A 72,089-nucleotide genomic window follows, 5' to 3' on the forward strand; every position below is an offset into this window, starting at 1 on the left:
CTTTAGTTTTCCAGAATATTATGTTTCTCCAGTTCTGCAATTGCGTGCCTGTGTTCCTCCACCCTACTATCTGATTGTTGGAAATGGGACCATTACTCCAGTGAAAGAAGATGGTCATCAGTTATACTGGCTGATGTGTCCTGCTTGTGTTTTGACCAATTGTATACCAGTAGATGGACCCTCTAGAAGTGAAATGAAGGTTTATCTGGTCTTACAACCTCCCTATTGGATGTTGCCAGTAAATGTTACAGGACCTTGGTATCCTAATTATGGGATGCAATTGGCCTTAGAAATCAGTAAATGGCTACGCAGGACCAGACGATTTCTTGGACTCTTAATTTATGGACTCATAGCAACAGTGACTGTAATTGCTCTGCAACTGTATCTGTAATATCCTCACATGCAAGTGCCCAAACAGCATCCCATGTAAATGAATTGGCTCATAATGTATCCAAGGTGTTTGCCACTCAAGAACGAATAGACCATAAATTGGAAGCCCAATTAGAGGCACTACAAGAAGCATTGATGTATCTTGGTGATCAGTTTGCTGTTTTGCATACCAGACTTTAATTTGTCATGATGCATATAAGCATATCTGTGTTACCCCTTTAGAGTATACCAATATGACATGGGGACAAGTGCGTCGTCATTTACAAGGGGTTTGGCATGATGCTAACACTAGCTTAGACCTCTTACAGCTACAAGAAGAGATAAATGCTGTTGCAAGAAGCTCACTCAGTTTCCCTGACCCTGGAGATCTCACTGGAACCATACTGCACCAACTTAATGGGTTTAATCCATTTAATATTCTTCAGCATTCCTTTTGGATCTTTATTGGAATTGTTTCCTTAATATCTGTTATATTTGTCTTGCTGTGTTGTTTCTGGAGATGGGGTCTTACTGGCTTTACCACATACCAAGCCAGGATGCACATGTTGCAATTACAAACAATAGGAGGAAATGTGGGGGGCTGGGCCCTGGTGCCAGGCTGAGACCGGGTCGAGCAATGCTCCCTGTTGACTCAGCCAACCTGGTGGTTCCCTCTCCCATTCCCCCACTTTCAAGGGCATACAAAAGCCTTGTCAAGGCTGAGAAAGTTAATTCCTGAAGCCTGTGGTCTGCAGGTGTTGGCAGTAATGCTACCTCCCTTTTTCTACCCCGAGTCAGATAGAAACAAACATGGGAATTGTGTTTTGCTAGCAATCTTATCAACAAGGTCTTGTTGTGCCCTGTCTAGAAAATTCACAAGAAACACAGAACTAAATGTTTTAGTTGGCAGTGATTATATGAAACCTGATTATTCTTAGAATGACCTGATCCATAAGAGTCTTATATTATAAAAGATTGTGTACAGCAACAATAAAGTCATCACTTGGGCCATCAGCCCAGGGGACCTTCCTGTTCCCAAACTTTCTCTTCTCTCTTTTTTCTTGCATTCCCCTACCCTCAGGACCCTGACTTCGGTGTTTGTCGCGCTGGTCGCGACACATATTGTCTTGAATTTTCTGGATCCTAGGGTTTAGACCTATGGTACTTTTGGGTCAGTGAACCTTTCAGGCTCTACCATAAAACCTTGTAAGAGCTCCTCACTTTAAATTAAAGTTCAAATTTTCTTGACCTGGCATCCAACGATACCCATTGCCTGACCCCTTAGCTCCTCACCTTTCTAGCTGTGCAATGTTCTACAATCACCTTGGATTTCTTTCACATCCCATTTCATGTTCTTCCTGGTTTGATAGTTACTAACACATTTATCTGATCTTTTCTGTTAGATTATAAGCTTCTTGAAGAATTCATACCCAACTCTGCATTTTCCCTTATCAGAATGTGTCCAGTATCTGGTGCTCAAGAAGTGTTTGTTAAACAAGTGATCTCTCAGAGTGTCATGGTAGACCCCACATGTTTATAACCAGGGTCTCGATGCCTGGTAGATGTTCATACTGCCCTCTGTTGCAACACTGCAGGCCTCACCCCTGTTTTCCTTTGCCCTAAGGAACATAGTGGCCACACACCCCAGTAAGATCTGCCTTGCATCTTTCTTATTTACTAAGAGGAAGTCCGTGAAACATCATTGTGCCCCGGAATTTCCTCTCCTAAGACAAAGATTTGTAGTTTCAACATCCTGGGTTCTGTAATTAGCTTTCCTGTGAATTATGGTCGTGTGCAACAAGGATTCTGCTCTTAGACTGGGTATTAGACCTTTTTGGAAATGGAACAAGGGGTATTCAGAAAAGAAAGAAAAACATTCACAATTAAAAATTTTAAGATATAATTTATATGTTTAATGGTGGCAATTTCAGATATAATGAGTCTCAATTTCAAAATAATAAAGTCCAAAATCTGAATTGTCAAAAACAATCAACCCAAATAGTGCTGGTACACTGAGACTATTCCTGTAAAGCTCATTAATCCCTTCTTTGTAAATTCAATGGGACTTTTCCTTCCTTTCTAATGTTTATTTATTTATTTTGAGAGAGAGAGAGCTAGCAGGAGAGTGGCAGAAAGGAAGGGAGACAAAATTTTAAGCAGGCTCTGCACCATCAGTATGGAGCCTGAGGTGGGGTTCGAGATCGTGACCTAAGCTGAAACAAGAGTAGGTTGCTTAACTGACTGAGCCACCCAGGCACCCCTCATTCCTTTCTGATGAACAATGGAGCAATCTGACATTTTGCCACCCTTTTCTTCCTCTTCCTCTTCCTCTTTCTCTTCCCCTTTCCCTTCTTCCTCTCCTCCCCTTCCTCCTCCTCCTTGCCTCCTCTTCCTTTTTCTCCTCTTCCTCCTTCTTCTTCTTTTCTCTTTCTTTTTTTTTTTTTAAACTCGTCTCTTCTTGATATTTGCTGTGGCGTCCATTCCTTCTTGTTTGATTGTACCTAAAAATAATAAGAAAGAAAAGAAGTTAATACTCACTGATTTTTCTTGTGTGCCAAGTCTTATGGTAAGCATCTTCCATGGGTTATCTCATTTAATCCTCACAATAGCGCTGTGAGTTGGTACTATTATTCCCATAATTCAATTCAACAAACTGAAGCTTATAAAACTTAAGTAAAAGCCTAAGGTCATACTTTTTGTAAATGGTAGAGTCAGGACTGGAGCACAGACAGCCTGAATTTAAAGTTACTGATGCTAGGGGAGGTGGAGGGAAAAAAATTAAAAATAAATAAATGATAGGGGAGGTGTGGTTGGCTCAGTTGGTAAAGCACTTAACTCTTGATTTTGGCTCAGGTCACAATCTCATGGTTTGTGGGATCAAGTGCTGCATCAGGCTCTGCTCTAACAGTGCAGAGCCTGCTTGGAATTCTCTCTCTTTCCTCTATCTCTACCTCTCCCCATGCTGGTGTGCTCTCTTTCCAAAAATAAATTTAAAAGATAAGCCTTTAAAATAATAAAATAAGGTAAGATAAAATAAAATAAAATAAAATAAAATAAAATAAAATAAAATAAACTCACCACTCTGGGTAATTTCATGCATTCAAAGACTTTGAGTATCATCTCTACATTGATGATTTTCAACATTTTGTTTCCAGTTGGATCTCTTCTGTCACCTACTAGATGTCTTCACTTTAATGTTCTATAGAAGCTTCATATGAAATATCTTAACACATCAAATATATCCTAGATACCTTTCATTAAGGTGGGGGAACAGGCTTTTAAATCCTCCAGCAACTAGCTCAAGGTCTTGAGCAGAGAGCCCACTACCTAATGACAGATCCAAGCTGTACTTGTCAATTTATTCTCTTGTAATAAGAACAAAGCTCATCTTGTTCATCTATTCCATATCTAGGTGAATGGTATCCCTCAGAACCAGCCATATAATGTTAGGGGCAAGTGAAGGATGAAAAGGTAAGGACGCTTGTTCAAAATTATCAGAATTTCAAGATGCTGACAGTAGATGTTAAGCCAATCATTAAGCCTTTTTATATGCAAGACCTTATGTGACTGCACAGGTTGAATGCACATGAAGCTGGCCCTGGTACTTCTGTGGCCGCAGTTGACCAGCTGGAGACCTGGAAGTCATCTATTATATACAAAAGAACATCAGTCTTGCCAGTCCTACTGCCTTAATATTTCTCATGTTTCCCTTTATCACCAATCCTGCTGCCATCGTTTTTGATTCCTTACTATTTAGTATTAGAATATTATAGCATAATCTCTAATGGTCTCTCTGCCTCAAATCTAATCCCATAAGACTTTCCTATCATTTGAGACTTGAATTACTTTTATAACCTCTAAATTCATTGCGTTGTTTTTATCATGACCCCACCATAATATTCTACAGATACAATATTTATTTCCAACTACTACCCAAATCATTTAAATATTTATTTGTTATGGGAATCACTTCACTTAAATATTATTCAAATATGCAAATATGATAAAGTCATTTTTCTGCTAAAAATATTTCCCTTGGTTTTCAAGATTAATCGAAACTACTTCATTGCATGGTCTTTGAAAATGATGATGGTTTAGCTTCACCAACCTATCACCCTTATTTTTTTATGCTTCAGCCATATTGAACTATATGTACTTCCTCAAATAGACCATGCTTATGTCACTGTTCTTTGTACACTCTTCTTTGTACTCTTTTTCTGAAATTTCCAAACTTTCGTTCATTTGCATAAATATTAATCACCCTTTAAAACTCATCTCACCCCAATGTTTATAGCAGAACTGTTGACAATAGCCAAAGTATGGAAAGAATCCAAATGTCCATTGACTGATGGATGGATAAAGAAGATGTGGTATATATATACAATGGAATATTATTCAGCAATCAAAGAGAATGAATTTTGCCATTAGCAACAATGTGGATGGACCTAGTGTATTATGCTGAGCAAAATAAATTAAAGAAAGACAAATATCATATGATTTCACTCATATGTGGAATTTAAGAAACAAAACAGATTAACATGGAATAAGGGAAGCAAAAATAAGATAAAAACAGAGAGGGAGAGAAACCATAAGAGAATCTTAAATACAGAGAACAAACTGAGGGTTGCTGACAGAGTGTTGGGTAGGGGGATGGGCTAGGTGGGCAATGGGCATTGGGGAGGGCACTTGTTGGGATGAGCACTGGGCATTGAATGTAGGTTATGAATCACCGTATTCTATTCCTGAAATCATTACTACATTATATGTTAACTAACTTAGATTTAAATGAAACATGAATTTAAAAAATTAAAAAATAAAACTCATCTCACATATTACCTTATCTTAAAAAGTTTATTCTTACCACAACTCCTTTTAGAATTATCTCCCTTCCCTATTTAGCCCATTCTCCCTCTGCTGTCCACTAGTCTGGGTTATGGACTATAGCTGTCTGCTCTTATACTCTCCATTTATTTTTATATAGCTTCCATCCCATTGTGTTGAATTAATTCATTTGTCTATTTCCTCACTAGTGAGCTTCAAGTAAAGTTGGTTTCCTTAACCTTTCCATCTCTACTATCTAGTTTAGGGACTAGCATACCACGTTTGCCTATTAAATTGTTATCTAATAGATGAGTAATTAGGGTAGAAATTGTGATGCTTTTAGGGTTAGGTCTAACACCATTAATACAATAATGCTTGAGTCAATATAGCATTTATGTATTTCTTCTCTTAGTAGCCAATATTTTAAATGTGTTGCTAAGTGCTATGATGTAAGAATGAAACAGTCATGGATCCTATCTACAGAGAACTGATAAACTAGCAGCTGAAATAAGACAGAGAGAGAGAGGGAGGGAGGGAGGGAGAGAGGGAGAGAATAACTATATAAGAGCAAAAGTGTCATGTTCTAAAAGAGAGTTTTTAAAATCTATGGGAATAGAGTTGAAAGAAACTCCCCTACAAGTTAATCCTTCAGTCTGGGTTTGGGCAATGGCCTATAATAGTGGTTCTCAAACAGAAATGGATATGTGGGAGGTGGTTGTATCAGCATAATCATTGGCTCTCTTCCCAGAGTTCACACGGTTTTGATCATCTTTGGAAAATTAGAGGGCCTGGTATGTACATTCTTCAAAAGACATTCTCTTCAAAAGACAGGTTATTCTGCGATTGTCCTTTCCTCACCCATCTTGCCTCCAACATTTTTGAAAATCAGCACAAAATAAGAAAAAGAGTTCCTATTCTGATTAGTTGGCAGGGTTATAGATAGAAAACAATGGCATTGATTTTGTAAACTTGTATATATAAATATATAAAAATATTTATTACATCAAAATCATTGTCTTTGTGATTTAGAAGAAATATAGTTGCTATTTCTACTATTGAACACATGTTGACTTTATGTTGTATACAATTTCATTAGATTAACCTAGACCATCATTTACTTTTTTTCATGGATGAATTTGCAGGTCACATATATGGTTTAATCAAAGAGTTGGAAGACACCTTAAGAAGGATCTACTTATCTCTGATCTTTTAGATGTGTATGAATAGTCCAGAGAGATTAACTGAAATATCTAAGGCTACATAGCAATTTTCTTTTTCATAGAGTTTATTTTTTTAAAGCAGTTTGTCACAGCAAAATGGGAGTACAGAGAGTTTACATTTATCTCCTGCCCCCATAAGCATAGCTTTCTACACCACAGTGGTACACATGTTAAAATCAATGAATCTACACTGACACATCATTATCATCCAAAGTCCATAATTTTTATTAGCTTCACTCATGATGTGTACATTCTATGGGTTTTAGCAAATGTGTAATGATATGTATCCACTATTGTAGTATCACACAGAATAATTTCACTGCATTAAAAACCTTCTGTGTTTTGCTTGCTCATCTATTCCTCTTCCCTAACCCCTGAAAATCAGTGATTCTTTTACTGTCTACGCCTTTGCCTTTTCCAGAATGTCATTTAACTAGAATCATACAGTATGTAGCCTTTCCAGATTGACTTATTTAGTTAGTAATATGCATGGTAGGTTCCTCCTTTTGTGCTTGATTCTTTCTTTATTTATTTAAAAATACTTTCTTTTTTTTAATGTTTATTTTTGAGAGGGTGAGTAGGGAAGGGGCAGAGAGAGGGAGACAGAGGATCTGAGGTGGGCTCTGCACTGACAGCAAAGAGCCCGATGTGGGGCTTGAACTCACACACCGTGAGATCATGACCTGAGCTGAAGTTGTACACTTAACTGACTGAGCCACCTGGGCACCCGTGCTTGGTTTCTTTAAAGTGCTGAACAATATTCCATTGCTACAGTGTACCTCAGCTTCTTTATCCATTCACCTACTGAAGGATGTCACAGTTGCTTCCAAATTTTGACAATTAGGAATAAAGGTGTTTAAACATCCATGTGCAGGTTTTTGTGTAGATATAAGTTTGATTTTCCTTTCCTCAAATTATAGATCCCAGTGCTAAACAAATGTAATGACTCTTGATGGCATGGACCATATATATCTTTTGTGTCCTCTTTCAAGCTATTTACTTTCTGTGATGAAGGTGTAAGATTTACCAGTTTTATAAGCCATCTGACTTAAATTTTCTCTTTGGGGTATTTTTGGTCCATCATAAAACCAAACCTCAAAACTAACACAAGGCTAATTTTCTATCAAAATGCATTTACGCTACCTTGTATCATACGTGACTTTTTAGAGACTTAGATCTTATAAGCTGTATAAATCTGGATGTATATTCCTATTTCCTCCAATACTTCTGGTAAATTGTCCAGTCCATACCTACTGATGTTGCCAGCAGGTGAGTACATTCTATCAACAAGAGAAAATAGTTTCCATCATTTGAATAGTAAATAATAATCACATTTCAAACACTAGATATACAAACAACTCCTTTAGAAAATTTGCTCACACCTTCTCTGAATAGAGCACATTCACCACCACATTTTTGCTTTTCAGTCTGATTTTAACCTGTAAGTAGTTAAAAAGGTTGTAATGGTTCACAATGTACATTTTTTTTTTAAACATTTATTTATTTTGGGGACAGAGAGAGACAGAGAGAGAGGGAGACACAGAATCGGAAACAGGCTCCAGGCTCCGAGCCATCAGCCCAGAGCCTGACGCGGGGCTCGAACTCACGGACCGCGAGATCCTGACCTGGCTGAAGTCGGATGCTTAACCGACTGTGCCACCCAGGCGCCCCTCACAATGTACATTTCTGATAACCAACTGTGGTTTCCTGCCTCAAGTTCTGCTTTCTTCAGAAAAAAAAAAAGTTAGCATTTTATAATCCACCAACCTTACTTTATTTCATACATTTTTGACTATCTCAGTGTCAAAGCTTTCCTCCCAATAGGTAATGTCTAAAGCACACAGCTCTAATGTGTGTAATGTCTAAACTCACACATGCATGAGTTGGAAATTTTATGGAGAGCCCTGTGCAGTCAAGTATCCAATACTTCTATTGCAAAGGTCAAAAGAAGAATTCCTGTGTACACACATTTTTTCCTTTAATGGAATTTGTACTCCCAGTAACGGTTTGACATATTCTGGAGGTGGTTTGCCTGGGTTTAATTTTTTACTGTGCCATATGCTAGCTGTGTGGCTTTTGAAAGCTACTGAACTCCATTGGATCTCAGTTTCTTTAAAAGTAGCTAGTACTTATCTCATCAGCCATTGAAATGATTAAGTGAATTGATATAGGTAAGCTCCAAATAAGAGTTTTCTATATTGTCAAAGACATTGGAGAGGGATTCATGCATTGTATGGGCCATTGTATCTCAGAGTTGGCAAGAACCTTAGGGACAACCAAGTTCATGTTTATATGTCAAATTTTTAGCCTGTCTGAACTTCTAATTTTTAAATTGTTTATTGTATATAAAACAATTCTTTGGAAATAAGCAAATTCCTATCTTTAGCTCATGACTCACCATAAGAACTGTATATCTCAGTGTACCATGTCTCACAGAAGGGTATGAGGATTCCAGAGTGCTGTGAATTGAGTAGCATTCTCTATAATGTGTAATATTATATTTAATATATTGGAGTGAGAAAAATAAGATATGAATTATATGTTAGGAACCTCAACCATTTACCATACAAAAGTTAAGTATAGAAGGAAGGGTGTAAGATATACTTACTTTTCTGAACACTTGATATAAAAAATACACATAATTTTAAGCTATATTTTCCTCACTTATGGAAAACAACATATAGGGAATATACCACTATACACTTCTGATTTTACTATGACATAGGCTGGGATGGAAGTATCAGTCATTCTATTCAAAGAAAACCCATGTTACTAAGAATTCACTGCATCTAGTTAAAACCTTCTCTTATGGTAATAGACCACCTTCATCCTCCAGTAACTCAATGACCCCTCCTCCGTGGTGGAGCCAAGGCCACATGGCATGCATGCAAGAATAACATGACTTCTTTAGAAACATATCCAGTATTTTGCTGTACATCCTCCAGTCCAGAGATGAGTGAGTTTGAAGAAAACCAGGAATTGTGGTTTCCATTATTTGAACAGAAAGAAGAGAATACACTCAGACGAACAAGTGTCCGCACTCTTTGTGGAGAACTTGAAGCCCAGTTTCAGTCTGTCTATCACCTACCTAACAACAGCGCCATGTCAGGAACAATGCCATTTTTGTTGTTGTTGTTTTGTTGTGTTTTGTTTTTGTTTTGTTTTTGTTTTTGTTTTTGTTTTAAGTATTTACTTATTTTGGAGGGAGAGCACAAGCAGGGAGGGTCAGAGAGACAGGGACAGAGGATCTGAAGCAGGCTCTGAGCTAATAGGCTGACAGCAGAGAGCCCAATGTGGGGCTCAAACCTACAAACTGCAAGATCATGACCTGAACCAGAGTCAGACGCTCAACCAACTCAGCCACCCAGGTGCGCCATACATGATGTTCTTAAAGAGAAAATGTGCATACAGAATGTGGCTGAAAGGATCAAAGATGTTTTGGATGTCAAGATGATTGATTATTAATTAGGTAAAACCAATTCTGGAGAAGAAACTCTTGATATGTAGCCTTGTGGCATGTAGCTGCGGAGCCAGATTGATCCGTGTAGCAGACAGGACAGAAAAACATCTTAACTTGGAGTCAATAAATGATCCTTAGTATTTACTTATATTCTAGTAGTACTTTATAGTTTCCTAAGATTTAAGCACTATATTTTATTCAACAGTAACCTTGTGAACAAGGCAGGACAGGCATTATTATGCTCATTGTACACAAATACAAAGTGACTTGCCTAAGGTCACAAAGGTAATAGATGTCCAAAACGGAGCCCACAAAAATAACCCACCTTTGAAACCTCTCAATTTAGTGCATTCTTAACCACATCAAGCCCTGAGACATGATGACCTTTCTTCCAACCCTTAAAAATTATACACGTATACACACACAGGTACGTACTTGGTCTGCATGCATACATTCATGCATGCAAACTTTTCTCATTTTAAACTTATATATGTTCATTGCAGAAACACTGACAGGAAAATAAAGAAGAAAATGTGTCCCATGCACCTAAAAACTATTACCATTGACATTTGGTATATTTTCTCTGGAATCAAATGAAATTTTGCTTATGAACAGGGAGATTTCACTGGGTTAGGGTGTATTCAAAATATGTTAAATATGTTAAAATAGTTTTTAGAGGTGTGACCTTAGAAATATGTGACTACATTTCCTTCCTTGAATCTGTTTGGGTGTGTGCACTCAACCCACTTCCTCAGACCTGGGCTTTCCACAAATTGAAAGTGCTTGCAAATTCTGCACGCAGGCAGCCATTGTGCCTTGTTTTTCTTCTCATCTTTAATAGCATAGCCAATATCTAGCTAATCATCTACTACCATATCTCATGAAATTCTATCAAGTCAGCTCATTTCTTCTCCCTCTTCTTCCCAAATTCCCTTTCTCTCTAATCTGGTCTACATCGAGACCGGTGAAAAAGATGAGGAAGATCAATAAACCAAAGTTCTCCTCCCCTTTATAAACAACTGTGTGACCCTCAGTAAGCAACTTCATCTTTCTGAGCCTCAATTTTGTCATCTTTAAAATTAGTTTGGGTCTGGGTGCCTGGGAGACTCAGCTGGTTAAGCATCTGACTTTGGCTCAGATCATGATCTCATAGTTTGTGAGTTTGAGCCCCTCATTGGGCTCTCTGCTGCCAGTGTCAGAGCCCACCTCAGATCTTCTGTCCCCCTTTCTCCTCATATCCCTTACTTGCGCGCACATGCTCTCTGTCTCTCAAAAATAAAAATAAACATTTTTAAAAAATGAGTTTGGCTCACATAATTTTTAAGCTCCTCTCCAACACTCTTAGATTATGTTATTAAATAAATTAATGCCAGATTGTGCGTGTCGGATAACCCCAGCCTCCTGAGAGAAATTATATTTCAAAGCTGACCTCTTCTTGTTAGCCCACGGTAATTTATTCATGAATCGACTCAATCATTTATATATTCATTCAACAGGTATTTGCTAGGTATGCACTAAGGTTGGGGGATGCATGGGTCAGTAAAAAATAGGGTGTCCCTGGCATCGGGAAGCTTATCATGTAGTAACAATACAGACAAGGACACAGGTCATTATAAACAAGTGTGATATTACTGTAGGGAAAGTAAAGGAATCTATTACCCATGGTTGAGGGTAGCAGTGTAGACTGGGTCTCATCTGGATGAATATTTAATTATAGTTATGAATAAAGCAACTTTTAGACATTTTATTATATCATATCAATATTTATTGAATGTCATCATTTTAATTACAATAAAATATTCTAATTTTATTATAATTCTATTCTTACAAGGAAGGAACAGATATTGGAAAAACACTTTGAAATCTTTTATAAGTACTATTAAAAAGTTGTGTATTATTAATTCGTGGGTCTGATACAATGAGCAATATAGACATATATAGACATATATAGACATCTTGGTCTTTACGAAATGCCAAGTTACATTAGTCAACGTTCAGCAGGAATTTCTCAGTTGTATTTCTAACACTCTTCAGGAAAGTCATGACACTAGTGCCTCCAGTTCCTTTATTTTCTGGTTCTGATGTTTCTTCAGATGTTGAGTTTGTCTTGTGCTTGTTCTTTGAAGGAATCACGATGTACTTGGCTACTATTTTCAAATGGTATTTTCTCAGGTCAGCCATAGCTTTCACACATTCATTATAATCTGCCTTCAGTTTAGCATCACCTTTTGAAATAACAAACTCACGGACTGAGGGGGCTGACTCTAATGACTGGAGAAATTTCCGGTGAGCTAATGGCATATATTCTCTCATTTCCTGAAGGAATTTGAAAGAAGATTCTGAAGGAACAAGAGAAAGATTAGTCAGTAGGGAAACCAAAATATTCCCCAATCCAGGGGAGAAGGTCAGAGTGAGGTCATAGTGGGTGGGAGATCACAAGCCACCACTAAAACATGAGGCACTGAGTTCACAACCACCCTGTTAGAAGACTACTCATCTTGATCTAGTAATGGTAATTATTGTAATACAGGCTTAATTCTGAAAGCCCCATGAGCTGAACTCATTCTTTCATAATAGAGTTTTTTGCTCATGTGTCCTTTCTCACTTCCTACTGTATTTGATCCTTCTAAAAAGCTGATGATACAGACAGGGTGAATATAATCTATACTTGACAGATCATGACACAGAGTCCAGGAGAGTTTAAGGGAGAACTTTTAATAAATGAATGAACTATTAACCAAGAAGTTCTTACTAGAGCTTCTCCTACCCCTACAAGGAATATAATGGATGTGGCTCATATTTCAACTTTGGGGCATCTTTAAAATTTGAGCTGCTGGAAAATAAGACAGCTGACCAAGAGCAATGTCAAGCCTCCCCTGTCACTGACATCTCCACTTCCCCAACTTCAACTCACAGTCCCATCTCATTTGCTGGTGACTTTCTCTTTCTGAATCTGATCATACATTTTCAGGACATGTGCTATGGGCTTCATCACAGCCAATTAGGCCTTATATACATGTTCAAATGTTAAGATTGAGAGGGTGATGAACTTGGGTTTTGGTTCTGGCTTCACTGCTTTCTAGCTGGTTAATAAGGGGTTTGTCACTTAACCTATAAAGAAATTTAAAAGTTCCTGCTTGGTTGTTTGTGAAAGGGGGTGATGACAAGATCTTGCCTTACTGATTCTTTGAAAAGTATCAGATAGGCTCAGATGAGATGCTGATGGAAAGTTACTTCTTAGATGTTAAAACACTATTGTATTAACATAGGAGATTATTATTATTTGTCATTATCCACTCACCTTCACCAGAACTCTGCTGGATGCCCAGCAGAACATCAAAGCACTGGAAGACGCTGCTTTGGGCTGCACTACCCCCTGCAAACTTCTTTGGGGTTTCCCAGACACCTTCATACTGCAGACCCTCTGGCAGCAGGGGGTTGCCTTTCCAGCTAGATGAGGAAGGAAAAAAAATCATTATTTAGATTAATTGCCAAATTTTCATATATAAAATTTTATAATAGAGGGTGAATGGAGAGTGACGTGACATAGATTTCATTATTCTTCTTCCACACTTCCCTCCACTCATGTTCATTTTTGAGAATGCTAAATAAAATGTTTCTGAGAAAATTTGGCATAAGGATTCTATAAATGGAAGCTTACCTTTGCATTGGAGAAAATATCATTCTGTTCTCTCTTTTTAATGTTTATTTACTTATCTTGAGAGAGAGATAGGTGGGGGAAGGGCAGGGAGAGAGGGAGAGAGAGAACCCCAAGCAGACTCCGTGCTGTCAGTGCTGAGTCTGATATGGGGCTCGATCCCATGAACTGGGAGATCATGACTTGAGCCAAAAAGCAAGAGTCAGGCGTTCAGTTGACTAAGCCACCCAGGCACCTCCATTCCTCTTTTTTTAAATGACTACCTTTCCTGTCCATAGTCGAGTCCATGCCTGGCCAACTAATAACAGAGAGAATAGTCTATTCTTTCTCTACAACTTGTTTTTTAAGATATGAATTATTTCCTAAACCCGATGGATAGTGGGGATCATCAGTGGGAATTTGATGTGTTATGATAAATGTTTAAGAGAAAACAAACTCAGGTGTAAGACTACATACCCAGACAAGTATATGCGAAGAACATTGAAAAATGTGTTTGGGTCCACATATTCTGTAAAAAGATAAGGTATGTTAAATTAAGCAGTTATCAGAACCATCACAGGAGATCAAGATATTGTAAATAACTGATAGCGGGTTTCAGCTTAGGCTGCAGGAAAGGCATTAGGTCCATCTGTGCAGAAAAAGTCCCTGAGGAGAAGCTCTCCCAAGTGAGCCTCATGTCCACTGAACAAGGTCTACCATAGGGCTAGCACACAGCTTATATCAAAGAGCCTAAGCCCACATCAGACTCCTCCTAGGGAGACCAATTAAACTGCCAATGTTTCTTTAAAGCTATTTCACATGCTTACTGCCATGAGATAAACTACTTACATAAAGAAAGAAACAAATCTAAATAAAATGAAAAGCAGAAATAACAACCCCAGGAACCCTGTGGGTTTGTTTCCCTGTGGATCATCCCCATGTCTCTCTTCCCAAAGCTTACTAACATTTTTTATCTGAAGGTCTATTTCTTTCCAATGACCAATCATCAGTAACTCAAAGCCTGGGGATACACTGTCACATATTTGTTGAAGCTGTCCGGCAGAGCGCATTTTTTTTTTTTTTTTTCGGTAGACCTTTGTTTATATACTTTTTTGGTTATTGCTGCTTTTTTTAAACTGTTAATTTTGTAATAACTTTTGAGCTCAGTAGCTTTTCTCTGTTGTTTCTCACTTAACTTGTGAAAAAGCAGAATTCTTAGGGAGTTCTTATCAAGCAGAAGCTAAGTATTTTAGAAATTAAAACAGCCTGAACCTTAAGCAACTGTCTCCATGGTTTTCAGTGGGAGGCTAGGACATTCCTGACAGTTAAATAGTTACCTGGCTTGCAATTCTAGCTTCACAATTTACTATCTATGTAACCTTGGGCCATTTATCTTATCTCTCCAGTAGATTACTTTATCTATAAAATTAATATAACGAAACCTACCACAGGAAAGTATAATAATTTAGTGAGATAAAGTGAAAACACACCCACTTAAGTGAGAGTTTTTTTTTTTTTTTTTCTATTTGTTTGACAACTCTACGTTTCAGGTAATCAGAAACTTGTGACTGCCAGCCTTGAATGTTGCCTGGCATACAATACTTGCCATGAATTTGTTCAAACTCTTTCTGGGCTTGTTTCAGACAAGAAGCTATGTAACGCAGCTCCCTTTGCAGAGTATTGTGGTCCTCACATTTTACTGCATTCAATAAATCAGGAATTACCTTAAAAAAATAAAAGGTAAACATTTAAGATTTCTTAGCACTAAATATTGGCATAGAATAAACTTCTTCTAATTCTTAGTCCCCAAATTAAATGTGGGATTTCCACTTCTTTTGTTTTGGTGAGTACCTTCTTATTTTTTTACTTAATCTCCTTGCATTTAATTAAGCTTGGGTTTATTTTTATTTATTTAACATTTAGAGATAAGTTTATATAGTTTTATATAGTTTTATTTCTAATTCTAATAGTCAAAACCATTAGATTTATATCACTCTGTGATCTAGTTCCAATGACAACTTGCATTAAAAATGTATCTCTTTTTTTGAGGTTTCAAACTTTATTCTAAATGTGTGGGTCCTACGCTTTATATTTTAGATGAGACACAAAAATAAATAAAATACTTTTTTCTACCAGATGAACCCTTATATCCAATTAAATAATTGAATGCTCTATTGAATCAAGATAAAGTTATTTCATGCATAATATAGAATGATTGCTCTGCTTATGGAAATCAAGATACAAATTTGCCAGTATGGATAGACTTACTTTGATTGCAGAAGCCGCTGCTATTTCCACCAACAGAGAAACCAGGAAAAATCCTTTACCGCAGTCTCCACCAGGAAACGAAAACAGAATGTCCATGTTCCTAAGAAAATAAGTCAAGGGAGTCAAGAATTTAGCAAAAATACTGGCGTATTTGTTTGAGTGCTTTGTAGTTTTCAAGTATTTTTATTCTATTTTAGTTTCAAAATAATCTTGTGGGATAAGTATGCTAGGTTTTACTATCTCTATTACATTGTTGGGAATATGAGTGTTAGGTCCATCGTCTAAGATCTAATGGTAAATTAAGCTGGGACTTTAAATTCTATTTTAGAATTTTGGAACCAGAAATTCCAAGACCATTTCTGTTTCTATTGTCTCATTAATTTTTCACATGCATATATATTACCATATTTATAGATTTATACATATTTGATGCTTATAGAGACATCTGTGAGGTATAATTTTAAGCAGGCTTTTTGCTTTAAATAAATATATTCATATCTATATTTTTATCTGTGAACTTGATTCAATTTCTCGGTGGTTTACTTGCTTTACAAAGAAATTGGGAAATTCAAATAATTGATTATACCGTATTTTCTTTTTTAGTGAAGTTTCACACTAGTGCTACCAAGGATTCAGTATCTGTATATCTATGAAATTCATGGTGGTTAAATTCATAGTCTCCGAAGCCAGACCATTTCTGCAAGTTTACTTGTTGTGTGACCTTGACCTAGGTATTTTATGTTTCTGCCTCAGTGTTCTCATCTGTAAAATGGGACTGATGATACCATCTTTCCATGTAAAAGCCTTCCATAGCTGTCCACTGATCTGAAGATACTATTTAAACCCCTTATCATAGCCAAAAGTCCTACATAATCTTTTTGCTAAATTTATTTCTTCCTCCCTTTACCACACTACTACTTGCATCAGTCACTACTTATCAACGACACTAGCCTTCCTTCAGTCTGATAATACATCAAGATTTTCATCACTTTGAGGCCTTTACTCTTGCTGTATCCTCCACTATGAACACTCATTTTTTTCTTGTAGCTAATTCCTTCCTACTCACTCTTTGGAATTTTTAAATTCCACTCTTGACCAATTTTTAAAATGACCTGTAGCTTAAGTAACCTGCTACAGGAATTCCTTCTTCATCCCTTTTATTTGGTTAGAGCTCCTCTTGCCCTCTTCCTAATCAAGGAGCAATTTACATAATTTGCCTGTATCCACTTTCTGCACCAAAGCAGGCTTATTCCTATGATATTTACCTTTGTTTCCCTGGCTTTCAGCCTCCTCTCAGTACAAAGATCAAAAATAGTAAGGATTAGGCCAAAAAGAACAAGTTTATGTTTCTGGCCACTGAGATTATTAAGTCAAAGACACACAGATGGATGTGCATTTTGTATTTGTGCATTTTTAATTACATTTTATATATGCAGGTGTTATTTTTGCATGTAAATATAGCTATGATATCAAGCAGACATGGTCCTATGATAGTCCGAGATCTAATTAAGGATTGGGATTATTTGCTCTTTAAAAAATTACTTGAGTTATTTTTTGCCTGAATTCAATTGGTCTCTTAAAAAGTACATTTGGATGATACTGATAAACCTATATTTACTTTGAATAAAAAATAATCCTTAGAATAAAGTGATCAAATACTTACTCATAAGTCATGGGCCTTATGAAAGCAGCCATCAAACAGTGGGCCAGTTGGAAAAGAAAAAGAAAATCAGTTAAAAACTCAAAAAGTGGTTTTGAGTTATTATTATTCAATTTAATACTACTGATCTATCAAAGGTAAGATATAAGTAAAAAAAAAAGAAAAAATATATATGTTTTTTAAAAAATATTTATCAACTAGGCATCATTGCAAACACTTAGGACTTTTTAAGTAAAAAAAAAAGAAATTAAATATTCAAAGAACACAGAAGGTTAGTCAAAACTAGTCATTCCTAATAAACTTTTCTAGATCAAATCCTTTCATTTTATGGTTCCTGGGTCTACAGTACTCCTCTGCAGAAACACACCCAGAGCCCTGGGACACCCTATGTCTCTTGTCCCCTTAGGGTATCAAATCCCACTGCTAAAATGATAGCAGGGGCCTAGTCCCTCAACAGGCTGCACTGAGGGCCTGGGCATTTTCCTTTCCACTGCCGAAAATGTGTTTACTCTTAACTGGAGAGATAAACATTAAAGTTGTAGAATCTCCAAAACATGTTACCCGAAAAAAAAAAAAAGCCAGACACAAGAATACCTGCTCTATAATTGCACTAATATGAAATCCAATAGCAGAAAAAATTAATTTTTAAAATGACCAATCAGAATGTGTGTACCTGGAGGTAGAGAAGAGAATTGAATAGAAAGAACCATAGAGGTGATATTCTGTATCTCGTCACAGGCTATCCATGTGTGTAGAACAGTCAAAATCCCCCAACCAAACAGTCAGGATGGCACATTTCATTGTATGTTAATTATACACCTTTCTCTCTTGTATATACCAGCAGAGGAAAACATACCCCCAAGAAAGAGAAGAAAGCTGTGCTGCTGAAAACTGAACCAATGACTAACTCCCTATTGACATAAATAGCATGCACTTCTTTAAAAAATAATAATAATGTTTATTTTATTTTTGAGACAGAGAGAGACAGAGCATAAGCAGGGGTGGGGCAGAGAGAGAGAGAGACACAGAATCTGAAGCAGGCTCCAGGCTCTAAGCTGTCAGCACAGAGCCCGATGTAGGGCTCAAACTGGCCAACCACGACACTCAACTGACTGAGCCACCCAAGTGCCCCAAGCATGTACTTCTTTAATTCTGCTATAATCACAATTTACGTACCCATTGGGATCCTTTTTCTTCCAGTTTGCCAAGACACAATCTGCATAAACCAGAATAGGAGGCAGATCCAGCTTCTTAGACAGTTCACAGTAAGGAACAGCAATATTCTTTGGCAAGACCTAATTAAAACACAGTATTTAGTATTAGCCTTTGAAGTATCTTACCTTTTCCTCTGCTTTCTGGGTGCCAGAACATTAGCTGTTCTACATCATGGCATTCTGAAACCAAACCACTATAATTTTCTCTTCCTCATTTCACAACTTAGTCCTGGGAATTATTAAATGTTTATGTTTTAGATGTGGGCTGATGTGGACATAATCTAGTCAGAGAGAGAAAAGGGAGGTAAAGGGTTCAAGGAACAAAGGATGTATCCTTGACTTTCCAACGGTCTGTGGTTACTTGTAGTCACTTACTTATTCACTCATGTGTCCACCCCATGAATATTTGTTGGGCAATTCCTCTATGCAAGGAATTTTTCATCCATAAGAAATACAAGGATAAAATCATGCTCAGTTTCCTTTGTTCTCAACTTTTCTTTTTCCGAGCCTATTACTCAGGATTCTGCTCTGTGTTTGCCCACATTCTAAAAGGCTCCTACCCCCACAGGGCAATCCTGATGGGCAAGCGCTCTCCTAGGGTGCCCATTGTTGCCACTCATGCGTGCCATGTTTTCCAACTGCTCTATTAATCATAATGCTGACCTTTTATTCTTTATACACCTGATTTTATAACCAGATTGTCCCATGTAATAATTAAGATCATCTTTGTCATCAGCAGCCTATGGCTGGAATATGTATGGCTCATCTGGGGTAGTAGGAGGTAGGCTACGGTGGGAGAGGTGGCATGACAATGTGGCCCACTCAATAGTTCTGAGAGCTCAGGAGAGCTCTAACCTCAGTAGCTTCGGATTAATTTAATACACCTGGAGATGATGGTTTAACAAAGAAGACAAAATGTTAGCATGGTAACATTGGCTATCAAAGCCCTTGCAGAACTTATGCCTCTGGAAAGTGAAACATTTTGGTTTGCAAATGATTTACATTTGTTTCCAAAGGAAATTTCTGCCTATTTCTGATTTAAAGGGAAGATCAAAGGGAAACAAAAGGGAAGGTGCTTAATTGAAAAATTAATTTGAGATGACTTGGAAAAAAGAAAGGAAATGTTCAAACCCATCTTAATCTATTAGAGACATTTACACAGCTACTAAGAAACTCAGATGCTAATTTCTAACCCATTCTCAAGCAAAATTCGCCTTATATTGATATATCTTATTTTTTATCCATTTGTTCTCCTTCCTCACTTCAGTAGTTGTATATATATGTATGTGTGTGTGTATATGACTATTGACAATATGTGTACACACACACACACACACACACACATATATATATATTTCCTATAGTTTCCTCACTTCAATAGTCATATATATATATATAATTTTCTATATATATGTATATACATATACATATATATGTGTATATGTATTTGTTGCTGGCTTCTAAAATCCTTTTTAGAATAATGTGGTATATAAAAACTAGATAAATTAACAATATATTTTTATTTTTATTTTATAATTCTGATGTCCAGTCTGGTAAATTTATTATCTTTTTTATTATCCCATGTACATTCTGGTCTCCATATTTTTTGCTAGTCCTCTCTTTCTCTTTTTTGCTTCTCTCCTCTTTGAATAAGCTGTACCAATCTTTTAAGAAGTAATTCAAGTCCCACTTCTTCCTTGAAACATTTCATTATTATACTCCTCTGGACTCTCATACTTCTCCACTTAGCATATGCTGCCCTTTGTTATTGATGATCTTTCATTTTGTTTTGACTTTATTTACTTATTTTGAGAGAGAGAGTGTGCATGTGTGCGTGAGCAGGGCAGGTGCAGAGAGAGAGAATCCCAGGCAGGCTCCACTCCGTCAGCGCAGACCATGAACTCTGAAATCATCACCTGAGCCGAAACCAAGAGTTGTAGGGTTAACTGACTGAGCCACTCAGGTGCTCCTATTGATGATCTTTCTATACAATACCTATACATTTAGCTAGACTCAGATTCTAGCAAGTCTAGTGGGGCTGTGTGCTTAGGTTGTAAGGCTAGAACTAATCTGAAACTTTTTTGTGTCATCACAAAATTTATATATGGTAGTCTGATAATTATAAAGAAGTAAAAGGTGTTCCCATGATTATGCAGAACACATTTTCCCTTTTGTTTACATATCAGAGGATGACTTATCACATAGGGGAACTATATGTGTTGTTTTGTATTTAAACAGGATGTGGAAAGACAAGATAATAATTCCAAATAAATTGTCAAAAAGGAAAAAAAAATCATTAAATGGCAGAAGGTGCTTCTGGAATCTATTTTATCTCTTTCTTGTCTAAAGATCAGGTATTACAGTCAATTGGTTTCATGTGATTAGGATTGCCAGCTAAAATAAAGTATGGTATTATTTTAAATCTAAAGTTATCTACTGTTGATGAGAGTAGAGTGAAACCCATATGTTTTTCCGTGTTGACAGATTACATTTACATTGATGTAAGAGAGCACTTTGGCATTAAGTAAGAAGAGTCATAAAATGTCCATATCTCCCAAAACTCATAAAGAGAGAAAAAATTTAATTTTCAAATATATTGATTATAATGTCATTTACAATGGCAAAATATTAAAACAAGGACAGTATTTGTAAACAGAGGATTGAATAAATAAAGTCCAGTAACTCAATGAAAAACTATAAAGTGATTGCAAATGATGACTAGCATGATTATGTTGTAACTAAAAAATGCTTACAATATAATTTAAGTGAAAGACTCAGGACATATGTCTATATCCACAGGATGGAGCAACTGTGTTATGTAAGTGAAAGATTAAAAATCCAATAATGATAGCAGCTGGCATGTTAAGTCAATGAAACATCGTCTTCTTTTTATTTTCTGTTATACAAGCATCACCAAATTTAGTTATAATAGTTTTAGAATTATTTTTACGTTAAATGTAAATTGGATGTAAATTGTCATATAGCATAAGAAATACCAGGAAATCTCCAAACCTCACAAACATCTTCACCACCTTGGTTCCACACATATGCCATGGTGATATACCCCAGGACCAGATGTGCAAGGCGCTGTGACTTGTGGTCTTTGAGGTCATCAATACCGACCATTTTTAACTGGGAATAAAAAAAGAGATTGACTCAAATCAACATGGGTGACATTATAGCTTTAAAGCCAAGTGAAAAATGTTAAGAAACTCTAACAGAAAGATGAATGTAATGCCTTTCCAAACCTTCTCAACTTCTTTACGTAGTTCATTTTTGTCAATAAGTTTAGGCAGGTTTTTAGCAATGGAAATCCATTGATCATAAGGGTAAGGTAGTTCCTCCTAGAAAAAAAGAAACGGGACATTTATTTCATAGTGAAAATTTTTATGAAATAGTTTTGCATCTGATTCATAGTCTGTCTTGCCTGTAGATCAATTCTGTGTAATGCTGTCCTGACAAACACTTACCTGTCTAGTAACCCCAGTCCTTGCATTGTTACCTGCACACTCAGAGCTCAAGACTTCTTCCTCTCCTCCAGCACTCTCACCTGCTCTTTTACACAGGCTACCTCAAAAGTTCCACTAAAATCATCCTGATTACTCCAACATACACTTAGATCCCCAAGTATAAATCCTGTGTATTATACCTTCACATTGTTAAGTAATTTATTGTTATCTGCTATTTATTTTCTCTTCCTGGCTAGATTCTAATTTTTTTTAATGGAAGAAAATTGAGATTTCTTAGATGTCAGTAAGTAGACTAGGCACTTTGCTCAATAATTTCTTATTTAAATATTATAATGACCTAAAAAGTTGATTGTTATCTCCATTTCATGAATAAGGAAAATAAGGCTCAGTTTATGAGATTGTTTTGTACATATAGTTTATTGTGATTGAACTTTTAAGTGTTTCCAACTTTCAAAAATCAATGCTCTTTCTTTCCTTTTTTTTTTTTTTAAAGCTTATTCATTCCTCATTTCTAAGAGAAAGAGAGAGAGCACAAGCGGGGTAGGGGAAGAGAGAGAGGGAGGGAGACACAGAATCTGAAGCAGGCTGTAGGCTCTGAGCTGTCAGCACAGAGCCCAATGTGGGGCTTGAACTCACAAACTGTGAGATCATGACCTGAGCTGAAGTCAGATGCTTAACCGAATGAGCTACCTAGGCACCCCTCAAAAATCAATGCTCTTTTAACATCTCGCTACCCCATTTGATGGTAAGGATTTTATCATGCTTTTAATTTCGTATTTCTTACAGAACCTTGGACAGTACTGGACTTGTAAGAGATGCTGTACCTATATGTACCAATTGCCTGCTTTGGTACTATAGGCTTATATTTTTCCCGGTAAGTGCAAATAAAATCCAAACAAAAGCGTCTCTTTGGATCTTATCATATTTATACTTTCATGTCAAAGGAAAACATGTAAACAAAAGACCTAGACACTGCCCTGAAATGAGCTTCAACTTCCCATATGCTCTTTCCCCATGCCTTTCTCATTAAGCTATTTCCAGATATGTTCTTGAGGTCATCAATACTGAACTATGGGGATGCAGCAAAAACAGAAAGATTAACTCAAACCAACATTGATGAAATTTTAAGCTTCAAAACAATTAATATTATAAGTAAGCTAGAAGACAAAAAGGCAAACGTCACATAAAATTCAAAGCTTCAAAACAATATTATAAGTAAGCTAAAAGACAAAAAGGCAAACATCACATAAAATTCAAACATTTTCAGGGACTTCAGATAATTGGCCAGTCTTTGTCTATTAGTGCAGATGTTTTAGCAATGAAATATGCAAGCAGTATATTCACTAGATAGTCACCTCTCTGGTTTCTCTGAAACCTTCTCCGTAACCACACAAATGCTGTGCAGTGGTGTTTTTAGTAACAACTATATATATATATAGTTGTTGTTCTGCATTTTACTCTGGAACACAACTGAATTTTTGGTTTTTACTATTTTCCCCAAATAACAGAAATATTTTTTATTGTCATATATCGTGATTAACATCCTTTTGACAGAACATTTAACAGATGCAAAAATTCAATCAATAATATACTTCTGTTTCAGAGGATGCTTAATGGTATAATATAAATTAATTAAGAATAACACAGAGGGTCATCAACTTCTGCTAGATTAGAGAATGTATTTTGTATCTATGTGGAACTAGAAGACATTATTTTCTTTTGGAATAGAAATTTGATGATAAAATATGAAATGAACATTGTGAACTTATGATTTCTAGGAAAGATCTTCAGTGAAGAAATAAAAGTAATGACTAATTTGTTCTCCTTGTTTCAGAATATGATCTAACTTCCTAAACATCGTAAGTAGTAATTACTACTTTTTAAGTAGTCCAGGAAGAGTTTTGTTTTGTTTTTGTTTGCTTTCATTTGTTTTGCTTTACCCCTTGGAATCTGTTCTTAGAGCTCCAAAACTGCCACGATTGTCTTAATTTTTAAAATAATTTACTCTGGGAGAAAAATTATATATAGAGTTTTGCAACTTCTTGTTGTACCATTGATAAGTACATTTCCAAAATCATCTTATCCTGGCACTGCAGTGTGCTTGTATGGAGGGGGAGCAGGTCTAAGTATTAGTGATTTGTAAATACAAAGTGCTTTAAGCAATGACATTAGTGGGTTTGTTGTTCTTTGAGAGAGAGAGAGCACAAGCTGGGGAGAGGGGCAGAGGGTAAGAGAGAAGGGCTCGATCCCAGATCCCAGGAACCTTGAGATCGTTACCTGAGCAGAAATCAAGAGTTGGATACGTAACCAACTGAGCCACCCAGATGCCCCTACAGGATGTTATTTCTAAGTACAGCTGGATTAGATCTCTAACTAAAAATATGTTTGCTGCATTGAAAGATGCCCTCTGCATGGCTTAAATTTCTCATCAGGAAAATGAGGTTAATGACATACATACTTTTTAGGATGGTTATGAAGGTGGAGTAAGTTAGTATTTGTAAATTGCTTCACGATGCTATATAAATGTTTGTTATTTGAAATAGATAATAAGATGGTTTTCCTGGCATTCTTTGAAATACAACTTAAAAAATGTAGTTTTAAAGACAAACATTTAGTCTACATGTCTTGCTGTTTGCAGGCAAAGTTTGTAAAATTTAAAAAAAAAGGCAATTCAGACTCTCATCCAAATCTTACACTTAGTAGCAACAAGTAGTATTAATACAACACAAAATTGCTTGATATACCATCTCAAAAACCTAATCAAAGTAGCAACATGTACTTCACACAATTTAAGGTATTATCAACCAAGAAAAGGGGTTCCTTTGACATGCATCATTTATTACTTTGTTGTTTTTTTTCAAAATGCCCCCCCAAAATGCAATTGCACTAAGCCAAAATACTTCTATAGTTTCCTTATTTCATCACTTACCTTATCTGTGTAAGGTAAGTAAAAAATGGATTTAAGACTCAATCTCTAGGCAGAAAATTTTAAGGTAGTTAAGTATGCACCATTTATTAAAATTCTGCTCTACTTTTGGCATTGCTTCATCCATTTGTTCAGTAAAAATTATTGAACCACATTTGCTCAACAGAAGTTAACTTGCTCAGGTAAGTAATGATAAGAAAACATTTTTGCCCATACATCAGTTCTTTGTCTTACCTGTGGAGTTGGCAGAACGAAGCCCACCTCTTCATCTATATGGTATTCTTTCAAATTTTTCCAAGAATTTTTTGTAGGCAATATCCTATTGTGTGACATTCTTGCAGTCTACTTCTCTGGTCCTCCTTGTGCAAGGAGTTTTCAGAGCATCTATTTATTATAGAGGTTGCCATAGCCAATGATTGCAAACTTACACACGTAGGCAGCAAGAAATGACTTCCACTTTTGGAATAGTTTCATTTTCTTTCTTTGTAATTTGATAAACAATAAAACCACAAAAGCATCTCTATTCATCATATGAAGAAACTGAAAGTTTATGGTACTATGAAGTATTTGTCACTGGGAACACCATTCGTTTACTGTCATAGGGAATGTGGGAAAGAAACTGAAATAACAAAAACCATGAATATAGGTAACTAGAAAAGTACATTTTTTAATGGGAAGTATTAAATCTTTGAAGTAAGACAATGAATTTGACCAAGGCTAAAGTCCTAAAATATCCCTTCACTGTTACCATCATTGGCTTTCCATTAAGTCTCTAGGGTTCTTTAAACACGGTAGTGTCTTATTTCAGCAACCATGAAATGTAAACCATGCTACATTGAACTAATGTAGGCAATGATTGATGTAGAAAAAAATGGAAGCAGGTGAGGAATTAAGACAGTACCTCTTGGGGCACCTGGGTGGCTCAGTCAGTTAAGCGTCAGACTTCAACTCAAGTCATGATCTCACCCTTCGAGGGTTTGAGCCCCGTGTCAGGCTCTGTGCTGACAGCTTAGAGCCTGGTGCCTGTTTTGGATTCTGTGTCTTCCTCTCTCTCTGTCCCACTCCAGCTCATGCTCCGTCTCTCTGTCTCTAAAAAATAAACATTAAAAAATTATTTTAAAAATTAAAAAAAGAAAGACAGTACCTCTCTACATGCCCATTTTTCTTATTCAGTCTTTTACCTGTGTTCTCAATGATACAGTTCTTTCTTCTTCATATTCCTTAGAAGTAATTTTTAGGAAGACTTTTCTGTGTCTCTACTATATTTGACTGCTAAGGACTGTTGAAGCAATAATACTTCACATTTGGAGAGTTTGTAATATGTTAAAAGTTTGAATAAAGGATAAAACATCCTGAAAATGTTTCTTCCAAAATGCAAATTAAAACTGCATTTGGCAAGTTCTTTGGGGTGCATGTAGTTCTGTGGTCACTTACAGGCATTGTTTGATCTTACTAATAAAGCTGAAGGAAAAGGAGAAACTGTATCGTTCCTTATGATGATCAAAAGGAGAAATGAGGAGTTAGTGTGCAGTGCATTGTAAGAATGCAGTTTTGTCATCCAGCTTATGAGTACTTGAAATAACTTCCTGGTACATGACTCTGCATTCTAGAATATTTCTTACACTATTTTTTCCCTTGAATCATGGATTCTTTTTTTTTCTTTTTTAACATGTAGTTTTACAAGAATATGTTCTCCTTATAATAAAACTAAGGGAAATTGAAACTAAAATTACACAGGAAAACACATGGCTAAGCTTCAGAATGAATAATCCATGAGGCTGATATTTTTGAAACCAGGCCCAAGGCAAAAACACAAATAAGAATATCGTGTTGGATTATCATCATGGAAGGCAAACATAACCAAAACAATTTTAGGAATTGGAGAATGTGTGTTTATTCCTATGATGTTTCACTCTTTTTACCTGGATTTGTTTTCCATCGGTGAGTCAAGACAGATACATGTAATGAAGTTTTAGATAATTCTATCTCAGAAAAGTTTCTGAGGCTTGATGTTTTTTCAACGTTTATTTATTTTTGGGACAGAGAGAGACAGAGCATGAACGGGAGAGGGGCAGAGAGAGAGGGAGACGGCTTGATGTTTTTTTAAGAAGCATGGTTTGATACAACTTCTTGACTCTGCTTGTTTATTAAATCCATCCTACCTTCGACTCCAGAAACAGTAATATTTTAGCATCCTACTTTTCTCTCTACCTATTTATCTGTACCTTCACATTTTAACCCTTTTCATATTTTCATATTTTGGAAACATTTTCAGTCCTCATTTATCTTGATTTTTCTTCAGCAATAACCACATCTCATTGAAAATCCCTTTGCACAAGGGGTCAGAAAAGCATCTTAATCGTACTATCCTCTATCGATTCTTTATCTTTCCTTTATCTTTTTACCTGTGGCCAGGTCATTGTGAAAGAAAGCTCCTTAAAGTCAAAACTCAGCTTTTTGCTCCATAACCTCCCAGCCCTGACGGATACGAATCTGACTGCCTTGCATATATCACTTGTTTGATGACTTGGCTGAACTCTTGTATGTAATGATTGTACTGCCTGGGTTATCTCCATAGCTATAAAGTACATTTCCAATTGCCTGGTGAACATCTACATCTGGAAATCCCATTTTTCTTTTCACTGAACACAATGCCAGAACTATTATAAATAATAATAAAAAAGGAACTATTATGAATAAACCTGCAAAAGAACTTTTATCCAGGACGATGATAAACAAATTTGTTCCCTCACAACATGTTACCGTATATAGTAATCCAAGTTCCTCTTTATTATTATGTTATGCTAGTCTATGTAGAGAGTAGCTTTGTTTTATTTTATTTATTTATTTTTTTTTTTTTTTAATTTTTTTTTCAACGTTTATTTATTTTTGGGACAGAGAGAGACAGAGCATGAACGGGGGAGGGGCAGAGAGAGAGGGAGACACAGAATCAGAAACAGGCTCCAGGCTCCGAGCCATCAGCCCAGAGTCTGACGCGGGGCTCGAACTCCCGGACCGCGAGATCGTGACCTGGCTGAAGTCCGACGCTTAACCGACTGCGCCACCCAGGCGCCCCCAGAGTAGCTTTGTTTTAAAAGTAAAAGAGGTTTCAGCTAAAAAAAGTTAAGTGACCTAGAACATATAAGAAGAATGAAGAAAATTATTGAAATATCAATATCCACTGGCATTTACCATTAATATTTTGGTGATTACATTTTCCACTGTTTTTGGTTTACATTAATAATATCCAGGGGTGACTAGGTGGCTTATTCAGTTAATCATCTGACTTATGCTCTGCTTGTGATCTCGTGGTTTGTGAGTTCGAGCCCCACATCATGTACTACACTGACAGTGCAGGGCCTGCCTGGGATTCTCTGTCTCCCCTTCTCTCCCTGCCACTCCCCGTACTCTCTCATACTTTCTCTCTCAAAATATATAAATAAACTTAAAAAAAAATAAAAAGAATAAAATAAATAAAATTTAAAAAATAATATCCAAATTTTCCTGACCACTCACTTGTGTCAGGAATTTTCTTAAAACTGTTCATGGTAACTAATTTGACATTTATTATTATCTTATGAGAAAATGCTCATGATAACCCCCAAAAGAAATTAAGGTGATTCAGCATATTTCTGTGCCTCTAACATAGCTGTATAAATATGAAGTAGTGTAGACTGTGAGGCAAATAGTATTTTATTGCATCAGAGTTCTCCAGAGTAACAGATCCAATAAGGAGATAGATAAATAGACGGATAGACGGATGGATGGATGGATAGATAGATAGATAAACAGATAGATATCAAGAAATGGGCTCTCATGATTGTTGGGGCTAGAAAATCTGAAATCTGGAGGGCAAGCTAAAAACTGGAAACTCTTGACAGGATCTAATGTTGCAGTTTACCAGCAAAATTTCTTTTTTAGAAAAACCTAGGTTTTTGCTCTTAAGGCCTTTCAACTGATTAGATGAAGCCCACTCAAATTATCCCACTTAATTTCTATTACTTAATGCAAACTAAGTATAGGTATTAACTAATCTACAAAATCTCTTCAAGACACCTGCGATTAGTGTTTAACTGAATAAATGGGTACTATAGCTAAGCCAAGTTGACATAAAACAAATTATCACAAAGATGAAAGGGGAATACTTTATAACACAAAGTGTTTAACTTACCAGGAAGATATGACGATATTAAATTTTCTATACATTAAACAACATAACCTCAAACCGTGTAAAGCAAAAACTGATGTAGATGGAACACAAAAGACACAGACACATACCCACAATTAGACTGCAATTTTTTTGTTTTTATTTAAAATCTCACTAACAGAACAGCTAGTCCCAAATCACTAAATACATAAGCAATTTTAAAAACAAGATTAATGAACTTGATCTAATTAAGATATATAGATTATCAAGCTCATCAATTTCAAAATACATATTGTTTACAAGTACACTGGAAAATTTACAAAAATTTACCATATACGTATGTGCAGGCCCATAATCAAATCTGAAAAATTTTATAAGATTAAATCCTACAGAAAATATTTTTTAACCCATGTAAAATAAGACAAGTAAATAACCAAAAGTTCACTGGGAAATCTCTGTATGTTTGAAAATTAAGACATAGGTTTATATAATTCATAGGTCAAAAAACACCATCAAAATAGAAACTAGAAACTATTTTTACTTGAATAATGGTTTAAAAATGATAAAATTTCTCGGATTCAGCTAATGGCTGACTGAGAGGGAAGTGTATCGTCTACAATGCATACATTATTTTAAAAGAAAGACTACGCATCCATCTCATGATTTTGGAAAAATAACGCATTATGCTCAAAAAAGTAAGAGATGTTGTTACATAAAAAAAAATTACAAAAAAGTGAGGTATGGTTGTTACATAATTGTAAATAAAGTTATGAATGAAATAACAGTTATTCACATTAAAGTCTGTAAGCACACTTGACCGGTATTTTTTTTCAGTATTTAATTTCATATGGAAACAGAACTTAATATAATTCATATACAGGAAACTACATAAATTTTGTTAGATAGTCATGTTGTAAATGGAAGAGAAACGCCCCCTTGTGGGTTCTTTAAGGATAATTTCTAGCGCGGCAGTGAAATCACTCTGAAAAGCACGTAAAATTAAAGGATTTATTACATTCACAGGTTCTAAAAAGGGAGGCACAGTAGGCTCAGATGGCGACCCAAAGTCACCAAGAGCCCAAAGTTTGATCATAACAAAGAAGAAGCGGAGGAATGTTCTATGGGCAATGGGCAGATACCTTTATTGAGAGTCATGGGTGGGGTAGTTTGTAGTACCCTGGAAGCATTCACATTAGATAATTTGTAACAGAATCAGCGTGGAAAAGAGGAAAGGGACAAAATACGGAAGTCATCATGAGATTTATTACTTCAACACACATGTTGAGAATGGGTACCCAGAAAAGGGAAGTAGCTACATAAAAGTTCAAAACAAGCAAGGGCGGGGGTGGTGCTGGCACTCAAGGAGCCAGTGACAGAACAAATAGCCGCCACACAAGATTAATAAAATTTATTATCACATAGATTAAGATAGAAAACATTTACATCATTCAGAATGTTCCCTTTGCCTCTTTTCAATCCCCTGTCACCCAGAGTCAGCCACTATTTTGATTTTTATCACCATAGATTAGTTGGGTCTGGTCTTAATACAAATGGAATCATACAATATGTATGCTTAGGGTTCTGGCTTCTTTCATACAACATAGTGTTTTGGGGATTCGTCCACGTTGCATTATTAAAAATGTTTCTCTTCTTATGGTTTGATAAGTTTTCGTTACATAAGCATACCAATTTTGTTGTTTAACCATTCTCCTTAAACCATCAATAAACATTTGTTTCCAGCTTTTGACATGTATGAGTAAAGCTTCTATGAACATTGGTCTAAATCTTTGTGTAGACATTTGAGTACATTTTTCTTAGGTATTTGGCTAAGGGTGGAATTGTTATGTAGTAACTTATTAGAAACTGCTACATAGTTTTCCAAGGTGGTTTTCCATTTTCCATTTTCATCAGCATAATGAAATTTGTTGTTGCTTCACATTCTCAGCAACATTTTCTTTGCTATTTTAGTAGATGTGATATCACATGTGGATTCAATTTGTATTTTCCTTATTATAATAACTGCTATTCACATATCTTTTCTGATGTGCCTATTCAAGACTTGGAAAGCTTTTTTTTTTTTTTTTAATTTGATTTTCTTTTTATTACTGACTAGTATGAGCTGTTGATTGATTCTGGATACAAATGTTTCAAGTATGTATACTAAGAATATTTTTCCAGTCTCTGGTTTGTTTTGTTTTGGTTTTGTTTTTACTTCCTTAATGATGTATTTGATAAAGAATGTTTAATTTTAAAGATTAATATATCAACTTATTTTTACATATTTGGGACATTTCAGTGCTATGCTTAAGAAAACTTTGCTTACACCAAGTTCAGGAAGACAGTTTGTTTTCTGCTAGAAAATTTTATAGATTTTGCATTTTATTTCATGACTCACCTTCAACTAATTTTTATATTATTTAGTAAAAACCTTTTCCTTTCTTTCTTTTAAATTTTTTGTATATAAATATTCTGTTGTTCCAACACCATTAGTTGAAATAATTTTTTTTTAGTTTTTTTTTAGTGTTTGTTTATTTTTTTTAATTTTTTAAATGTTTTTATTTATTTTTGAGACAGAGCATGAGCAGGGGACGGGCAGAAAGAGAGGGAGACACAGAATCCCAAGCAGGCTCCAGACTCTGAGTTGTCAGCACAGAGCCTGATGTGGGGCTCGAACTCACAGACTGTGACATCATGACCTGAGCTGAAGTCAGATGCTTAACCGACTGAGCCACCCAGGTGCCCCCCTTTCTTTTTAATTTTTTTTAATGTTTGTTTATTTTTGAGAGAGAGAGAGAGAGACAGAACGTGAGCAGGTGAGGTGCAGAGAGATGGAGACACAGAATCTAAAGCAGGCTCCAGGCTCTGAGCTGTCAGCACAGAGCCTGACTCGGGGCTGGAACCCACGAACTGTGAGATCATGACCTGAGTGAAGTTGGGTGCTTAACCGACTGAGCCACCCAGCTGCCCCTGAAATAAATATTTTTTAATGGATTTTTTTTGGCTATTCCAGATCCTCTGCATTTTATTTTTTGAAACTAGAATCAAAAACCTCCTGGGTTATTGATTCTCATTGCATTGAATCTTTAAGTCAATTTGCAAAGAAATTATATCTTATGTTGAGTCATGTAATTTATGACTATAAATATAACTCCATAAATGTAGTTATTTGTTCAAGTTGTCTAAAAGTTTTTTGGTTAGCGTTCACTATGGAAGTCTTGAAAATTGTTCTATGGTATATTTTTATAGATAGTAATCTCCTTTAAATTCTTTTTCTAACTGGGGCGCCTGGGTGGCTCAGTCATTGAGCATCCGACTTCAGCTCAGGCCATGATCTCACAGTCTGTGAGTTTGAGCCCTGCATGGGGCTCTGTGCTCCCACCACAGAGCCTGGAGCCTGCTTTGGATTCTGTGTCTCCCTCTCTCTCTGCCCCTCTCCCACTCATGCTCTGTCTCTCTCTGTCAAAAATAAACATTAAAAAAAATTAAATTCATTTTCTAATAGATGTTTCTGGTATCTAAGTACAATTGATTTTTGTATATTGTTCTTGACCTTTTCAAATTCACTTAATTGTTCTAACAAATGGTTTGTATGCTCTTTTAGATTTGCTGCGTATATAATTATGTCACATGCAGATAAAGACAATTTGATTTCCTGCTTTCATCTATTTATCTATCTAATATATATCAATTAGTTCCTCTAAGATGACAATGTATAGAAGAGATGAGGGCCTACACACACACACACACACACACACACACACACATACTGTATGAATACTATTTACTTATTGAAGAAGTTTTTTTCTATTATGAGTGGAATGAATATTTTTTAATTTTTTTCAAACATCATTGAACATGTTTTGAAGTCCACAGAGAAAATTATATAGTTTTTTTACTTAATGCTTTTAATTGGAATGATAGATATATATATTTTTTAATTTATTTATTTATTTTGAGAGAAAGAGCATGGATGAGAGACAGAGAGAGGGAAAGAGAGAATCCCAAGCAGGGCTCCATCCTATGAACTGTGAGTTCATGACCTGAGCCAAGACAAAGAGCTGGAAGTTCAACCAACTGAGCTACCCAGGCACCTCTGTAATGATAGATTTTTGAATGTTATAAGTATCTTTCATCCCTAAGCTAAATCTGTCTTGGTCATAATATATATATTTGTTTAATTTGTTTCTTTCCTTCTTTCTTTCTTCTTTCTTTCTTTCTTTCTTTCTTTCTTTCTTTCTTATTCTTTTTTAAATTTTAATTCCAGTGTAGTTAACAAACTGTTATATTGGTTCAGGTGTACAATATAGTGATTTAACAATTCCATATATCACTCAGTGCTTATCAAGATAAGTGTATTCTCATGATATATTGTTCTTATTATATATTGCTAGATTTCATCTGCTGATGTTTTGTTAATTATTTAAAATTTTATGTCCTGGAGGGATATTGGTTTCTAGTTGTTTTTTTTTTCTAGTTTTCCTCCTTTCTTTCTTTCTTTCTTTCTTTCTTTCTTTCTTTCTTTCTTTTTCTTTTTGGTAATGTCCTTGCCAGATTTTGATATCAAGATACATAGGCTTTTTTAAAAAAATAATCCTTTTTTTTACATTCTCTGAAGGAGTTTGGGTAAAATTGATGTTATTTTGCTTTAATTTTTTATAGAATATACTAATTAAACAATGTGGGCCTAAGGGTTTATTTTATGGAGAAGTTTCAAATTACTTTATTTCACAAACATAAGACTATTCTAATTTTCCATATGATGTTAGGTCAGTTTGAAAAGTTCTGTTTTTCCTCAAAGTTGCTGTATCTGGATCAGCAAGAGGCAAAAAAGGAAACCTGGACCCTCCTTCTCCGCACAGACATGCTGATTCAACAACATGGACCAATTTCTTTTGTTAGAAATCCAGAAACCTGTTGAAAGGCTCTTGCCACTGAGATGATAGGGACAAAAGCCAAAATGAATAAAATGACACCTTACTCATAATCTCTTCCCCCTACTCCGTGCCACGGCAATCAAGAGAAAAACCAGAACTCCCAGCTTCTCCCTAAGAAGGGAAGGAGAGGACTGGGTCATATGTCCAAAGTTAAGACTATTTAGGGGGCTGCCCAAGGTACCAATTACTGTACTGAGTACGAGCACTGATTGGAAAAGGGCCCAGGTCTGGGAACCCTGAGAATATAGTCCGCAGTTTGAACTAGCACGCTCTATTAGCCAAAGTGCTTCCCCTGGTTCAGCACTGAGCAAGCGAGAACACCCACATCCTTCCTTCTCCCTGGAAAGAGTCGAAGCATGCAAGAGGGAAAGAGAAAAATAAAACATATATCTAACATTCAGACTTTTCAGGGAACTCCCCAAGGGACTGGTTTTTGTCTTGCCTGTCTCTAAGTACGGACAGGATATAGTACACTCTGGGTGCCTTGGGACCAGCATATGCTGCTTCTTCACAGGAACTACAAGATAACAGACACCAGAGGGAGCAAGATATCATAAACTCTTGAAAAAATAAACCAACAAATTCTTATAATTATGAATTTACATAGGCAAGTTTGGAGAAAAAACACATCCACCAAAAACTTTTGAGAGGCCCACCAGAATCTCTAGCTAGGGTAATTGGTGAAGGTCTTCCCATATATGAAGCCAGTCCAGAGAAACTAAGAAAAAGCGCTGTTTTTTCAAATATGCAGATACCCACACTGTTGAGGGCATTAAACACACACACACACATACACAGGAAACAAAAGAAAACACCAAAAGAAAAAGGGGTTTCATTACCTAATAAAGAATTCAAATTATGATCATAAAGATAATTAGTAAGTTCCGGAAAACAATTTATGAATAAGTTAGAAATTTCCAAATAAAGATAGAAAAAAATACAGAAATTTTGGAGCTGAAAAATAAAATAGCCAGACTGAATAATTCACTAGAAAAGTGTAATAATAGACTTTACCAACTAGAAGAGAGAGTCAGCAAACTTGAAGACAGGAAGAACATTTGAAATTATCCTATCACAGAAGCAAAAACAAAAAAAGAATGAAAAGGTGTGAAGAAAGCCTAAGGGACTTCTGTGTCTTCATCAAATAAATCAATACATGCACTATGGGAGTCCTAAGAGGGAAGAGAGAGACAGAAGGGACAAGAGAGCTTATTGAGAAAAATAATGACCAATGCCTTTTCTCTATTAAGATGGTCGATCATGTGTTGTATTTCTTTCATTTTGTTAATGTGTTGTATAACATCAATTAATTTGCATACATTGAAACATCTTTGTTCGAAGGAGTAAGTTCCACTCAGACATGGTGTATAATCCTTTTAATGTGCTGATGAATTCAATTTACTACCATTTTATTAAAGACTTTTTCATTTATATTCATCAAGAATATTTTACTGTAGTTTTCTTTTCTTGTGTTGTCTTTCTCTGGCTTTGGTATTAGTCTGATACTTGCCTCACAAAATGAGTTTGGAGTTGTTTTCTTCTCTTTTACTTTTTGTAATAGTAAGAAGAGTTGGCATTAATTGTTTTTAAAATATTTGGTATAACTGACCCATGAAACCATCTATTCCTGGGCTTTTGATTATTGATTCAATCTTCTTATTTGTTATTGGTCTCTTCAGGTGTTTTATTTCTTGATTCAGTTTAGCTTTTGACAAAGTTCAATATCAATTCATGATCAAAACTCCCAACAAACAAGGTATAGAAAGAGCTTACTTAACACAATAAAGGTCATATATGAAAATTCCACAGATAATAGTTTAATCAGTGGGGGAAAACTAAAAGCTTTACCTCTAAGATACTGTACAAGGCAAGAACGCCCACTATCAGTACTTCTATTCGACATAGTACAGGAAGACATAGCAAGAGCAATTAGATAAAAAAATAAAAATAAGAAAAGAAATAAAAGTCATTCAAATTGAACAAAATTAACTCTGCAGATGGGATGATCACATATGTGGAAAACCTTTAAAAGGTAAGGAAAAACTGTTAGAAGTAGTAAGTAAACTTAGAAAATTTGTAGCATAAAAAACCTAGTTGCATTTCTGTGTACAATGAACTATCTGAAAAGGAAAATAAGAAAACAATACCATTTACAATTCTGCCCAAATATTTGAAGTTAAGAATGAATTACCAAAAAGGTAAAAACAAACAAAACCCTTGTACACTGAAAATAACAAAACGTTAATGAAGGAAATTACAATAGACACAAATAGAAATGTACCCCACATTCTTGGATTGGAAGAACTAATATTGTTAAAATGTTCGTACTTTTCAAAGCAATGAACAGATTCAGTGCAATCCCTATCAAAATCCAATGATATTCTTCACAGAAATAGAAAAGACAATTGTAAGATTCATATGGAATGACAAAAGACTCAAATAGCCAAATCAATTTTGAGGAAGAAGAACACAGCTGGAGGCACAATAGTTCTTGATTTCAAACTATATTACAAAGCTATAGTAATCAAAGCAATATGGCTCTGGCATAAAAAGGACACATATCCCAGTGGAATAGAAAAGAATGCCCAGAAATAAATGCATGGTCAGCTGATCTTCAAAAGGGGTGCTAAGAAAAGATAATTTCTTCAATAAATGGTTGGGGAAACTGAATATCCACACACAGAGAATGAAATGGAACCGTTAATGTCCATTGTATACAAAAATCAACTCAAAGTAGATTAAGCACTTAAACATCAGCCTGAAAATATAAGCAGCTATAAGAAAACATTAAAAAAAATACTTTGCATTGGTTTTGGCAATGACTTTTTGGATATGACACCAAAAGCAGAGGCCACAAAAGCAAAAATACACAAATGTGATTACATCAAACTAAAAGCTTTTGCATAGCAAAGAAAACAATCAACAGAGTAAAGAGGTAACCTACTAAATGGGAGAATACAGTTTTAAGCTATATATCTAATAAGGGGTTGATACCAAAACTATACAAGGAACTCAAACAACTTGATATCTAAAAAACAACAAAAATGGGATAAGAGCACGAACAGACATTTCGTGCTTCTTTAAAGAGAAGACACACAAATGAACAAGTATGTGAAAAGATAGATATCACTAATCATCAGGGAAATGCAAATCAAACTACAATGAAATATCACCTCACACCTCTTTAAAAGGCAATAATAAGAAAGACAAAAGATAACAGATGTTGGCAAGAATGGAGAAAGGGTAATCTTTGTTCACTGTTGGTGGGAATGCAATTTGAAACAGTATGAAAATTCCTCAAAAACTTAAAAGTAGAACTACTAAATGATGATATAGAGGCCCAATTCTAGGTATATATCCAAAGGAAATTAAGTCAGTATCCGAAGAAATATAACACTCTTATGTTCATTGGGGCATTATTTATAACAGTAAGATATAGAAACAATCTTAGGTGTCTATTGATGGATAAATGGATAAGGAAAATGTGAAAATAAAATTCAGCCATAAAAAAAGGCATAAATCCCGCCATTTGCGATGACATCCATAATATCTGAGGAAATTATGCTAAAGTGAAATAAGCCAGGCACAGAAAGAGAAATGCTGCATGATCTCACTTATATGTGGAATCTAAATAAATCACACTCATAAAAATAGAGAGCAGAATGGTGGTTCTAGGGGCTTAGGGATATAGGTTTGATGGATAGATGTTACTCAAAAGGTACAAAGGTTCAGTTATGAAAGATGAATCAGTTTTGGAGAACTAACCTACAGGATGTTAATACTGTTTTCCTGTATATGTGAATTTTGCAAAAGTAATTGATTTTCTGTTCTTACCACAAACACACAAATTGTAATTATGTGAGGTGATGAATATGTTAATTAGCTCAATTGGGATAATCATTTCACAAGGTATATGACTATGAAAACATCATGTTGTATGCCCTAAATATATATAATTTTTATTGAAAATGTACCTCAGTGAAGCTGGAAAAATAAATATATATTTTTTAATAGAAAATTATATACTGGGCAAAAATTTTCCAACTCTAGGGAAAGGCAATGTAATTCAAGAAGCCCAAAAATCTTAAAATTGGATAAATCAAAAGTATTCCACACCAAAATGCATTATAATCAAATTGTCAAAACTTAAATATCATTTTGAAAGAAGTAAAAGCAATTTGTAACATAAATAAAACCCTTATAAAACAATGAGTAGATTTTTAATAAAAACCTTGCTGGTGACAAGGAAATGGCATGATATATGTAAAGTGCTGCAAGAAAAAAAGAATCTGCCAAACAAGAATACTATAGTGGGAAAAACTGTCCTTCAAAATTGAAAGAGATATGAAACTTCCCAGATAAACAAAACCTGACATAGTCCAACACTACGAGGCCTGTCTTATAAAATGTGCTAAAGGGAGTCCTTCCAGGTGAAATAAAAGAATACAAAAAGAACACTAAAGCATATGAAAGTATAAAGCTCTCTGGTAAAGGTAAGTATATAGACAAATACAGAATATTGTACTATAGTAACAACAGGGCATGAATCACTTTAAATTCTGGTATATAAGATAAAGAGGTTAAAAAATTATGATAATAAAAATATGTTAATAGATATACAATGTAAAAAGATATAATGTGTAATATTAATAAAAAAGTGTGTGTGGGGAGAAATAAAAGTGTAGAATTTTTGTATGTGATTGAAGTCAAAATGTTATAATGTTAAAATACATCATTATACCTATGTTTTATGTAAACCTAATGATTACCACAAAGATAATACCTATAGAAGATACACAGAGGAAAATGAGGCTGGAATCAAAGCACATCACTACAAAAAAATTAACAAAATACAAAAGAAAACAGTAATCAAGGAAAGGAGGAACAGATGGGCTACAAGACAGATAAGAGGCAATGAAGAAAATGACAATAGGAAGTCTCTATCAATAATTACTTCAAATATAAATGGATAAAAATTCCAAGTCAAAGTATATAGATAAGATGAATGGATATATAAAAAAGAAAAAGACAAGATACAGCTATATGATGAATACAAGAAGCTCACTGTAGATTTAAAGTCACACCTAAGCTAAAAGTTAAAAAAAAAAAAGGAAACAAATATTAAATGCAAATGGTAACCAAAATGGAATAAAGATGACCATACTCATATCAGACAAATTAGAACTTAAGTCAAGAAATGCCACAAGAAATAAAGACAGACATGATATTGTAATAAAATTGCCAATTCAGTAGTAAGATATAACAATTATAAATATATAAACAACCAACATTAATACACATAAATATATGAAACAAATGTTGACAAAACTGAAGAGAGAAAGAGCAACAATAAACAGAGTATCCAGGCAGTAGATTAATAAGGAAACCAAAGACCTGAACACTACAGACCAAATGACCCTAAGAGACATATACAGAACAGTCCATCCAAAAGCAAGAAAATAAACATTCATCTCAAACATGGAGCATTCTCCATGATATACCAGGATATACATGTCAGTTTACAAAACACTCTTAACAAATTTAAGAAGATTGAAATCATATTAAGAACATTTTTCTACCACAATAAAATGAAACTAGAAATTGATAACAGAAAGAAAACTGGAAAATCAACAAATGTGTGGAAAGTAAATAACACATTCTTGACAATTAATGGGCCAAAACATAATTAAAAGAGAAATTAGAAAGTATCTTGAGACAAACAAGAATGAAAACAAAAATATCAAAACTGACAGTGTACAGCAAAAGCAGGACTCAAAGGGAAATGTATAGCACTAAATACATATATTAAAAAAAGACAAAGGTAAGTAAACAACCGAATTTTGTATCTCAAGAAATTAGAAAAGAACAACAAATGAAGCCCAAATTAACAGAAAGAAGGAAACAATAAAGATTTGAGTAGAAATAAACAATATGGTGAATAGAAAGTCATTGACAAAAGTAAGGGTTGGTTTTTTTGAAAAGGCTGGCAAACCTTAAACTAGACTAAAATAAATAATACACACATAATGAAAAAGGCAACATTACAACTGCTACTACAGAAACACAAAGGATTATAAGAGACTACTGTGAACAATTATTTGCCAACAAACTGGATATTATAGAAGGAATGGACAAATTCCTAGAAACATAAACCTACCAAAGCTGAATAATGAAGAAACAGAAAATCTGAACAGAACTAAAAATATCAAGAAGATTGAATTAGTGACAAAAAACAAACAAAAAAGACCCCCCAAAAACAAAACAAAACAAAAACCTCCCAATAAGAAAATCTCAGGGCCAGATGGCTTCATTGGTGAATTCTATTATACATTTAAAGAATAATTAATACCAATTCTTCTAATACTCTTCCTAAAAACTGAAGAGAAGGAAATACTTCAAAACTCATTTTACAAGTCTTACATTATCCTCACACCAAAGCCAAAGAAACTACAGGAAAAGAAAGCTACAGGCTAATATCCCTGATGAATACAGATGCAAATCAACAAAATATAAGCTAATCAAATTCAACAGCATGTTAAAAATGTCATAAACTATGACAAAACTATGTTTATTCCTGGGATACAAGGAAGGTTCAATACATGAAATAAATCAATATGATAAACCATATTAGCATAAAGGACAAAAATCATATGATCATCTCAACCAATGCAAAAAAAGCATTTAACAAAATTCAACAGCTTTTTCATTATAAAAAGACTCAACAAATTAGGAATAGAAGTAAATTACCTCAGTATAATAAAAGCTATACATGAAAAAGACCACAGGAGACATCCAGTCAGTGGTATATAAGAGAAAGTTTTTCTTCTATGATTGAGAACAAGGCAAAGATGCCCACTTTTACCTCCTCTATTCAACAATGTACTGGAAAACTGAGCTAGAGCAACTAGCTAAGAGTAAGGTAAAAGGCATCCAAATAGGATACAAAGAGGTAAAATTATTTTATTAAAATATGACATGATCTTATATGTAGAAAACTGTGGGGAATAAGCTTAGAAATTCCCTGGGCTTATATCAATGGGTTAACAAACCATAAAGTACAAAGCCATAGGATGTTCACACCCAAGTTTGGGTAAACAAGATTAGGTAAATGAGTATAGAGAAGGCAGGGCAGAAGCCCCAGTACAGAGAGGGCGGGGCAAAGGCCCCAATATAGAACATAGGTATATGAAATAACCAAGATTAGGTATTCAAGGCAGAAGCGCCCCTCAATTTAGTACTACAGCAGAAAGCTCCTTTTACAGGAGGGAAGGACCAAGTTAGGTAAACAAGTAAATAGGGCTATAGACCTCTGCATTGCAGGTGGGAAGCTGCCCGAGGGGAGATGATTAGCAAAAAAAAAAGGTGCCTTGTTAACTCTGAGGTCATGTGTCCTATTTGTCTCATCCCCCTAGGCTAGCTAAGATAAACAGAGGTGGTGCCTCAGGTCCTCTGTAAACAACCTTCCGCTAGACTGCCCTGAGCCAGGATTTTGTTTTGTATTAACCCAAACCCCAAACCCCGAATATCTTCAAGACCGCCTTTCCCTCACGTTCCCAGGTTAATGTTCACAGTTTCATTTTCTCTTTGTGCACGTCCATCACCATGTTTGTACGCCTTCTGATCCTAATAACAACAGGGCAAGGACTCTTATTTGGGGCTCTTGTCTTTTCCTGGACATTAGCTCTCTCTCTTTTAATCCTGTGTCCTGCTTCCTTGCTAGACAAGAGAGAACTTTAGACCCAGAGTCTATGACAGAAAACCCTACAGATTCCTCAAAAAAAAAAAAAAATCTGTTAAAAATAATAAATGAATTCGCCAAATTTACAGGATACAAAATCAACATAGAAAGATAATTTGCATTTCTATACTCACAGACATTCTAGAAATGGAAATGAAGGGGGCGCCTGGGTGGCTCAGTCAGTTAAGCATCCAACTTCAGCTCAGATCATGATCTCATGGCTCATGATTTCGAGCCCCGCAATGGGCTCTGTGCTGACAGCTCAGAGTCTGGAGCCTGCTTTGGACTCTGTGTCTCCCTCTCTCTTTCTGCCCCTCCCCCACTTACGCTCTCTCTCTCTCTCTGTCTCTCTCAAAAATAAATAAACAGGGGCGCCTGGGTGACGCAGTCGGTTAAGCATCCGGCTTCAGCCAGGTCATGATCTCGCGGTCCGTGAGTTCGAGCCCCGCGCCAGGCTCTGGGCTGATGGCTCGAGCCTGGAGCCTGTTTCCAATTCTGTGTCTCCCTCTCTCTCTGCCCCTCCCCCCTTCATGCTCTGTCTCTCTCTGTCCCAAAAATAAATAAAAAACGTTGAAAAAAATTTTTTAAAAATAAATAAATAAATAAATAAATAAATAAATAAACATTAAAAATTTTTTTTCAAATGGAAATGAAGAAAAAAATTCCATTTATAATACATGAAAGAGAATAAAATACATAGAAATATACTTAACCAAGGAGTTTAAAGTCCTATACATTGAAAACTATAAAATTGCTGAAAGGAATTTTTAAGACACAAGTAAATGAAAAGATGCCCCACGTTCATGGGTTAGAAAACTTAGTATTGCTAAAATGTCCATACTACCTAAAAGAAATCTACAGATTCAATGTAACCCCATAAAAATTTCAATAGCACTTTTTAGATAAATAGAAAAAAGTAATCCTAACATTCATATGAAACTACAAAGGACCCCAAATAGCTAAAAACAATCTTGAGAGAGCAGATTTCCTGATTTCAAAACATACTACAAAGCTACAGTAATTAAAACAGTATGGTCCTGGCATAAAGAGAGACGTAGACAAATACAATGAAATAGCCCAGAAAGAAATTAAAAAAAAATTGCCAACTCATTGATGTCAAGAATACACAATCAGGAAAGGAAAGCTTCTTCAAAAAACGGTGTTTTAAAAGCTGAATATACACATACAAAATAATGAAATTGGATGTTTATCTTATATTTTCTTTATTCATCATAAAAGGTTGTTTCCACCTTTTACTTATTGTGACTAATGTTGCAAAGGAAATAGGAGTGCAATATCTTTTGACAACTTGATTTCAATTTTCTGGATAAATATCTGAAGGTGGGCTTGTTGGGTCATATGCTGGTTCTATTTTTAATTTTTTATGCAACCTCCATATTGTTTTCCATAGTGACTGTACCATTTTACATTCTTACCAACAGTTTACAATATTTCCGATTTTTTTATGTCCTTGCCAACACATCTTATTTCCTGTATCACCTATCATCTATCAATCATCTATCATTCATCTATCTATCATCTATCATCATCATCTATTCACCTACATATTAATTTTGATAGTAGCTATCCTAATAGATACAAGGTGATATTTCATTGTGGTTATTTGCATTTCCCTGATGATTAGTAATTGAACATCTTTGTATATACCTGTTGGCTATGTATTTTGTTTACTTTGCAGAAATGTCTATTCAAACCCTTTCGCCATTTAAAAATCAGATTGTCTGATTTTTTACCAGTTGTAGAGTTCCTTATATGTTTTGGATATTAACTCATTATCAGATGTATGGTAGGCAAATATATTTTCCCAATCCATAGGTTGACTTTTGACTTTGACTTTTGTTTTCTTTTCTCACTTATATATTTTTGCTTTTGTTGTTTGTGTTTTTGGTGTCATTTCCAAGAAGTGATTGCAAAATCCAGTGCTATGAAGCCTTTTCTATATGTTTTCTTTTAGAATATTATACTTTTAGCTCTTAATTTTAGGTTGTTGTTTTATTTTGAGTTAAATTTTATATATTGTGAGCGAGTCCAGTTTATTATTTTGCATGTGAATATCCAACTTTTCCAGAATCATTCATTGAAGACTGACTGTCTTTGCTTCATTGAATGGTCTTGGTACTTATGTTGTCAAAAATCATTTGGTCATATATGTGAGGATTTATTTTTGAGCTCTCTATTCTATTCTATTACTCTATGTCTATCTTTATGCCAGGACCATGCTATTTTGATTACTGCAGCTTTGTAGTAAATTTTGAAATCAGGACTTCTAAGTCTTCCAAATTTGCTCTTTCTCTAGATTGTTTTCTCTATTCAGGATCCCTCGAAATTCCATATGTATTTTAGAACGTGTTTTCTATTTTTGCAAGGAATATCATTTGGTTTTTTAATAGGGAATACATTAGATTGACATATTAATAAATAAACTTCAAATCCATGAACACTGCTATCTTTCCACTTGTTTATGTCTTTTAAAATTTCTTCAGTAATGTTTTATAGTCTTCATCATATGTCTCTTGCTTCCTTGGTTAATTTTATTTCTAATTATTTTACTATTTTTGATGTTTTTGCTAATGGAATTGTTTTATTGATTTCCCTTTCATATTATTCAGTGTAAGTGTATAGACATGCAACTGATTTTTGCATGTTGACGTTATATCTTGCAACTTTGCTGAATTTATTTGTGAATTCTAACAGGTGTGTGTGTGTGTGTGTGTGTGTGTGTGTGTGTGTGTGTGTATGAGATCTGTAGGATTTTCTACAGATAAAAGATTATGTCATCTGTGAACAGAAACGATTTTACTTTTTCTTTTCTGATTTAGATATTTTTCATTTCTTTTTCTTGTCTGTTTGTTCTGGCTCAGACTTCCAATATTATATTGAATAGAACTGGTGAAAGCAGACATTCATGGCTTGTTCCTAATTTTAGAGGAAAAGCTCTCAATCTTTCACTATGGGGTATGTGAACTTTTCCTGTGTAGCCTTTAATATGTAGACATAGTTTTCTATTTCTAGTTTCAGGAATGTTTTTATTTTGAATGATTTTTAAATGTTGTCATATACTTATTCTGGATCAATTGAAATGATCATATTTATTCCCCTTCATTCTGTTAATGTGATGTACTACCTTGATTGATTTTTGTATTTTGAACCAGGCTTGCATATCAGAAATAAATTGGTCATAGTGTATACACCTTTAATATATGATGGAATTTGGTTTGCTGGCATTTTGTTATCAATTGATTTTTATGTCAAAATTAATCATTGGTTATGTAGTTTTCTTTCCTTGTAGTACTTTGGTTTGGCTTTGCTATCAATGTAATGCTGGCCTCATAAAACGCATCTGTAAGTGTTCCTTCCTTTTCCATTTTTTTAAAAAGCAGTTTAACAAAGTCTGGTGTTAATTCTTCTTTAAATGTTTGGCAATATCCATCATTGAAAAGTTATGGTCCAAGATTTTTCTTTTTGGGAGGTTTTTTATAACTCAATCTTTTGTTATAGGTCTATTCAGATTTTCTAGTTATTCGTGAATTCATCTCTATGTGTGTTTTTTTTTCCAGGAATTTGTCCATTTTATCCAGGTTATCCAATTTGTTGGCATAAAATTGTTCAATTCAATTGTTCAAAATAGTCTCATAATACTTTTTTAAAAAGTTCTGTAATACTAGTAGTAATGTTCCCACTTTCACTTATGATTTTAAAAATTTGAGTTTTTTTCTTTAGTCAGCCTTACTGAAGGTTTATCAATTTGGTTTATCTCCTCAAAGAACCAACTTTTGTTTTATGAATTTCTCTATTGAGTTTCTATTATTTATTTCCTCCCTAATCTTTATTACTTCCTTCCTCCTGCCAGTTTTGGATTTTGCTTGCTCCTCTTTTTCTAGTTCCTTATTATGTAAAGTTAAATTGTTGACTTGAGATCTTTTTTTTTTATGTAAGTATTTTACTAGTATAAATTGGTTTCTTTAGTAGTGCTTTCATTTTATCTCATAAGTTTGTCTATGTGTTTTTGTACTCTTGTTTTAAATGTGTTACTTAATTTCCTTTATGATTGCTTTTTTGACTCCATGGTTGCTTAATTATATTTTTTTAATCTTTTAAGTGTTTTCAATGATTTATGATAATGTAAACCAAGGTCAAGAATATGATCTCATATTCTAAATGTTCAATTGGCTTTATACAAAAGAACTACATGGCATTTTATAATCATTTCTTTGGAGAAGTTTCCCTTGAATGTTTGTAAGATATACTGTTCTAAAGTAGCTCATATAAATAAATGTTAAGAGTTTCCATGAGATGGAGGAATATATTGGTAGTTTTTTCTTTTTTCCTTTTATTTTGTATTTAATAGTTGTATTATACATCCAAGATGGAATAAACTGCCATGTAGTCTATTTTCCTATTGATTATAATTAAGCACTCTGGACAGAATACAAAATAAACTACTAAGAACCCTGACATAAACAATATCAGATAGGTTGAAAACTAAAGTCAAAATCTCAATATTAATGTGTAGGAGGGTAAAGTTTATAATTTTATTTTTTCTCTTTTTCCTGGCTTTAATCCCAAATAGTTCTGGCAGGCATTATGTAAAAAGCACATCTTTCTAGTGAAAGGAATGGAAAAAGTATTCTTGGATACATGGGGGTGAATATTCATTTCTTCTGTCTCTATTTTACTTCCCTACCCTACTCTGAAGCTAACTCTACTTATGGGATAGCACTGCCACAAGCATAGTGGCACAGGTACCTAAACCCTGAGAGAAGGATTTCTATTCAGAGAAAGTAGGAAAAGGGACCCCAAATGTCTGAAGGGTTTAGGAAAACTACCCATTATTTTCATCTCTCTTTTCCTTCACAACTTCACTCTCTAGTTATGCAGAGTTGCACAACAGTAGAAGGCTAATGTCATCCTTCTGAACAAAGGAAATGGGTAAAATGCCCCATCGTTCAAGGATGTGGAAAAAATCACAAAAAGAAGAGAGGTAAAAAATGTCAACTCCTAATTCTGGTGTGAGTTGGTATAAGTTCTGGATGCTACCCTGAGCTGTGCACACACAGAAACACATCCAAAGAAGTATGGTAAACTTTTTAAGAACTGAACTCTGATACAGATGTTTGCCCAAATTCTAGATGAAATCTTGAATGATATATGCATTCAGTAGACTCAAATAGAATATAAAAGCCTTTGAACTGACTTTGCAACTATTTTGCAAGAAGATGAGACAGAATTTGTGATATGAATCTAACCATCATGGTTATTTGCTAAAACAAATAACCTCTCCCCCAAAATCAGCATTGTCCAGAGAATTTTGACAGGATCTAGACCCTCATATCACAGTATTAAAAATGTTAAGGATATAATCCAAAATTACATAACATTGAAAGAGCCACGAAAATCTGACCAAGCTTTAATTAAGAAAACAATCAACAGATGCAAATCCTGACAGGATGCCATTATAACCATCTTTCATGAAGTAAATGTGAACTTGTTTTTTAATTAATGAAAAGATAGACATTAACAGAAGAGAAGATAAATGAAAGGGCGGGCCTACGCCAGCCGACTCCATCTTGTTCTGTGCCCTTCACCTTGACCACACCTCCTCCCCTTGAGTAACCCCCCCTCACCTGCCTAACAGGACTTGGACCTTCCCCAGGACCCTTCCCCAGCCAATCGGCTGAGGCCATAGCCATTACCTCACCAACTGCCCCCAGGCCCCAATAAAACCTTTGTCCTTTTGAAACTCGCTCTCTTTCCCTGGTATCTCACCGCTGCGTCGGTGCAGGTAGGGGATTGAGCTCGAGCTAGCTCGAATAAAGGCTCTTTGCTTTTGCATCGGACTCGGCTCCCTAGTGGTATTTGGGGATCACGAATTCTGGGCATAACAATAAACATGTCAACAAAACGCAAAATTACAATGTACAGAATAAAACAATATATGCTACTGAACAACCAATGGGTCAAAGAAGAAATTAAAAAGGAAATAAGTTTAAAAAGCCCTTGAGAAAATTAAAAAGGAAATACAAAATACAAAATTTTGGGGATGCAGTCAAAGAAGTTGTAAGAAGAAAATTCATAGTGACAAATGCCTATATCAAGAGACAAGAAGAACATCAAAGAAAAACCTAACTTTACACCTCAAGGAATTAGAAAAGAAATGAAGCCTAAAATTAGCAGAAGGAAGGAAATAACAAAGCTTAGAATGGAAATAAATGCAATAGAGACTAAAAAGAAAGGAGTGATGAAACTAACAGATGGTTCTTTGAGAGAATAAATAAAATTGACAAACTTTTAGCTAGACTCCCCAAGAAAACAAAGAGAAAGGACTCAAGTAAGTAAAATCAGAAATGAAAGAGGAGACATTACAACTGATATCACAGACACAAAAGATTATAAGAGACTACCATGAACAAGTATACATCAACAAACTTGAAACATGAGGAGAAATGAGTAGGGGCGCCTGTGTGGCTCAGTCAATTGAGCCTCTGACTTTGGCTCAGGTCATGATCTCATAGTTTGTGGGTTCGAGGTCCACATCAGGTTTTGTGTTGACAGCTTGGAGCCTGGAGCCTGCTTTGGATTCTGTGTCTCCTCTGCCTGTCCCCTGCTCATGCTCTCTCTCTCTCTCTCTCTCTCTCTCCCTGCCCCCCACTGAAAGTAAATAAAATTTTTAAAAAAGGAAGAAATGGGTAGGTTTCTAGGAATATACAACTTTACCAAAATTAAATCATGAGGAAATAGAAAACAGCAACAGACCAATTACTAGTAAGGAAATTGAATCAATAATCAAAAACCTCCTCACAAACAAAAGTCCAGGACCAGACAGCGTCATTAGTGAATTATACCACTTAAAAAATACCAATCTTTCTCAAATTCTTCCAAAAAATCAAAGAAAGAGGAATATACCCAAACCCATTTTACAAGGCCAGCATTACCCTGACACTAAAGCTAGACAAGGACACTACAAGAAAAGAAAACTACAGTCCAGTATCCCTATGATCATAGATGTAAATATCTTTAAAAATACAAGCAAACTCAATTAAACCTAGCATTAAAAATATCATACAATATAATCAAGTGGGATTTATCCCTGGGATGCAAAGATGATTCAACACCTGTACAGCAGTCAATGTTATACACACATTAACTTCTCTTTTGGTTTCCATATGCATGGAAAATCTTTTCCCATCTCTTCACTTTCAGTTTGTGTGCTGAAAACTGAAGTGGGTCTCTTTTATGTAGCATACACTGTGGTCTCAGCTTCTTGTTTTGCTTTGTTTTGTTAGTCTATTCAGCCACTCTTGATTGGAGAATTTAATTCATTTACATTTAAAGTAATTATTGATAGGTATGGACTTACTTTTGTGATCTTGTTAATTGTTTTCTGGTTCTATTGCAGTTCCTGTGTTCCTTTCTGTCTTGTGGTCTTCCTTTGTCATATGATTTTTTTGTGGTCTATGCTTTGATTCCCTCTTTATCTTTCATATGTACTGAAGAGTTTCGCTTTGTTGTTACCATGAGGCTTACATAAAACAAATTATAGTAATAACAATCTATTTCACCCTGATAAAAACTTAACTTCAATTGCATACAAAAATTCTACGTCTTCATTTTATGATTTTGATATAATAGTTTACATCTTTTTGTACTGTTTATCCATTAACAAATTATTAAGCAGTAAAGTTATTTTTAATACTTTGTCTTTTAACCTTTACCTTAGAGTTAAATGATTTACATACCACCATTACAGTATTTGAATATTCTGAATTTGACTATACACTTACCTTTACCAGTGAGTTTAATACTTTCATACATTGTCATATTACTAAGAACCAAAGTTCTATCTGAAGAGCAACTTTGCCAGGTAAAGTATTCTTGGTTGCTAGTTCTTCTCTTTTAGCACTTTGAATATATCATCCTGTTCTCTCTTGTCCAACATGGTATCTGCTGAGAAATCTGCTTATAGTTTTAGGCACATTCCCTTTTATATGATGTTTATTTACTCTTACTCCTTTCAAATTCTCTGTTTATATTTGAGTTTTGACAGTTTTATTACAATGTGTCTCATGAAGTCCTCTTTGGGTTGAATTTATTTGGAGTTCTACAAGCTTCGTGTGCCTGAATGTACATATCTCTCCTCAGATTTGGAAAGTTTTCAACCATTATTCCTTTGACTAAGTTTTTTGCCCCTTTTTCTTTCTCTTCTCATTCTGGAATTTCTATAATGGATACATTTTTTTGATCGATGGTATCCGTATTCAGAGTATAATCTTTATCAGATATATGAACTGTAAATATTTCCTTTCAACTTATCCTTTTTCTTTCCTTAATGACATCTTTTGAAGAGGAAAAATTATTGATAAAGTCCAATTTATTATTATTTTTTTTTATTTTTTTTTTTACAGATCATGGTGTTTGTATATCTGAGAAATCTGTGCTGCATTGTCATAAAAGTAGTGAAAACAGAAATGTTTGTCTTGTTCTTGATTGAAGAGTGACAGCACACTGCTATTGTGCACACTGCTATTTGAGAAAGTTCATTTCTATTTCTAGTTAGATTTGATGAGAGTGTTAATCACAGATCAGTTCTGGAGTTTATGAGATGCAATTTCTGTGTCCTTTGAGATGATTGTACATTTCCCTTCCTTTATTCTATGAATTTACTCCTAGATATCAACCCAGTCTTGCATCCCTAGATAAGCCCACCTAGTCATGGTGTGTAATAATTTTTACATAATTCTAGCTTTAGTTTGCTAATATTTTATTAAGAATTGTTATGTGTATGTTTATAATATTGTGATTTCATTGCTTGGCTTTGATATCAGAATAATATTTGCCTTACAAGTTAGGAAGTGTTTTATCTTTCTCATTTTCTATAAATGTTTGTATAGAATTAGTAATATTTTTTTCTTTATGTATTTCCATAGAATTCATCACTAAAGCCATTTGCCCCAGGGTTTTTCTTTATAATTGGGTAACACATTGAGATTCTAGGCAAATTTAAAATTTCCACTAGTGTTATTTTCCATCAATCCTTCTCAGGTTCCTCTAGCACATGCATGTAGCCTACCTGTCAGCTGGGGATGTGATATACATAGTTTTATCATTACCCTTTGTAGAATTATTATTTTCAGTATGGTACCTTTAATTTCTGTCTGATCTGTCACTAACCCCAACTGAGACCTCAATCTTGGGCTCATAGCACTTCTGGTTTTACATTCATTCCCTACCAAATTTGCTACTTTTATTCAAAGTGTTGATGGGTGAGATTTTTTTGCCATTTGCACCAAATGTAGAACCACTCCTCTGACATTTCATTTAAATGTTTTCATGACTAGCCTTGCTCTAGTAAAATAACACCATCAACTAATCTGGGAGAAGGCATAGGGGCAGACTCAGGAAAGAAGAATACAGCTCCCACTATTTTTACCTTATTTGATGGCAGGTTTTCATAAATGATTCTCACTTTTTGTTTGTTTTGATAAGTTTTTATAGTCCTGTAATGTTGTTTTGACAAAATTGCTCAGTTTTATACATGTTTTGGGAGTAGATGATTTAAATATAGTTTTTCTCTCTCATAGCCCCTTCATATAGATTTATCTATACAATTTTCTTTACTTTGTGTCTGACTTATCACAAAATCTAGCACTGATCCATGATAAATACTCTTACCTAACTAGAAACAAAAAGGGACTTCCTCAATCTGAGAAAGCTGTATGCATTTTGTACTTCTGAAACATTCCATCTAGGATCAATTCCTAGAACTCAGGAATGTGAGAATGTGAAGAACTCAGTTTACATTTTTTCTAGTCCATGACTGCTTGAGATAAATTTTCTTCATTATTGTCTGAAAATACTGTATTTCATTTTGAAAGGTATTTTCTTTGCATATAGAATGAAAAGATAATAAATGGTTTGTTTCTTTTTTGAATTTGTCATTCAATATTCATTCAAATTCAAATTGAATTTGTCATTCAATCTTGTGGTTTCCATTGTTTCTGTTGGAAAGTCAATCTTAAATTGTATTATTATTCTTTTGCTTTTAAGGTTTTCTTTCTTTTCTGGTTACCACTTTTTCTGTGGTTTACAGCACTGTCATTGTAATGCATCTTAGTGGTTTTATTTTAATGTTTATTACATGTAATACTTTTGAATATGGGTTTAATGTCTTGTCAGTTTGTGATCTATAATGCTGAGAGTAGTTATTACACTTAAAACCTGAAAATAAATTCCAATAAAATTCATAATCAGGTAAACTTTGCTAATTTTTTAGGATAGAAGCTTAGGATTGATTGCTTAAGAATCAAAAAAGAGTAAAGGTATAATTAGCAAAAAATTATTCAGTTGGTTAAGCATCCAACTTCCACTAAGGTCATGATCTTGCAGTTCGTGACTTTGAGCCCCATGTGCTGACAGCTCAGAGCCTGGAGCCTGCCTCAGATTCTGTCTCTCTCTCTCTCTCTCTGACCCTCCCCTGCTCACACTCTGTCTGCCTCTCTCTCAAAAACAAATAAACATTAAAAAAATTAAAAATAAAATCACTTTCCACCTTAAAATTGGATTATTTGAGTTATTAAGTTATAACACTTCTTTACATTGTATGCTTGTATTCTAGATACAAGTTCTTTATCAGATATATAATTTGTAAATATATTATCCATGTTGAGTTGCATAAATTCTTTATATATTTTGGATACTAACCTTTTATCAAAACTTGCAAATATCTTCTCCCATTCAGCAGGTTGTCTTTTAGTTTTGCTAATTGTTTCCTTCACTGTGCAAAAGTTTTTTATTTTGATACAGTCCCAACAGTGTATTTTTGTTTTATTTCCCTTGCCTCAGGAGACATATCTAAAAAAATGTTGTTAGGCCAACATCAGAAACATTACTGCCTGTGCTCTCTTCTGGGATTTTTCAGGTTTCATGTCTCACATTTAGTCCTTTAATCCATTTTGAATTTATTTTTGGGTATCATATAAGAAAGTGGTCCAGTTTCATTCCTTTGCATGTAGCTGACCAGTTTTCCCAAATAATCCAATTAAAAAATGGGCAGAAGACATGGACAGATATTTCTCCAAAGAAGACATCCAGATGGCCAACAGACACATGAAAAGATGCTCAACATGACTCACCATCAGGGAAATGCAAATCAAAACTACAATGAGATATTACCTGACACTTGTCAGAATGTCTAAAATCAAAAACATAAGAAAAAATAAGTGTTGGGGAGAATGTGAAGAAAAAGGAACCTTCTTGCACTATTTGTTGGAATGCAAACTGGTGCAGCCACTGTGGAAACCAATATGGAGATTCCTCAAAAAGTTTAAAAAAAAATACCATACAATCCAGTAATTATAATACTCAGTATTTACCCAAAAATTACAAAAACACTAATTCAAAGGGATAAATGCTCTCCTACATTTATAGCAGCATTATTTACAATAGCCAAATTGTGGAAGGAGCCCAAGTATCCACTGATTGAGGAATGGCATATATATATATATATATATATATATACACATACACACACATACACACACACAATAGATTATTATTCATCCATAAAAAAGAATGAAATCTTGCTATTTGCAGTAACATGGATGAAGGTAGAGAGTACAATGCTAAGCAAAATAAGAGAAAGAAAAATGCCATATGATTTCACTCATATGTGGAATTTAAGAAACAAAACAAAACAGAGAGAGAGAGAAACCAGGAAACAGGCTCTTCACTATAGAGGACAAACTGATGGTTACCAGAGAGGAGGCGGGTGGGCAGATGTGTAAAATAGATGATAAGGATTGCAGTTGTCATGATGAGCACTGGGTGATGTATGGAATTACTGAATCACCTTGTTATATATGTTATATACCTTGAACTGATATTACATGGTATGTTAACTATGTTGGAATTAAAATTTAATGAAAATCAGAAAGAAAAATATATTATCCCTGCTTGATTGTCTTTTCATTTTCTGATGGTGTCCTTTGAAATGTAGAAGATTTTAACTTTGATGAAGTCCAACTTGTCCATTTTTTTCTTTCGCCTCTTCTACATTTGGTGTTCTGTGCAGTAAATAATAGCTGAACCCAAGGTCATGAAGATTTACACCTCTGTTTGCTTCTAACAGTTTTATAATTTTAGCACTTACAACTTGGTATATGATCCATTTGGGGTTAATTTTTGTATGATGTTTGGTAGTGGTCCAGATTAATTTTTTTTTCTTTTAAGTTTTTGTTTTCATTTCTTTTGAGAGAGAGTGGTCACGTGCACATGTGAGTGGGAGAGGGGCAGAGAGAAAAAGGGAGAGAAAAAATTCCAGACCGAGCATGATGTGGAGCTTGATCTCAGGACTGTGAGACCATGACCTAAGCTGATATGAAGAGTTGCATGCTTAACCAACTGAACCACCCCGGCGTCCCCAGATTAATTCTTGTGGCTTTACATTTCTCTCAACACCAGTTGTTGAAAAGACGATCTTTCCCCATTGAATTGTTTTTGCACCTTTATTAATAATCAATGGAAGGCAAATGTAAGGATTCATTTTGTACTCTCATTTCAATGCCATTGATCTATATGTCTCTTCATTTGTCAGTAACACACTGTCTTGATTACTGTAGCTTGTAGCATGTTTTTAAATGGAGAAATGCATATATTCCAAGTTTGAGGTTGGAAACATTCTGGGTCCTTTGCCTTTCTGTATTAGCTTGGTAGGCCTGTCATAATAAAACACCATAGCCTAGGTGGCTTAAACAACATAAGTTAATTTTATCATAATTCTGGAGGCTGGAAGTCCTTCTGAGACTTCTTTCCTTGGCTTGTGGATGACTGCCTCCTCTGTGTCCTTACATGGTCTTTTCTCTGTGCTCAAACATTGCTGATGTTTCTTTTTGTGTCCACATTTCCTATTTATAAAGACATTAATCATATTGGGCTAGGCCCACCCCAGTGGCCCTTTAATTTAATCATCCATTTAAATGTTCTATATTAAAATACAATCACATTCTGAGGCACTGGGAGTCAGGTCTTCAACATATAAATTGTGGGGGGCAATTCAGTCCATAACACATATTAAGTTCAGGATCAGCCTGTATATATTTTTTTTAATTGGCTAAAATTTTGTGGATAAATGTAGATATGTGTCAAGGCTCCACAATTATCCTTTTTTTTTTTTTCCCTATAGCATTGTAGATCTACATGTGTTCTGCTTGTTTGTCTTTCCCTAAACAGTTCCTCTTTGTTTAGGCTAAGCCCAGATTTCCACATTCTTAACTGAGGGTAGAATTACCAAAAAACCCAGGAAGATAGCAGCTATAGATACTCAGATCATATCTTAAAGGTACGGTAATTCTTCCAATCCATAAACATGGGATTTCTTTCTATTTATTTGTGTCTTCTCAAAATTATTTTATCAATGTCTACTAATTTTCATTGTACAAATCTTTCACCATTTTGGTTAAATATATTTCTATGTATTTCATTATTTTGATGCTATTATCAATGAGATTGTTTTCTTATTTTTCTCTCTGGATAGTTCATTGTTAGTGCATAGAAATGCAACCAATTTTAGTGTGTTGATATCACATCTTGGAACTTTACTATATTTATCAGTTCTAAAGGTTTTTTTCATGGATTCTTTAGGCTTTTCTACAAATAAGATTATGCCATGTACAAACAGGTAGTTTTACTTCTTTTACTTCTTTCTTTCCAACTTGGACATTTCTTTTTTCCATTTTCCTACCTGATTGCTCTCTTACGTTTTTCAGCACTGTGTTGAATAAAAGTGGCAAGAGTTCTCACCCTTGTGTTGTTCCTGATCTTAGAGGAAAATTTTTCAGCTTTTCACTGTTGAGTATCTATGTTGATGCTATCTGTGGGCTGTCGTAAATGGCCTTTATTATTATAAGGTATATTTCATCTATACTTATTTTCTTGAGACTTTTTATCATAAAGGGATATTGAATTTTTTCAAATTCTAGTTCTGCATCAATTAAGATGATCATATAATTTTGATCCATCATTCTGTGCATGGAATGTCACATTTATTGATTTGCACATGCTGAATCATCCTTGCATGCCAGAGATAAATCCCATTTGTTAATGTTTTGTGATCTTTTAAAACTACCATTAAATTTGGTTAGCTAATATTTTGTTGAGAAATTTTGCAGCTATATTTATCAGAAATATTGGCCTGTTACTTTATTTACTTGTTTGGCTTTAGTATCATGGTAATGCTAACTTCCTTAAATGACTTTGGAAGTGTTCTCTCCTCTTCAAGATTTGGAAGAATTTGATGTGGGAAATAAAGGCAGAAGGAAAGAGCAGATAAAATTAAATTTCTTTATAAAATGCAGCCCGTTGGCAAATACTTGAGGCAGGCAGAGCAAAATGTTTCTCCAGGAACTCCCTACCATCTTAAAGCTTTACTAGAGGGAAAAACAACCCTAGCTTGACAATAGCTAGGCCTCCAGTATCCTGGGAGTCTTCTTTAGCATATGAAAATCTCCTTGGAAACTTCTGGACTTTACCTCCCCCCAACTCCATAGTATATAACCAGTCTCTCCTCACAGTCCCAGGGCAGCTTTTCCTGCCCATAGGTCCTGTCCCCATACTTGAATAAAATCATCTTTTTGCATCAAAGATGTCTTCAAGAATTCTCTCTTGGCCATTGGCTCTGGACTCTGTGAACACCCATCACCCCAAAACCTCATCAGAATTGGTAAGTATTGGTATTAAATATATTATATAATGTTTGAAGGAATTCATTAGTGAACCCATCTTCTCCCAAACATTTCTTTGAAAATTTTTGATTACTGTTTCAACTTTGTTGTAATTGGTCTGTTCAGATTTTCTATTTCTTTTGATTCAGTCTTGGTAGTTTGTGTATTTCTTGGAATTTACCATTTCTTCTAGGTTCTCCAATTTGTTGGTACATAATTTTTCACAGTAGTCTTTCATGATAATTTTAATTTTTGTGGTATCAGTTGTAATGCCTCCTCTTTCATTTCTGATTTTATTTGCATCTTCTCACTTTCTTAGTTGAGCTAAAAGTTTGTCAGTTTAGTTTATCTTTTAAAATCACCAAACTTAATTTTTTTCATCTTTATAGTCTCTGTATCATTTATTTCTGCTCTGATTTTTGTTATTTCATTTCTTCTGCTAAGGGTATAAAGTTAAAACTTGTTTATTTGAGATTTTATTGCTATGAACTTCCATCTGAGAATTGCTTTTGTTGCATCCCATAAATTTTTGTGTGTTGTGCTTTTATTTAAATTTGTCTCAATATAGATTTTGATTTTTACTTTGGTTTCTTCTTTGACCAATTGGTTGTTCTGGAATGTGTTACTTAATTTTCACCTGGTTTTTACTTTCTAGTTTTTCTCCTATCATTGATTCCTATTTTCATAGCATTATGGTGGGAAAAGATACTTGGTATGATATTAAATCTTCACACATTTGCTACGGCTTATTTTGTGACCTAACATATAATCTATCCTGTTTAATATTCCACATGTGTTTGAGATGAATGTGTATTCTGCTGTTGTTGGATGGAACATCTGTATACACCTGTTAGATGCATTAGATCCAAAGTGTAGTTCAAGTCCAATCTTTTCTTGTTGATTTTCTATCTGGATGATCTATCCATTGCTGAAAACAGAGTATTGCAATACCTTACTATTATTGTATTGCCTATTTCTCCTTTCAAATGTGTTAATATTTGCTTTACATATCTAGGTGCTCCAGTGTTAGGCGTATATAGATTTATAATTGTTATACCCTCTTGTTGAATTGGCCTCATCATCATTATGTAATAAAAACCCAATTAAACTAGACACAAACATTTTAATGGATATATAGATGGTAAATAAGCACATGAAAGAAACCACAATAAGGTATCATTATAACCCATTAAAAATTACTAAAAATAAAAGACTAATATAATAAGTATTGGTAAGGATTTAGAGCAACCGGGAATCATTTATTGCTAGTAAGCATCTGAAATGATACATTTTAGAAAACACTGTGAAAGTTTCTTATGTTAGCTGTTGCGACCAACGCAACAAACACCGAGATCAGGGTCCTGAGGGTAGGGGAATATAAGAAAAAAAGAGAGAAGAGAAGACAGTTTGGGAACAGGAGGGTCCCCTGGGCTGATGGCCCAAGTGACGACTTTATTGTTGCTGTACACAATCTTTTATATCCAGACTCTTATGGGTCAGGCCATTCTAAGAATAAACAGGTTTCACACAATCGCTGCCAACCAAAACATTTAGTTCTGTGTTTCTTGTGAATTTTCTAAATGGGTCACAACAAGACCTTGTTGATAAGATTGCTAGCAAAACACAATTCCCATGTTTGTTTCTATCTGACTCGGGGTAGAAAAAGGGAGGTAGCATTACTGCCAACACCTGCAGACCACAGGCTTCAGGACTTAACTTTCTCAGCCTTGACAAGGCTTTCGTATGCCCTTGAAAGTGGGGGAATGGGAGAGGGAACCACCGGGTTGGCTGAGTCAACAGGGAACCGTTGCTCCACCCGGTCTCAGCCTGGCACCGGGGCCCGGCCTCCCGCAGTTAGCTATATATTAACCTTATGACCCAGCCTTTTCTTTTCTAGATATTTATCCAAGAAAATGTAAACAAATAGCTACACAAAAACTTGTGCATGAATGTTTATAGCAGTTTTTATTTGTAATAGGAAAAATAGTATACAACCTACTGCCCTTGAATACATGAATGCATAAACAATTGTGATATATCTATACAATGGAATATTATTCAACCGTAATTAGGAATGAAATATCGATATACATAACATAGATGAATCATTAAATGCTGAATGAAAGAAGTCAGACTAAAAAGCACATATACTGTATGTTTGCATTCTTATATAATTTTAGAGAAGGTACACTAATCTATAGTGACAGAAAGCAGTCTACTGAGTGGCCGCCTGAGTATTCAGGGTGCTGGAGATACAAATCGCGTGTAAATGGACATAATAAAACTGTTGGAGGTTAAGGGTATGTTCAGTATTTTGATTGTGGTTTCAGGATTGTATTCACATGCCAAAACTCATTGAGTTCTAGATTTAAATGTGTGCAAATTGTACATCAATTACACTTAAATATACATATAAGAAAAGAAAAACAAAATCATCTCAAAATTTAATGCCATCTTAGCATTTAGGTTTATATATGTTACTTCATTTTTTTTTTGTTGTCTCTTACTTTCTCTTATTTTCTTGAGTGTATACATTTAAGATTACACTTTTTATATTCAATATGCATGTTCAATATACATGTTTGTAGTTTTCCAAACATTTCCAAATTTTAATTTATCTATTTGAGAGAGAGAGAGAGAGAGAGAGAGAGAGAGAGAGAGAGAGCAGGGGAGGGCCAGAGAGAGAGAGAGGGAGACAGAGAATCTCAAGCAGGGGCTTTGATATGGGGCTTCAACTCATGTACCATGAGATCACGACCTCAGCTGAAGTCAGACCTTAATCAACTGAGCCACCCAGGCAACCCTTACTCTTTAGGTATCTTAATGAATTTAATTATGTTATAGGAAAGCCAGTTTATGTACTACCTGAAATATTACATGTTTATGATCTGACATAATGGCATATAATTCATCTCTCCAAGAATCTGTTAGTTTTATCATTTCCATATCTTGGAAAAAAATAAAAGTCATTATAGGTCTAATTGCACTCTGTTCAACAATCCACAGTACCTGCTTCCATATAGCAACTCTTCAGCAACATTCTATTTTTTCCTCTACATTTACTATTAAAAATATATGTGAAAGACAGGGAGAAAATACATATAAATCTCAAACTGCCTTCACATTGGCACCTTTATTCTTCTTGCCTCAATTTTTTAAATATCCTTTGTGTCTTTAACAATGCTTTCCTTTGTCATCCATTGAAAGTCATTGGTAAATTGCTACAGCATATGTCATGGCAGTATTCCACACTCTCCGCTCTTACCATTTAGCTCAAACTTTGTTTTCCCCCTTTGCATGTAACATAGTTTACTGAGCTGTATAGATGATTCATTAGGTAGTCCAACTGATATTTATTCAGCATGTGGTTATGGACTACTTACTATATGCTACACATTATTCTAGGCACAGTGAGAAAAATAGAAATAAAAAAATAAAGATATCCTTGCCCCATATAGCTTACATTCTAATTAAGAAAATATTACTATGATTATTCTATTTTGTGTCCCACAGTAGATAGTGCCTCTTAATATTTGAACTACTACTTTTATTACCCCTAAGTCTTATATCTTTTGGCATAATGTTTCTCCCTTCTTCATTTTTCAGAAAATGGCAATACGTTATTAATTCAATGTTTTAATGATGTCTCTTTCAAAGTGTGATTTTGTTCTCTTTTTGCTTTCATATTTTATTTAATTAAAAAATGTTTTTTGAGAGAGAGCACACATGTACAGGTTTGTACATTCTGTCTCAAAAATTTTTTTGAGAGAGAGCACGCATGTACAGGTCTGTATATTTTTTTGAGAGAGAGCACGCATGTACATGTACATTCTGTCTCTGTCTCTCTGTCTCTGGGGAGACAGAGACAGAGAGACAGAGACAGAATGAGAGAGAGAATACAGAGAGAGAGAGAGAGAGAGAGAGACAGATTCAAATTCAAGCAGCCTCCACACCCAGCCCTGAGCCCAATGCAGGGCTTGATCTCATGACTTTGGGATCATAATTTGAGCTGAAATCAAGAGTCAGACTGAGCCACCCAGGCGCCCCTCATATTTCATTTTCTAATCATTCCATCTTATCCACCTTCTACCTTGCTATGTTTCTTCCTTTCTAACTGGAACTTTCTGGCCCTGCCAAAATATAGGCTACCCTTTCTAATATCTGCAGCTTCTCATCTCCCTTTCCCTCCTTTCTGCATGATGGGTCCTATCCCTGTTATTCTGACAGCTTCTAGCAAGTTCTGTTTATCTAACAGGAAAATGCAACACTTAGATCCCCCTTAAAGAAAGGATTTGCTACTGGAGGAAGGAGTGTGAGTAGCTGACAGCCTTGACCTCTTGGTTGCCTTAAGTTCTGTCTGGGCTTTTGAGCCAACTACATGACCTTTTGGGAATGCGTCATTTCAATTACTGAACAAGCCACTGGTACAAAGCCCTAAGCTTCTTCTCCGTTAATGAGCAATCTTTGCTCTGGAGCTCCCTGGCTCTGGAGCAATCTTCTGGGTTGGCAGAAACTTTGCCAGGTCCTTATTATGGTCCTAGGTTCGCTTTCCCAATTCACTTCCCCTGTCTTTCACAGCTGTTAGTCCCTGAATAACCTTTGCTCCTTAACTCTTCCTCAGCATCTGCTTCCTGGAGAGCACAATGGGGACATTCATTACTACCAAAACAATAATTACGTTCTCAGTTCTCATTCTACCTAATCTCTGAGTAGCATTTAAAGTTTCTAATATTCCACTTAGAAATTCTATTTTATTTTATTAGTAGTCATCATAATATCTTCTAATTCTTACTCACTTTAACCTTTGTTAGTTTCACTTTGAATCTAGATTCTTTTTCTCCTAATCCCCAAATCCTTTGTGTTGCCCAGGAGTCTACTTTGGACCTCCTTTTTCTTTCCACTCATTTGTCTTAAATGATCTTAGTCACTCTTTTGCTTCAAGTTCCTTTTTTATGCGTTCATAAATTGGTATATTTCAACTCAAACACTGGGGCATCAGACTCCAATTTCCAAGGTCTATACCTGGCATTCCACAACTATCTCCAAGTCAACATCTGTAGCTGAGTGCATTATCTTCCTATTCAAATCGCTGCTTTCAAACTTGGTGCCTCTTTCATTCCCAGTGGCTTAGTCCTCTTAACAATGTCATCAACCTCCAGAATAAATTATTAAACACACTGACATTTCTTCCTAAATATCTCTCTGATCTTTCTACTACATATACTTCTCTTGCCTCTCTAATCCTGAGGATGTAGACGTCTTTGGTCTAAACCACAAAAACTTCCCCTTAGCGAACCTGTTGTTTCTAGTCCTCATCATTTCAAACCCACCACCCCAAACCATTACAAGTTCTCATTCTTACACAAAAATCCATCACTGATTTGCCCTAAGATTCTTGGATAATTTTAAATTATGTAATTATTTAAGAACAAAATCCTATAATGCACTAATGTCCATATAAATCATTCACTCATCTGAATATGGCTCACATCATAAATGTCACAGCCACCTTTAAATTCACTTAGTATCTGTAGAGAAAACAAAATTATCTTAGCCATATTCCCAGAGAATTTTGAATATCCATGTAACAAAGAATTTTTCATTTCTAGCTGTGTACATTTCTAACATGTACTTTTCATTTCTTGTATATGTTCAGTTTTCTGTTAGTTTCTGGGGTTCTTGAAAACATGTATCTTGTCATGTATATTTTCACGTCTGCCTGGTTCCAGGCTTGTAGTAAGCATGTAAAAAACAATTGTATTAAATTCAAATAATTTGAATGTCTGTAAATTATACCAGTTAAAAATGAGCAGTCAATACCAACATTGGAAATAGAGTAACAAATTTAAACAATAGAGGCGATTTCCCCTTTTGGTTACTTGACTGAACAACAGAGACTTTTAGTAGAACCATTTACAAGCTTTTAATTCTTACCATGCCTTAAGTGACATATATGTATATTAGACTTCAAAAATTTGATCATGTTGTAGACAATCAGGAAGAAATTTTAAGAGCACCATTATTAATCCTGAATTGATGGAAAATTCCATCAATTTTCATGTGATTTGGCAAACAAGATAAAAATACTAATTTTAAGGTATATAGAAATATTCAAATAAATGAATATGGCATACAACATGTATCACAACAAGACTAAATGATTAGGCTATAAACACTTTAGTAAAATACTCAGAATTGCTATTTTGAAGATAAATTTCTTCTGTTATCATTTGTTAATTGTAAGAATATTTTCTTGATAGGCACTAAAATTAGGTTTAGGAAAAGCATGAACATAGAATATATATTGTTAAAGTCTAGCCTTCTCCATTTAAAAATTTTTTCTTTTAAAATCTGAGAAAACACAATCATTTAATTTTGTGGATAAATATTGCATGCAAGGATGTGATCAGAAGTATCCCATGAAAGTACAACTCAAGAATTGGTTGGTGAAAATCCTTGTAAAATCAAAATTATGCAGGTCATCAACTTGCATATTAAGACAAAAAATTAAAGTTGTCAATATCATACTGATGGGGAAAAAAGTTTACATTTAACCTTTTACTAGTTACATATTTTCCTAAGGACTCAAGTTCTACACCATGGAATAAATAATGGAAAAATAAAGTAATTCTTACAGGATCATTTAATAGTTGTACATTGTTTTTTGTTTTTATTTTTGGTCTGATACTTAAATTGCTAACCCATGCCGAGGGATTAAAACACATACGTACGCTCATTTCATATTTAACTTTTTATTTAGTTTCCTTAAACAAAGAGTTTTCTAAGAAACAAATTTAGGATAGAAATTTGTGTAATTTGTGTAAAAATTTGTGTAATTTGTGTAAAAATGCACGTGTGTATATTTGTTTTGACCTAAGACTTAAATAGAACTCTGGCAGTAGTTACGGTTGAAACAGGCAACCGTCTGCTACTAACCATATTGTGAATTTCCATTTTGTTTTTCTTCACTACAGTAATTCAGCTATTGTGCCAGAAAACGATCACGTGGACTATTGACACAGCCAAGCACTTCACCAGCAGACGGTCCATTTCCAGAGGAGAAAACTTTACTTTATGACTCTTACGTAATCCCTAAATGAGTTTCAAATGTCCGCGTTTGGAAACTAAAGCCCAAACCCAAGCCCACGTGGGCACCGGTCAGGCTGCCATGTGCCTCCACAGCACAGAAGGCAGTGGGTGGGCGCCCGGGACTGCGGATGTGCTTGCGGGTCAGCAGAAGGGGCGGGGCGGGCTGACCAGCCGCGTGCCCCTCCCCCCATCGCCCCGTCACCCCACGGCCCCGCCGCCTGCGCCGCCCCCACTCCCTGCAGGCCCGGAGCTCACGGCCAAGCGCGCGAACGGCCGCCATTCCTCAGCCAACCGCCATCACCGTGGCAAGGCCGGCAGGACGCGCAATGCTGCCTGTCCTACTGATCCTCTCAGGCCTGGGCCGGCTGACCTCCGCCGGCCATCGTGAGTGTAGGACCTGCTCCGTAGAGGGTCACCTGTCGCAGAGCCTGTGAGCGTGGCGGGCTCCAGAAGCTTGCTCCAGAACCCTGTGCCCGGCTGGGGGGAGCCCTGCGTCCTGTCAGAGCCCACCTAGAGTCAGGATCCTGCGGGGCCTGCTGCTGGGAGGGCTCAGAACAGGACTGGGACAGTTGTCCTCACGTGCCTGACCCTGCACTTGGAGGAGGGGGCGAGCAGCTTCTGGGAGGTGGGATCCCCAGAGCAGCTCTTCTTCACCTATTGGGGCGGAGGTCAGCAAATCCCAAAGTGTCCTTGGAAGGTGGTAGGGTCACGTCCCATTTCTAGGTAGCCTCTTCTGGAATGCACAAAGTCTGATTCCGTGGTGGGAGCGTGCCTGCGTGTGTGTGTGTGTGTGTATGTGTGTATGAGTTCGTGGAAGTTCAAAGAGTGATGTGAAGTGGCAGGACCAGTGAAGAATAAGGATGCTGGCAGGCACTGGGGAATGCTTACAGTTGTTTTCCTTACTGCAGATCCTGAAACATCACTTCTACAAATTACAGTGCCACGGAAGATAGAGACAAACACCGATGGTGAAGTTTCAGAAACGCATGTAATTAAGAAATCACTTCTTTTTTGAGTGCTTTATTTTTACTGGACTGCGTGACCCAAATCAGCCCATGCATATATTCCTTTGAAATTTTGTGTTCTAACTGCTGTGTTAAAGTGTCATTTTGTCTGAATGAAAGCAAGTGTCTTGATTTTTCTTCATTTCCCAATGAACATTATGAAATATTTTTAAAACACAGACTCAGAAAAAAGTGCCCCAAATCCTTATCACACAAAATGTTATATACAGTCTACTGGACTTTTTGTCTACAAAATATGGACATTTAAATATTCTATATAAGTGAGGTCATGATAAAATTTATATTGTTTTAAAATGACAATATATAAAGAATGCCTATATTTGCTCATATATACATATATAAATCTTTGTTAAAATGCAAGTACTGTTATTTTTCATATGATTAAAATAAAGCATGTACATTGTCAAATCTAGGTAGCACAGAATGTTTTTCAATGGTAAAGCTCTTTTAATATTAGCATGATTTTTATGAATAATTCATTAAGTGTAGTTTCTGTGACATTTGTGTGACATACATATTATTTGTGCCATTTTTGTTTATTTATATTTTAAGTATTTAAATTCCAGGTAGTTAACATACAGTGTAATATTAGCTTCAGGTGTAAATTTAGTGATACAACACTCACGTCCAACACCTGGTACTCATACAAGTGCACTCCTTAGTCTCCATCACCAATTTACCCATCTCTCCCCTCCACCCCCTCTGATAACCACCAGTGTGTTCTCTATAATTAAGAGTCTGTTTCTTGATTTTGCCCTTCTTTCTCTTTTTTCCTCCCAGTTTGCTCTTTTGTTTTTTTCTTAAATTCCACATATGAGTGAAATCATGTGGCATTTGTCTTTCTCTGACTGACCTGCTTATCATTAATACTCTCTAGCTCCATCCATGTCCTTGCAAATGGCAAGATTTCATTCTTTTTTATGGCTGAGTAATATTCCAGTGTGTGTGTGTGTGTGTGTGTGTGTGTGTGTGTGTGTGTGTCTGTATCACCTTAATGCATTCATCATCAATGGACACTGGGGTGTTTCCATAATTTGACTATTGTAGACAATGTTGTTATAAACATTGGGGTACTTGTATCTCTTTGAAATAGTATTTTTGCATTCTTTGGGTGAATAACTAGTGGTGCATTTCCTGGATCATAGCGTAGTTCTAGTTTTAACTATTTGAGGAAACTCCATACTGTTTTACCACAGTGGCTGTACTAGTTTGCAGTCCTACCAACAGTGTAAGCAGGTTCCTCTTTGTCCACATCCTGGCCAACATATGTTGTTTCTTTAGCCAGTTAGCGGTTCTGACAGGTGTGAGGTGCTATCTCATTGTAGTTTTGATTTACATTTCCCTGATGATGAATGATGTTGAGCATCTTTTCATGTGTCTGTTAGCCATCTGGATGTCTTCTTTGGAGAAATGTTTATTTGTGTCTTCTACCCATTTTTAAATTGAATTGTTTGCTTTTTTGGTGTTGGGTTTAAGTTCTTGTTATGTTTTGGTTACTAACCCATTATCAGATATGTCGTTTGCAATATCTTCTCTCATTCTGTATGTTGCCTTTTAGTTTTGTTGGTCTTCCTCATTGTGCAGAAGCTTTTAATTTTGATGAATTTAATTTTGTTTCCCTTGCCTCCAAAGATATAACTAGAAAGAACTTAGTCAAAGTTGAAAAAATTACTGCCTGTGCTCTCCTCTGGGATCTTTATGGTTTCAGGTCTCACATTTAGATCTTTAACACATTTTGAAATTATATTTGTGTATGGTGTAAGAAAGTGGTCCAGTTTTGTTCTTTTGCATATTGCCATCCAGTTTTCTCAACATCATTCATTGAAGAGACTTTTTCCCATTGGATATTCTTTCCTATTTTGTTGAATATAAATTGGCCATATAATTGTGGGTTTATTTCTGGGTTTTCTATTCTGTTCCATTGATTGTGTGTCTGTTTTTGTGCCAGTACCATACTGTTTTGATCACTCTAATTTTGTAATATAACTTGAAGCCTGGAATTGTGATGCCTCCAGCTTTGCTTTTCTTTTTCAAGGTTGCTTTGGCTATTCGTGTTTTTTGTGGTCCATACAAATTTTAGGAATGTTCATTCTATATCTGTGAAAAATGTGATTGGTGTTTTGATAGAGATTACATTGAATGTGTATATTGCTTTGGGTAGTATAGACTATATTTAACTATATTTGTTCTTCTAATCCATGAGTATGAAATATCTTTTCATTTCTTTGTGACGTTTTCAGTTTCTTTCATCAGTGTTTTATAGTTTTCAGGGTACAGGATTTTCACCTCTTCAGTTAGGTTTATTCCCGGTGTCTTATTGTTTTGGGTGCTAAATTTCATTTAAATTAATGGGATGGATTCTTATTTTCTCTTTCTGCTGCTTCATTATTGGTATATAGAAATGCAACTGATTTCTGTACATTGATTTTGTATCTTGTAACTTTACTTAATTCATGTATGTGTCAGTTCTAGCAGTTTTTTGGTGGCATCTTGTAGGTTTTTCTATAAAGATAATCATGTCATCTGCAAATAATGAAACATTTAGTTCTTCCTTGCCAATCTGGATGCCTCCTATTACTTTTTGTTGTGTGATTGCTGAGGCTGGGACTTCTAGTACTATGTTAAATAACAGTGGTGAGGGTGACATCCCTGTCTTGTTCCTGACCATAGAGGAAAAGCTCTGAGTTTTTCCCCTTTGAGGATGATAATTAGCTGTGGGTTTGTCATATATGACCTTTATGATGTTGAGGTATGTTCCCTTTAAGTCTACTTTGTTGAGGGTTGTTATCATGAATACATATTGTACTTTGTCATAAGCTTTTTCTGCATCTATTGAAATGATCATATGGTTCTTATACTTTGTTTTATTAATGTGACATTTTATTAATCATGTTGATTGATTTGTGAATATTGTACCATCCTTACAGACCAGAAATAAATCCCACGTGATTTTGGTGAATGATTAATGTTTTGTTGGATTTGGTTTGCTAGAATTTTATTGAGCATTTTTACATCCATGTTCATCAGAGATATTGGCCTATAATTCTCTTTTTAAGTTGAGTCTTTATCTGGTTTTGGTATCTGGTTTTGGTATGAGCCAGGGTAATGCTGGCTCATAGAATGAATTTGGAAGTTTTTCTTCCTTCTCCATGTTTTGGAATAGTTTGAGAAGAATAGGTATTAACTCTTTTTAAATGTTTGGTATGATCTGCCTGCGAAGCCATCTGGTTTTTTTGTTGGGAGTGTTCCTGTGAAGCCATCTGGTTTTTTGTTGGGAGTGTTTTGTTTACTAATTCAATCTCTTTGCTTGTTATTGGTCTGTTAAAGTTTTCTGTTTCTTCCTGTTTCAGTTTTGGTAGTTTAGATGTTTCTAGGAATTTATCCATTTCTTCCAGATTGTCCCAATTTGTTGACATACAAATTTTCATAGTACTCTTATAATTGTTTGTATTTCTGTGGTGTTGGTTATTATTTTTATAATCTCATTTTTATTTTTGTTTACTTGGTTCTTTTCTCTTTTCTTTTGATAAGCCTGACTAGAAGTTTATCAATTTTAAAGAACCAGCTCTTGTTTTCATTGACCTATTGTTTTTTGTTTTTGTTTTTTTTTTAATTTCTGTATCATTTATTTCTGCTCTAATCTTTATTGTTTCCTTCCTTCTGCTGGCTTTAGGCTTCATTTGCTATTCTTTTTCTAGCTCCATTAAGTGTAAGGTTAAGTTGTTTATTTGAGATTTTTCTTGCTTCCTGATGTAGGCCTGTATTGTCAAGTACTTCCCTCCTAGGACCACTCTTGCTGCTCCTAAAGGTTTTGGATCATTGTATTTTCATTTTCATTTGTTTCCGTGTTTTTTTTTTTTTTTTTAATTTCTTCTTTGCTTTTCTGGTTGACTGATTCTTTGTTTAGTAGCATATTCTTTAACTTCCATGTATTTGTGCTCTTTCCACATTTTTCTTGTGGTTGACTTCTGGTCATAGTGTTGTGGTTAGAAAAGGCACATGATATGGTTTCAGGATTTTTGTATTCAGGCCTGATTTGTACCTAATATGAGATCTGTTCTGGAGAATGTTAACATGTGTATTTGAAAAGAATGTATATTCTGCTGTTTTAGGGAGTGTTCTGAATATATCTCTTCAGTCCCTCTCACCCAATGTGTCATTCAAAGCCATTATTTCCTTGTTGATTTTCTATTTAGATGATTTTCCCATTGATGTAAGTGTGGTGTTAAAGTGTTCTACTATTATTGCATTATTATAAATTAGTTCCTCTACGTTTCTTATTGTTTTATGTATTTGGATGCCTTCATGTTGAGTGCATAAATATTTACAATTGTTATATCTTCTTGTTGGGTTGTTTCCTTTATGATGATATAGTACCCTTCATTGTCTCTTGTTACATTCTTTCTTTTAAAATCTAGTTTATCTAAGTAATGCTACTCAGCTTTTTTTTTTGACATCCATTTGGGTGATAAATATTTCTCCACCCCCTTACTTTTCTTCTGCAGGTGTCTTTAGTACTAATATTAGTCTCTTGAAAGCACCATATACATGGGTCTTGTTTTATTTTCCATTCTGACACCTATGTCTTCTGATTGCAGCAGTTAGTCCATTTGCATTCAGAGTAATTATTTATAGATATATATTTATTGCCATTTTATTACTTGTTTTGTGTTGTTTCTGGTGATTTCTCTGATCCTTGTCTTTGTCCCTTTTTGTCTCTCCTTTACACTCACAAAGTATCCTTTAATATTTCTGGCAGGGCTGGTTTAGTGGTCATGAATTCCTTGGGGTTTGTTTGTCTGGGAAAGTCTTCATCTTTCCTTCTATTCTGAATGATAGCCTTGTTGGGTCAAGTATTCTTGGCTGCAGATTTTTCCCATTTGGCCCTTTGAATATATCATGCCACTCCCTTTAGGCTTGCCAAGTTTCTGTGGAGAGATCTCTAGCTAGCTTTATGGGTCTTCCCTTTTAAAATAAGGACTTATTTTGTCTTTCTACTTTTAATATTTTTTCTTTATCCCTATATTTTGCAAATCTATGGTATGTCTTGGTGTTGGCTTGCTTTTGTTGATTTTGCTGGAAGTTATCTGTGCTTCCTGGATCTGAATATCTGTTTCCTTCCCTAGATTAGGGATGTTTTCAGTTATTATTTCTTCAAATAAATTTTCTTCCCCCCTTTCTCTTCTTCTGGGACTCATAGATAGCACAGAGAATTGTTGAGAAGGTGAATGAATGTCCATCTCAGTTTCTAAAGATAGTAAATTTGAACTGAATTTGTTTTTAGATATATGCACACTCATATTTTTAATTTTTGTAATTATTTATAGGTTTGGTGTAAGTCTGCAATCTTGATATTTGGTTTTCTTTTTTCTTTCCCAAATACATTTTTTTGACTCAGGTAGAAATACAATATCTGCTTATAGATTATATTTATAATCATGAAGTTATTTATGAATTAATTATGAATTAATAATTTAAATAAATTGCCAGAAAATCTTACTAGTCAAATGGTTTTAAGTTTTTGGACAATATTCAAGGAAAGATGATGTGCCTTTTTTGGAGACTAGAACACGGGAAGAACATAAGTTAATCCTTCAGATCACTTAATAATGCTTTAAAATATTAATGTACCTTTGATAGAGATCAAATAAAGTATCAGAAAAGGAAATGATAGGTTCTTTCACTTAACTAAAATATTTAAAAAGTAAAAGTAGCAAATAATTGTAGAACTTTATGACCATGTAGATTTTCTCTCTGTTGAAGGATGTGTGAATACTAGAAAACTTTATTAAATTAACCTACCACACTAGCATACTTCAAATATCAGTGAACGTATCCAAAAGAACATCTCAGATAATTATTCCACATTCACACATACATATTCACCAAATACACATACAATACTTCTCTTTGGAATGGAATAGCCTCAATGTGCTTAAATGGATCCAGGGAACAAGGACAGCACCAACCAAAGCCATCTATAACTAAATCATCCTTAATGTTTTACACATTACAGCATTCCATTTTAGGATCAGACTGACACAGGAGTGTCTATTATTTCCATTTTATTCAGTAATTTAAAATATAAAAAAATTAAGAAAATAAAAATTAAAAAAGTAGGGTTTAAATAGTAAGACAGAGACCAGCTATTACATAGACCATATTTTTGCTTTGAGTACCTTGGATATATGGTGATGTCATTACCTATCTAATATCCAGAATGTAGAAGGCAAATTATACAGATTTATTCTCAACAATAGAAAGAGGAGAGCTACTAAAGGAGTAGTACTTAAATCAATTTGTTTTCCATTTAGTTTGCATCTAGACAATTACTGTTAACAATACCTATTGTGAAATAAATTATTTGAGAGGCATCTTTATGTTAGTACATCTCTGAAAATTGAAACTTGATTTTATCCTCAGAATGCATCTTTATATTTTAAATGATTATGAAAGATTTTTTAAAAAACATTTTTAAAAACCTGAAATATCAAAAGTAAACTGGTGCAAGTATAATAATATCAGATAAAGAAGTACTTCTAGAGATAAAAGGTACCTTAATAATAACATGATTGATTTATCCTGAAGATACCACCATACTAAATGTGTTTGTACCTAACAACAGAGCTCCTAAGACAAAAAACTAAGGCAAAAAAATGAGAAAGAAATATCACAAAATTTGGGGGAGATTTCAACACACCTATTTCAAGAGCTGTAGGGTTACAAAAGACTGAACACTATACAAGATTTAAAATGACTTATGCAGAAAACTGCAACCAGTGACAAAATTCATGTTTTTGCAAATGTGGGAAAATTTCTGGCATTAACCGTATGTTATGCCATGAAGAACGTGTTATGTTTTATGATGATGTCACAGATTGTATTCTTTGGGATGCAGTCTTTGAGAAAATTCCTGTGAAGGCAGTTTATTAGGGTATGCTCTTTTGATGAGCCTCTGTGGACAGGACGGGAGGAAGAAGGAATGGGGAGACAGAGACTCAACTGACTCTCAGCAAAGTGTGAAGCTGGCATGGTTCATCAAGATCTGGAGTTGGGCTTCTCATTAACTTGGAAATTGTGACTTGGTGTGACTTTTTAGCTGAGGCAATTTCCCAAAAAGAACAGGGAGAAGACTGTGGGTAGCACTTCTGATAGATTAGCGATGCTTCCTTTATTCTGAAAAGAGGACCTGTGTTGTATTCTTTCCCTCTTCTTTTCAGCTTCATTATTTTCCATAATTTTATCTTCTGTATCATTCATTCCTCTGCTTCTTCCATCCTTGTGGTCATTACATCCAGTTGGTTTTGAATCTCAGTCATTGCATTTTTCATTTTGGCCTGACTAGTTTTTAGGTCTTTTATCTCTGTGGTAAGGGA

General features: G+C 35.0%; 2 protein-coding genes and 1 long non-coding RNA gene across 8 annotated transcripts in view; 2 read left to right on the forward strand and 1 right to left on the reverse strand.

The window, feature by feature from the left end:
* Window positions 1-11,617: 11,617 nt before the first annotated feature.
* Window positions 11,618-25,420, reverse strand: IDO1 (indoleamine 2,3-dioxygenase 1). The gene is made up of 10 exons (XM_040452693.1): window positions 25,280-25,420; window positions 21,898-21,993; window positions 21,662-21,781; window positions 18,612-18,730; window positions 17,439-17,453; window positions 15,776-15,875; window positions 15,114-15,231; window positions 13,985-14,036; window positions 13,172-13,320; window positions 11,618-12,209 (listed from the first exon to the last, which is right to left on the reverse strand). Exons 1-10 carry the CDS (start codon window positions 25,376-25,378, stop codon window positions 11,854-11,856), a joined length of 1,224 nt encoding a protein of 407 aa, XP_040308627.1. The 5' UTR covers window positions 25,379-25,420; the 3' UTR covers window positions 11,618-11,853.
* On the forward strand, window positions 15,139-35,563 carry LOC121015664 (uncharacterized). The gene is made up of 3 exons (XR_005783922.1): window positions 15,139-15,247; window positions 22,906-22,993; window positions 33,991-35,563. It is a non-coding gene; the product is annotated as an uncharacterized LOC121015664 (long non-coding RNA).
* Window positions 35,564-63,940: 28,377 nt separating this feature from the next.
* The window catches only part of LOC121015688 (A disintegrin and metallopeptidase domain 3-like), a 127,441-nt gene continuing 119,292 nt past the window's right edge, over window positions 63,941-72,089 (forward strand). For 2 of the 6 annotated variants that reach the window (XM_040452915.1, XM_040453192.1), the window contains exons 1-2: window positions 63,970-64,078; window positions 64,597-64,676. In XM_040452915.1, the coding sequence (XP_040308849.1) occupies window positions 64,015-64,078; window positions 64,597-64,676 (144 nt within the window). In that variant the 5' untranslated portion in view covers window positions 63,970-64,014. Of the gene's footprint in view, window positions 64,119-64,169; window positions 64,357-64,596; window positions 64,677-72,089 lie in introns of those variants that run through there. The other 4 variants (XM_040452964.1, XM_040453275.1, XM_040453044.1 and 1 more) reach the window with 4 other exon arrangements.

This window comes from Herpailurus yagouaroundi, unplaced genomic scaffold, assembly GCF_014898765.1.
Source record: "Herpailurus yagouaroundi ecotype Mexico unplaced genomic scaffold, PumYag 28, whole genome shotgun sequence".
Classification (NCBI taxonomy): domain Eukaryota; kingdom Metazoa; phylum Chordata; class Mammalia; order Carnivora; family Felidae; genus Herpailurus; species Herpailurus yagouaroundi.

Excerpts from the sequence above, each read along its gene's own strand:
- IDO1 (XM_040452693.1), bottom strand. The coding sequence starts at position 25,378 with ATGTCACACAATAGGATATTGCCTACAAAAAATTCTTGGAAAAATTTG. Across the intron at positions 21,994-25,279 it reads TCGTTCTGCCAACTCCACAG|GAGGAACTACCTTACCCTTA; the intron begins GTAAGACAAAGA and ends CTTTTTTTCTAG. Across the intron at positions 13,321-13,984 it reads CTTCGCATATACTTGTCTGG|CTGGAAAGGCAACCCCCTGC; the intron begins GTATGTAGTCTT and ends TTCCTCATCTAG.